The sequence below is a fragment of the Pinus tabuliformis genome, chromosome 5_1 (genome assembly GCF_031772625.1).
Source record: "Pinus tabuliformis cultivar Carrire ecotype Pingquan chromosome 5_1, CPIR1, whole genome shotgun sequence".
NCBI classification, from domain to species: Eukaryota; Viridiplantae; Streptophyta; class Pinopsida; order Pinales; family Pinaceae; genus Pinus; species Pinus tabuliformis.
The window spans coordinates 421,808,888-421,880,976 of NC_142305.1; the positions used below are offsets into that span (position 1 = coordinate 421,808,888).

Consider the following 72,089-nt stretch of genomic DNA (forward strand, 5'->3'; position numbering starts at 1 on the left):
GTGCATGTTTGTGGATCTACCCTTTGAACTCAAATATGGAAATTACCTTAAGAACCCTAGAAATCCTATCTTCCACCTTAGACCCTAATTGTTAGATCCTTTGATTGCTGGTAATAGAAGTAGAATCCTTAGGGGTCTCTTGACTTGGTTTGACTGGGCCATCGATCCCTAAGATCTAATAGGAGAACCCCCCTCGAGCTAGAGGAAAGCCAGCTAAAAGTGAGAGGAAGGTTGGAGATGTGACAATGGCCCTCGCCTAATTACACAATGGGTCTTGCACTTGAGCTTTAGAAAGTTATCTGAAGAAGTTGTTGTAACATGAGTATAGCACCTATAGGGTACTCATCACCCCCAAGGGCTGAGATATGCTGAAAGTAGGAGGCAATCATTTTCGTAAATTTGGAGGGTCCTTGCAAGGTCTGCAATAGCCTCTGAAAGATGTAAGGCCAAGTGTATTTTTATTGCAGTGGGATCACATACTAAGTGTAACATTCTAGTATTAAATATTGTGATGAATGAGTTGTTTTTGGGTATTTTGAACAAATTATAGTTTGAAGGCTGCCAAAAATTGACAGAATAACTTATTTTCTAGTTCTCCTTATTAATCCATTTTAAATTGGGGGAAAACTACTTATCACATTTCCATTGGCAGATTCTGTTGAATTGGGTGGAGTTGACAGCGCAGACTATGGAATTTTCAATGAGGCCAAGGTAATCATATATTGAGATAACACCCTTATTTAAAGTTTAAATAACCCATCTTACTTTTCACCTCTATGGCTGAAGTCTTCACTACTTCTCATTGTTGTTTTTGCAGGTGCAAAAAGCAATTACATTTGCAAGAAAAGCACATACTGGTCAGATGAGGAAAACAGGGGATCCGTATTTGACTCACTGTTTCCATACCAGCAAAATTCTAGCTGCGCTAGTCGCATCCAGTGGCCAAAGGGTATGATGAGCATAAAATTATATCTTTGAACCATGCATTTATAGCCTTGAACTATGTAGCTTTTTGCAACAGAATTTTCAGTCAACCCATATACACACAATGTGTGTGTATGTGTATGTGTACACACACATATATATCTAATCTAAAAGCATTGGCCGTGGAAATTTCTGGAATATACACAGGTTCTTTAAATGCTCTATTTATAATTGGTTCCCTTTTGCATCATAGCATGAACTGTTTGTAAGCCATCAACTTTATAGTTGCACAATTGTACTTTATTCATGATTGCTGTGCTTTTGTAACATAGCATGAATTGTTCGTAGGTTGTGAACACTGAATACTATAGTGGCAGGTATACTTCATGATGTCATAGATGATGCTGGAGAAAACCTGAGAAATATAGAACAGGAATTTGGAGATGATGTTGCAAGCCTGGTTGATGGTGTCTCAAAGTTAAGCTACATCAATCAGGTAATGCTGTACAGAGCAACTGGCTATGTTCCCCACTTTTGTATCCAAAATTAACTTTTTTTTGTCTAGGGTAGAATGCTCCAAGAAGTATCTCCCCTTCTGCATATTTTAAGGCCACAATGAACAAAGTTATTTTAATTTTTTTTTCAACTAGCTTTAATTCATGTATTCCAATTAGATAAATTACTTGTCAACATGCCTTAGGTCAATGAATTTCCTTTTTGTATATTTAGTATTTACAGTGATCTGTGGTGATCATTTATTTTGTTTGTTCAATTATTTGTTCTCTTTTGTTCAATTTATTCCTGTATTGAGCATGCACTTGTCTGCCTTACGAGTCTTCCAAAATTGCTAGAGGACTTAAGCTATTGATCCCTCCGTTGTAAAAATCCATTAGAGTAAATGAAGCCATTGTATGGCACATAGATTAGGTAGGTGGTGCTACTGATGTATTCACAGATTCTAGCAGTTCTTTAGGGCCTTGCTTTCAGATATCACGTATGGTTGCAGTCTAGACTGACAGATAATACGATCCAAATTGTGTTGGTGTTTTTATAGTTACAGATAATGAGCAGGACACTCAAAACAACTCCAGCTGTATCATTGGGTTACAATTGACACATAGCAACATAGAGTCATACTTGTGATGAAACTAGTTTGTACATTTTGGATACTTTACTTTAGACCAATGATGGTCATGTTTTCTGCAGGCCACTGTTATTGTTTGGATTTCTATGTACAATCCAATCCTGTTATCACAAGGAAATTACTGGCTGCAAAATGTAGGGGAGTCCACTGTCACCTTGCTGGATTCTTTTCACTTCAAAGTTAGTGCATGCTAGCTTTAAGGGGTATCCTTAGATGATATAAAAGGCCAACACCAAATCATTAATGATTAGTAGTACCTGAAATAGATAAGTAAAGCTGCTGTTCTGTGTAAATATTTGAGAGTAAATTGTGTGGGCAGAGGGTAGAAAACACTTGAAAAATGATAAAAACACATGGTAAACTATGCAGGGAAATACAAGTCTAAACTAGGCACATAGACTGATACAAAAACACATGGTAAACTTTGCAGGAAAATATAAATCTAAACTAGGCACATAGACTAATGCAAAACAGCACTGAAAATTGTTAATCACTATCTAAAGATGAACAACAAGCTGTTCTACTCTGGTTTATGTAAGCAGGATTCACTAATTAATTGCTGTTTTTGTATTTAGAAGTTTTCCTATGCACACAGAGAGAGGAAGGGGTATAACTCCTTTCTCTTTCTGCAATAAATGTAAAATATCAGCAAGTTAAGCTTGCTGATTTTTTGGGAAGAAAACTAAAGAAAATGTTTGTTTTGAATGATTAAAGTAACCAAGTATTTGACAGATGCCTTATATCAATATGGAGTCAAATAATGAATGAAAGAAAGCGAGCAGGGCGAACACAATTTATTTGATTCCTACTATTCCATTAACTATTAAGCATGCAATTTGATTCCTATTACTCATTTACCTATTAAGCATGCGAAAAAAACAAGAGTCGATGGATAATAGAATTTCTTACACAATTTATCAAAGTAATGGTTGCCAAGAAAGTAGATGATAGATATTTAGGAAGAAAGTATGAACGATATTTGAAAGTGATTGGTGTGTTCTTACTTGTCAAGGAATGATATTTTAGTGAAGTATCTAAAACATAGTTTTAAAACTAGGATGGTACGACTCGGTGTAATGTCCCCAATTAAATTAATTTTGCTAAGATGAATGACTATTTTTGCAATTGGGTGTTGGGAAATATTTTGGCATGTAAACTTAGGAAAAGTGGGTGGAGGGAGTCCCCACTTAATTTTTGGAGAGATGGAGGCCACCAACATTAGAGAACATGAAAGATTAAATTGATAGTGGAATATGGGGCCCACATAAAGTACGCACCTGGGGAGGAAGGAATTCGAATTCCTTGAGGAAAATCGAATTGGTGGAGGGACCCACAAAGAATGCATGGCCAACAATTATAAAAGGAAGGAATGAGGGAGCAATAGGGTCTTTTGTCTATTTGAAAATCGAATTTGCCTTAGCTATTGAGTTGAGCCAATATTGTGTTGTTTAGTACGCGAGTGTCTACGAGCAAAAATATCAACCCTTGCTTTGGTGGATTTTGAGTGCCAACCCTATGATGGAGTTCTATTTCATTCCAAGTTGTATCAGCAACAATGAGTCGAATTACAACATCAGTAGGTAGAGTTACAGCAACAGGGGAAGTGACAACAAGGAGGCCGAGTTACAGCCACAGGGAAAGGAGCAATAGGAGGGCAAAGTTACAGCAGCAGGAGGGCCGAGTTACAACAACAGGAGAATAACAACAAAGAGGCTGAGTTCCAGCAGCAGGGAGAGTAGCAACAACGCAGAGCAGGGAGTGTAATAGCAGCGCAAGGATTGCGCAATCATTGGAGTGATATTTGTTGGGGCAACACTATCCCTGGAATTTTGGAGCTAGGGAGCTAGGAGATCATTTGGAGGGCCATTTGAGGAGGATTGCTGGAGTTGGGAGTGCAAAGATTGACAGGATCAGTCACAGACTCACAACAACAAAATTCATATTTGGAGGGAGGGGAAAGCTGTGAAGGGTCAATTTTTGAAGGTTGGTACCAAGGGAAACTCTTTTTGGGTTATTTTGGGTTTTGGGCAAGGAGTACTCTTGTAACTTTATAGAATTTTCTAGGCACTCTAGAGTAGGCAAACCAGGGGGTGAAGTCAGGGAACAATGTAGTTTTGGAGCAACAACATAGTTTTCTGGAGGAGCTAGTTATTGTAGCCATCGGGCTTTCTTGTACTCATCACCCGGTGCTTATAGATTGCCTTGTGCAAGCCTAGGTGCACTTTCCCCAACTCATTGTAACACAACAAATATTATTAATAAAAATTGGCCATTTGGGGATTTGTAGAAATTTCTAGTTCATGTGTATTTGTTTCTGAAAATTTTTGTGTTGCTATCTTTGCATGTCTTTGTTATCATTGTAAAATTTCCATTAGGAACATTACAGTGGTATCAGAGCATGATCTTGGCCAGTTGTGGAGTAGCCAACTAGATCATGGAAGATTTGGGCATGTATGCACTGTGATGGGTGAATTATAGACAAACCCATGGCTCAAGGGAGAGTGAGTATCATTGAGGAAAAAATGACCCTCACCCACTTTGATGGTTCAGCTAGGAGTTCTGTCAGAAAATGGGTACAAGAATTGGACACATATTTCCGGCTAAACCCCATGAGGGAGGCAAATGCTATTAGACATGCCACTTTGCACTTGGATGGAGATGCTATGGAATGGTGGTACTGAGGGCTGATCCCTTTGGGTCATGTACGTATCACATCCTACACAGAGTTCACACAGAGGCTCGTGGAGATATTTGACCGAAAGGACACTAGACCCCCTCAAAGGGAGTGGATAGGACGAGGACAGCTAGAGGATGAGACCAGGAGGCATTTCTATTGGTGGAGACCGAGCTTTAGATGTCAGAAGCTCGAGGAGGAGGTTGAACAGGAGGACATGCAGGATGGTGAGGGGCACATCGATATATCCGCTGTGGCACAGGAGTCACCATTGTTGAAGGCCTCTTTAGTAGCTCTACCTGACACCTCGGTTGAGGGAGTAGAGCATACACTCGGAGGGCCATCTATTGATGAGATGCCAACAGTTGATGAGGTACCCAGTGCTATAACCCAATTTCTAGATGATGGTCGCCCACAACAAGTTGATGAGGTGCCTGGAGGCATACTTGTCATTGAGGAGGTGCCAAAAGAGACAGAGGGGTCCAGAGTGGTGACCGAGTACGTATCACATCCTACACAGAGTTCACATAGAGGGTCATAGGAGATTTGACCGAAAGGACACTAGACGCCCTCAAAGGGAGTGGATAGGATGAGGACAGCTAGAGGATGAGACCAGGGGGCATTTCTAGTTGTGGAGACCGGGCTTTAGATGTCAGAAGCTTGAGGAGGTTGAACAGGAGGATATGTAGGATGGTGAGGGGCACATCGATATACCCAGTGTGGCACAGGAGTCACCATTGTTGGAGGCCTCTTTGGTAGCTCTAGCTAACACCTCGGTTGAGGGAGTAGAGCATACACTCAGAGGGCCAGCTATTGATGAGATGCCAACAGTTGATGAGGTACCCAATGCTATAACCCAATTTCTAGATGATGGTCGCCCACAACAGGTTGATGAGGTGCCTGGAGGCATACTTGTCATTGAGGAGGTGCCAAAAGAGACAGAGGGGTCCAAAGTGGTGACCGAGTTTACAGAGGATAGTCTCCTTCCATAGTTTCATCAGTTTCGGGCTAGCCTTCTAGCGTTGAGAAAGAGGGCCACGACAGTGTGAGAGGCCATTCTACAACAGAACGAGGAGTTGGAGCTTCACAACTTCACATGTGTGGGAAAAAGAGAGAATTTCGACTTATGTTTGTAAGAGACCATCTTCTTCTTCGCTATCCTTCTTCTTATTCCTTGAAATGCACACTTTTTCTGGCCTCAGAAGTTGCAGATCAAACTTCTTGTGAGTGAGTGACAAATGAGGTCGAGTTGCTGTGTTTATATAGTGATTCTGCTTCCCGGTTTACACCGACGTGTCCAATTTGAGGCCGACTTGGTGGAGGAGGCCTAATTGACCTATTTTACAATAAAATAATTTATTCTTTGACAAATAATTCCCAAGAAGGGTTCTTTACAATATGACATGGACAAGGACACTTGACATAAACCCTAGAAGCCTTCAATGGAGGCTTTGACCTAAAAATCACTGACCCAAGCATGAAACCCATGCTTTAATAAGTCAATTTATTTAATAATAAAATTTCTTTTTCTTTCCTTTGATAAATACATTTTATTGTGACTCAATTATGAAGACCGACACTAGTTAGGTTCTTCAACACTCCCTCTTATCTAGGGAGGTATTCATAATTGCATATATATAGATGTACATGGAAAATCTCCAAAATGAACTATGAAAAGTTCTAGCACACTCAGTGCTGTGAACTAGAAACTTGACCAGGTTATTCTATCTGGGTGGGACTAAGATGGACTAAAGCTTTTAGCCAGTTTAGGTACCGTCATGCTTACTAACTAACCATCAACCCATGGCGTATCCAAGGCCAGATCTCCAAGACCAACGTCACCTACCCTCTTTGGGATCTAGACATCAACACACATAGGCCGACCAGATGTCCTCCCAAGAATCTGCCATCAGATGCTTCTTCTCTACCTAGTAAACATTTTTATCCATTTGTCCAAGCATGCTTCTAGAGTGTTCATCCTTCTTATGGAGAGATTTATCTGTACAAACACAAACCCCAATCAACAATAAACTTTCAAATATACATACAACTAAATACAAACCGTCGGGGTCCTTAATCATCCTGATGCCACTTATATCAAGTTATCCATATGCAACTAGTCAGAAGCTTTTCTTCTTTAATCTCTTCAACAACCTCAATACATTGTATTACTTTCGTTTATTCTCTGGTTTCTTCTTCAAGGTATCCATCATGATCATCATAATATACCCTCCCTCTCAACTGGGGAGATATACCCTTTTCTTTTATCCAGGCTCCCTCTCAACTTAAGGAGATCAACTACTTCCTTTTTCTATAACATGGGAGAGTCTTTCATGGCTCCATTCCTTCTTATGGTATCAAGGTCATCTTGATCATCATCATCCTTATAGATTTCTTCGTCATGCTCATACGAACATCTTCAATATCTTGAAGATTGTGTACTTGCAAAACTTTAATAGCAAGTACAACCAAATACATATATAGAAGCATGAAGTTCACTGTATCAAAGTTATGTCAATATAATGGAAGCATCAAAACAATCATATACTCTAGACATCAAATACCTAAACCTAGTTAGCTTCATAATAAGCAAGAGACACATACCTTTTGCTAGGGTTATTGTCATTAACCCTAGACCACATCATTAAAACTTAAAGCAACTCAATCAAGATATCAATGCCTCAATATTACTTTCAGAGATATGTTACAGACTCTACTAACCCGTAGATGTCATCTTCGAGACAAATCCTTAGATATCAACAGTTAATAACAATCCTGTTGAAGAATCTAGGGCACATGTAGTTAATGAGATTCTTCTTGACTTGATAACTATTTGTGAGGCATTTTAATATTCTTATTAGCACAATCTTATCTTTGATATTATTAGAGTGTGTTTCTTATTTCATCAAATAGCTACCAAAGAACAAAAGATGTTGGCATTCTGCCAGGGCCAAAACCGCTCCCTCTCGGAGAGGAAAACCCACACATAATTCTTCTTATAGAGATTCCAATTGACGAACACCAAGACCATGACCCTTGACTTACTATGCCACTCCAAGACCAAGACCCCAATCCTCTTCTTTGTCACTGTTGAGATCATCATCATTGCTACACCACTGAGGCCATCACTACTGCACCACCGAGATCTTCATTACTAAGACCCCAATCCTCTTCTTTGTCACTGTTGAGATCATCATCATTGCTACACCACTGAGGCCATCACTACTGCACCACCGAGATCTTCATTACTGTTGCAACACCATTGCTGCACCTTCATTGAGGACTTCACCATAACAAAGAGATCATTGTTGCTGCACCATAGCTACTCCTTCACTTAGATCTTCATCATTGTATCTATGTCTCCCTTAGGATTATGACTATCTTTATGTCGAGATCATGACTGAGATTACGAGGACCATCATCCAAAATGCATGCCGAGACAAAGTGTCACTGTTGGATAACCGAGACTGTGTGTGCTATATAGGGATCCTCTTCATCATATATATATGCTGAGACTGTGTGTGCTACTGCAGGACAATCCACTGAAGTGATATCCGAAATGTTCCCTAAAACTACGCTCTGAAATACAAGATGAATCCGAGATCTGTACTAGAGATAGACTTCGAATCTTCCTTACTGTGGCATCTGAAATTGTGTCTCCCTATATTGCAGATTTCAAACCTTTTTACCCATCCGAAAACTCAGAGAAATCTGAGTTCCTATACTCCTGTGGTTGACCGAGATTCCTGCACCATTCGAAGTTTCAGAGGTATCTGAATTGTCTTTTCTATGGTGACCCCAATGGGGTATATATAGTGGTTTTCCCTCCATATTAAGCTGACATGAACCAACAAAGAGGTGTGTCTTTATATGTGAGCCGACATGACTTCTTTTAGCTATTTAATTCATTTTTGCAGGCTGACATGATTGTTTTGCTTTCAAGAGGATTGTGCTGGTCTTGGAGGGCTGTTCTAGACACTAGGTTGACTCATATACATGACATATATGCTCAAGAAGAGCTCTTTACACATCCTTGACTCTTTGACTTTCCTAGACCTATGGAATGAGCAAGAAACTCATTCTTATAATTTACAAAAATAATATTTCATTTTCTTGACAAGTACAAAGATCAAAATTACATTTGTAAATATCGAACCTAGTTACACTTTCTTCAACAAATCCTACCATGCATCTAAGGTTTCAACAATGTTAGACACTACTAGGGTTTGTTTGCAAACCCTAGATTTTATAATCAAAACTAAATCATATCAGAAAACAATATTATCAAAGCCTAGAATATCAATTACTAGGGCATTGTTACAAACCCTGGAATTCACAATCTATGAGCATCAATAATTAGGTCAGCATACTTGCAAATACATATCTAGGATTTCATGCACTTGCAATTCACACCAATATCTACACAAACATCAATACATCAGAGTTAAACATATAACAATTTTGATAAGGCAGGTTTCGATCAAACAAACTAACATATACCTAGGTATTCATTCATAGGACCTTTCTATAGATATTGCACATGTTTAGTTCATACTCTAAATTACCAAACCCTAAATATCTAGGGTTTTAATACATGAATTAGATATTAACAGCAAACCCTAAAGGGTTAGGGTTTCTATAACAATTCCACAACCTTAAAAAATAAGAATTCTAGATTTCATCAACAACCCTAGGTAGACTATGGTTTCAATATTAGCATCGACATACCGTTAGGTTAGGATTTTATAGTGAACCCTTTTAGGGTTTCACAAGAATGATAATATAATGAGGGTAGATTCAATCTAATGATTAATCACCCTTACAAGAATCTTTGTGATTCAAAACCCTAGACATAAAGATGTCAGTGATGTAAATCAAATTTAAAATAGAATGAACATACCTTTTATGAAGAGAACCTTATAACAAAGTTTATAGTTTAAGGCATACCTTTGAGTTGTTCCTTAAAAAACCTTGTATCAAATCTTGATGAGCTTCAATAAAACTTCTTTCATGCTTCAAGTCTATCCTTTGAAGTCTCCTCCATAACCCTTGAGCAATCAACAAGCTTTCCTATCCAAGGAAAATATAAAGAGAAAGGTTATTAGTATACAATACAAACAAGTCTTGATGTAAGGAGGAAACTAAACATGAAAAGATGAAACCAAGAATAGAATACTTATCTTTTGGTAAAATGGTGGAGGCTTCCCTCTTAACTCCAATCCTTTTGAGGGATACCTACAACCTTATCAAAATGAAAAATGTTCCAACAAGACATGTTAGACCTATAAACCTTAGAAATCAAAACATAAAGGAAACAATTCAAAACTTAGAATAGAAGGATATGTAAGGGATAGAGTGCCTAAGAGTCCCTAGCAAATAAGTCTTTGACTTCAGATTCTTCCATCTTGTTCTTCTTTGGTGGAGCTTCATCGACAATATTTGCTTGATCCCTATCTCTCTTCTTATTCCTTGGACTCTTTGGACAATGACTTTTGTAGTGACCCATCTTGTGTCAATTGTAACATTCGATCTTGGATAGGTCAACTTTCTTCTTTGGTCCTTTGAACTTCTTGAAGGTTCCCTTTTTCTTGTGATGAGCGAAATAGGCATTAGAGATGTTTTCTTCTTCATCCTCATTGTTGAGCTTCTTCTTGATTGCATGCATTCCACATTTGCTTAAATGTTGGTGTATCCTTCCAACTGTTAAGTCATAATGCAAAGACACTCCAAGATTTTGGTAGTCCTAGAAGAGCAGTAATTACAAGTTCATTTTCTGGGACAACTTCATTTATTGCTTGGAGTTCATCTCTAATTCTAGATATCCTTATAAAGTAGGATGCCACAGTATCGTCTTTCGTCATCTTGATAGTTCTTAATTCATTCTTGAGACTTGCTATTTGACCAATATTCTTGATGGTGAATAATTTAGATAGAGCCTCATACATTTCTTGAGCGAAATCTATGTTGCATATGTATGGAGTTAGGTTATCCTTAAATCCATCCACTATAAGATTCATAGTCAAGATTTCAATGTCTCTAAACTTTTCTTTTTCTTCTTCACTTGATCAATCTGTAGGCTTATAGATTTTTCCTTGAACAAGATCCAAAACTTTGTTATTTTCGAGAATGAGGTCTATCCTCTTTTTCCAGGCCTTGTAATTGGAGGCTCGTTCTAATTTTTTTTCTCCCTTCATTGAGTTTGACATAGTTCGTGTAGATGATAGACTTATCTCCTTATATGATCCTCTTTAATGACCTTTTCTTGATTCTTTTCTTCAATACTTTATCTTCCTTTTTCACCTTAGCTCTGATACCATGTCAGAAAATCAGAAAGGCAAAAATATTTTCCCTTGTTGATAATTACTTGTGATTTGCTTGAATTATTATTATCTTTCTTATGTTCTTCGTTTATATTAGTTCATTAAGCAATTACCAAAACCAAAACACAAAGATCAAGGACACCAAATGTAGGTGCACAGCTAGTGAAAAACCCTTATATAGGGGAAAACCCAGTCAATAACTCTTCCTTCAGTAATTCAAATGAGATAGACCAAGACCCTAGACTAACAAACCTTCCTCCTTCAACAAGTCAGCTTTCTAATGAGATATTGCAACCTTCAATAGTCTCCTCTTATCCAAGAGCTACAACCCAGCATCAACCTAGAAATTTCGGTCCTAGCTTCACCAGCAACTACAACCCAGCATCAACCTAGAAATTTATGTCCCAACTTCACCAGCAACTTCAAACTTTCGGCCTTTTCAACAACTACAAAATTTCAGCCCCTTCAACAGCTTCACAGCTTCACACGAGAGAAAATTTTGACTTCTTATGTTTGTGAGAGACCTCCTTCTCCTTTGCCATCCTATTTCTTTTTCTTCCTTAAAATCTGCGCCTTTTCTGGCCCCAGAAGTTGTAGATCAAACTTGTTGTGAGTGAGTGACAAATGAGGTTGAGTTGTTGCCTTTATATAGTGATTCTACTACCCGATTTAGGCCGACTTGTCCAGTTTGAGGCCAACTTGGTGGAGGAGGCCTAATTGACCTATTTTACAATAAAATAAATTTCTTCTTTGACAAATAAATCCCAAGAAGGGTTCTTTACAATATGACATAGACAATGACACTTGTAGACTTTGACCTAAAAACAATTGACCCAAGCATGAAACCCATGCTTTAATAAGTCAATTTATTTAATAATAAAATTTCTTTTTCTTTCCTTTGATAAATACATTTTATTATGACTCAAGTACAATTATGAAGACCGACACTAGTTACATTCTTCAACAATATCTATGCTATTTAAGCTCTTGTTGTTTATTTGTGATATCATATATAATATTACTTTGTGCAGTGATTAAATACAATTGTACTGTCTGGGAGGGTTGAGTGGGGAAGATACCCTAGACATTGTAGATGCAATGCAGAGGATGGGTGAGTCATGTTGTTTTCCATCAAAATAGTGTTATTATTATTCATTTGCTCGATGTTTTCTCCTTCTAGCGTGGTTCTGGGGTAGTACCACTTAATTAGTGGTTTGACATATACATCAAATGGTATGTTTAAATTTATATGCTTTCTTGCTCCACATCACACACACAACCCCACACATTGTGGCCTGGAGAGGAGGATGGGAAGGTCGAGCAAGCAAGCATACCGACCCTTCAACCAATCAACCATTGTGCTAATAGACAACACTATTGCCTTGTGCCCCCTATGATTTTGGGTGTTCAATATGTTTAAATATGTTTAGATCCCTCTCACAAAAAGAATCATCTCTTAGGATAACATTGATTTCCTTATACCTAGTAGAATTACATCTTGTTTAGAAGATTTATATATTTTGAGATATAGCATGGAATATAAATGGATTGGAATTAAGTTGGATGACAAGTTCATCCCTTCAACTGTCGAGTTTAACTTTTATTAGAATTCTAATATTTTATTGTGTATCTACTGCAGATGGTTGATTCCAGTGGGCACAAATATGTGAAATACAAAATGGATTATCCCTCTTTATATAACAGAACTCGAAGGCAAGAATGTTTCATATTATGATTGATTATTGCATTCAACCCTCCAGTTTAACTTGTATAATGATTCTAATATCTTTATTATGTATCTGTTGTAGATGGCTTGTTTTAGTGAGCACGAGTAAGTGGAATATAAAATGAAGTGTCTAACAAACTCTAGAGGAGGTATGTTTCTTATTATGAATAACTATTGGTTTTGGAGTTTGCTTACCGTTACTATTTGTGTCTATATTTTAACCTTATTCACCCAACTTTTTTTTTTCCTTTCAGTGGAGGAGAGGACATTGCAGTAGAGATAATGTGCAAAGGGGAAGTTTGTAATTTTTTATTTGTTGTTGCCTACATGTTTTGATTTTGTTGAGTTTGAACATGGCCATGCTTTGTGTTGTACTCATTTTCCTTTGTTTTGTATTTTTTTCCCATTTCTTGTAGTTTGGTATTTGGTTTTATTCGTTGGGTGCGCGAAAGGAAAGAAATGGAGCAGGGAGAGAAAATGAAAGTGACGAGATGGAGGTTATCATTCATAAATGAAGGTGAATCACCTTAACTATACGCAATGCACTTCACTCACTATTATCTTTTGCTCATTTGTGACACCATTTACTTGTTTTTCAATTTATCATATGTTTTATATGTGGTCTCATACTCAACTATATTGATTTACTTTGTGTAGCAAGTGACTACAACTGTATAGTCCATGAAGGTCAAGTGGTGAAGATACCCTAGACATTCTACAAAAGCAGCACGAACAATTGGTGAGCCATAATTTTTTCTTGTATGATAATATTGTGCTTTAAGCCACTGAAATATTTGTTGTTTATGCAACGATTTATCCTTTTGTCATGGCTTCAGGGTAGTATGATCTTGTTAATGGGTGTGAGGTTTGAGATTTTCCGAGAACTTTGATATGGAATAAAGGGAAAAGTTATAGTTGGTTTCACATTTTTAGAGCTTATTGTTCATGCTTGTTGGTGCTATAATGTTAACCAAGGGCAAGCAAGTATGTGTATGGTTAATTCATCGCTCTGTATAATTGTTATTCAGTTTCTCTCGTGGTTTATTTATGATCTCATATATAATATTACTTTGTGTTGTGAGTGACTACATATATAGTGCCTAATATTTAATTTCCCTCCTGGTTTATTCGTGATCTCATATAAAACATTGATTTTTGTAGTGAGTGACTACAGTTGTAGTGTTTGGGATGGTTTAGTGGAGAAGATACCTTACCTATTATGAAAGCATTGTATTATTCCTAATTGAAGTACATCTAGTTTAGAAAATATATATTTTCTTGAGGTATAGTATTGAAGATAACTAGACTTAGACTAAGTTGCATGAGAAGTTTATGAATTCAAACTCTCTCTAGTTTAACGTATTTTAGAAATCTAATATTTTTTTGTGTATCTATTGCAGATGGCTTTTAATAGCGGGCATGAATTCATGCAATACAAAATGGGATCTCCCCTTTTATATAACAATGCCAATGAGGTATATTTGTTATTATGATTAATTATTGCATTCAACTCTCCAGTTTAACTTATATAATGATTTTAATATCTTATTTTCTATCTGTTTTAGATGGCTTCTTGTGATGAGCACTAGTAAATGGAATACAAAAGAGAGTGTCCATCATTATAAAACAAACTCTAGGGAGGTGCATTTAGGATTATGTATAATTATTGGTTTTTAAACATGCTTACATTACTAACTGTGTGCATTTTAACCTTTTTCAGCCCACTTTTTTTCCTTTCAGCAGTGGAGAGCACATTGTAGGAGAGATGATGTGCAGAGGGGATGTTTGCAATTTTTCCTTTGTTCTTGTTTGCATGTTTTGTTGAGTTTGAGCATGGCCATGCTTTGTGTTGTACTTGTTTTCCTTTGTTTTGATTTTTTTTCTTGTTTTTGTAGTTTGGTTTAGGTTTTGTTTTTTTGGGTGCGTTGTACTTGTTTTCCTTTTTTTTTTCACCATTTTTGTCCTTTGGTCTTGGTTTTGTTTGTTGGGTGTGGAAACAGAAGAAGCAGACAAACAAAGTGGAGATTATTGTTCATAAATGAAGGTGAGTCAACATACCTATATGCAATGCACTTCAATTAAAAGAACCTTTTGCTAATTTGTGGGTTCATTTGTTTGCTATTCAATTTATTATATGTTTTATCGATGTTGTCATAATCAACTATATATATCTTCTTTATGTACTGAATAACTACAATTGTATAGTCTACAAAAGTGAAGTGGTGAAGATGCACTAAATATTCTGCAAATGTGGCACAAAAAGATGGGTGAGACGTACTTTATTCATACAAAATACTTTTTTCCTTTAACATGCTGAAATATTTTGTTGTTTGCACAATGATTTATCATTTTGTCATGGTTTCGAGATAGTATCATCTTGTTCATGGGTGTCAGATTCGAGACTTTTTCCAGAACTTTGGTTTTGGTTTTGCTTGTTGGGTGTGGAAACGAAAATGAAGCAGACAAGGAAAATGTAGATTATCGTTCATGAATCATAAATGAAGGTGAGTCAACATACCTATATGAAATGCACTTTAGTTAAAAGAATCTTTTGCTAATTTGTGGTTTGATTTGTTTGCTATTCAATTTATTATATGTTTTACCGATGCTCTCATAATCAACTATATATGTTTTCTTTATGTAGTGAAGAACTACAATTATATAATCTACAAAGGTAAAGTAGTGAAGATGCACTAAACATAGATTATTGTTCATGAATCATAAATGAAGGTGAGTCAACATACCTATATGCAATGCACTTCAGTTAAAAGAATCTTTTGCTAATTTGTGGTTTCATTTGTTTGCTATTCAATTTATTATATGTTTTACCGATGCTCTCATAATCTACTATATATATTTTCTTTATGTAGTGAAGAACTACAATTGTATAATCTACAAAGGTAAACTAGTGAAGATGCAGTAAACATTCTAAGAACGTGGCAGAAAGGATAGGTGAGACATACTTTTTTCCCACGAAATAATTTTGTCCTTAATCGCTGAAATATTTTGTTGTTTGCACAATGATTTATCATTTTGTCATGTTTTCGAGGTAGTATGATCTTGTTCATGGGTGTGAGGTTCAAGACTTTTTACAGAACTTTGATATGAAACAAATGGAAAAGTTATACTAGGATTTACATGTTCAGGGCTTATTGTTCATGATTGTCACAACTATAATATTAGCCAAGGGAGGGGTTATTGTTCATGATTGTCACAACTATAATATTAGCCAAGGGAGGGGTTATTGTTCATGATTGTCACAACTATAATATTAGCCAAGGGAGGGCACGTATGTTTATGGTTAATTGATCTCTCTATATGTATGTTATTTAAGCTCTTGTGGTTTATTCGTGATATCATATATAATATTACTTTGTGCAGTGTGTGACTACAATTGCACTGTTTGGGAGGGTTGACTGGAGAAGATGCCCTTGGTATTGTAGATGCAATGGAGAGGATGGGTGAGTCATGTTGTTTTCCAACAAAGTAGTGTTATTATCATTCATTTGCTCGACATTTACTCCTTTTAGCCTTGTGGCCCCTTGAATTTTGGGTGTTCAATATGTTTAGATATGTTTAGATCCCTCTCACAAAAAGAATCATCTATTATGATAACATTGATTTCCTTATTCCTAGTAGGATTACATCTTGTTTAGAAGATTTATATATTTTTAGATATAGCATAGAATATAAATGGACGGCAATTAAGTTGGGTGACAAGTTCATGCCTTCAATTCTCCAGTTTAACAGAATTTTAATATTTTATTGTGCATATATTGCAGATGGTTGATTCGAGTGGGCACAAATACGTGAAGTTCTAAATGGATTATATCCCTCTTCATATAATAGAACTTGAAAACCAGAATGTTTCATATTATGCTTGATTATTACATTCAACCCTCCAGTTTAACATGTATAATGATTTTAATATCTTTATTATGTATCTATTGTAGATGAATTGTTCTGTTGAGTACGAGTAAGTGGAATATAGAATGAATTAAAGTGGCAAGATGGAGGTTATCATTCATAAATGAAGGTGAATCACCTTAAATATATGCAATGCACTTCGCTCACTATGATCTTTTCTTCATTTGTGACACCATTTACTTGCCTTTAAAGTTATCACATGTTTTATATGTGGTCTCTTACTAACTATATTTATTTGCTTTGTGTAGCAAGTGACTACAACTATATAGTCCATGAAGGTCAAGTGGTGAAGATACCCCAGACATTCGACAAAAGCAGCACGAACAATTGGTGAGCCATAATATTTTTTTGTATGATAATATTATTCTTTAAGCCACTGAAATATTTGTTGTTTATGCAATGTTTTAACCTTTTGTCATGGCTTCAGGGTAGTATGATCTTGTTAATGGGTGTGAGGTTAATGGGTGTGAGGTTTGAGATTTTCCAAGAACTTTGACACGGAATAAAGGGAAAAGTTATAGTTGGTTTCACATTTTTAGAGCTTATTGTTCATGCTTGTTGGTGCTATAATGTTAACCAAGGGCAAGCATGTGTATGGTTAATTCATTGCTCTATATAATTGTTATTCAGTTTCTCTCGTGGTTTATTTATGATCTCCTATATAATATTACTTTGTACCATGAGTGACTACATATATAGTGCCTAATATTTAATTTCCCTCATGGTTTATTCGTGATCTCATATATAATATTGATTTTTGTAGTGAGTGACTACAGTTGTAGTGTTTGGGATGGTTTAGTCGAGAAGATACCTTAGGCAATGTGGATGCAACATAAGGGATGGGCGAGTCATGTTGTTTTCATTTTCTCAAAAAGATTACCTCTTTATTAGAACATTGTATTATTCCTAGTAGAAGTACATCTAGTTTAGAAAATCTATATTTTTTTGAGGTATAACATCGAAGATAACTAGACTTAGACTAAGTTGCATGGCAAGTTCATGAATTCAAAATCCCTCTAGTTTAACGTATTTTAGAAATCTAATATTTTTTTTTTTGTGTATCTATTGCAGATGGCTTGTTCTAGCGGGCATGAATTTGTGCAATACAAAATGGAATCTCCCCTTTTATATAACAATGTTGAAGAAAGGTGTATTTGTTATTATGATTAATTAATGCATTCAAATCTCTAGTTTAACTTATATAATGATTGTAATATTTTCTATATGTTTTAGATGGCTTGTTGTGATGAGCACTAGTAAATGGAATAGAAAAGAGAATGTCTATAGTTATAAAACAAACTCTAGGGGAGATGCATTTCCTATTATGTATAATTACTGGTTTTTAAACATGCTTACATTACTCACTTTTACATTTTAACCTTTTTCAGCCCGCTTTTTTTCCTTTCAACGACGGAGAACACAATGTAGGGGAGATGATGTGCAGAGGGGATGTTAGCAATAGCAATTTTTCTTTTGTTCTTGTTTGCATGTTTGTTGAGTTTGAGCATGGCCATGCTTTGTGTTTTACTTGTTTGGCTTTGATTTGATTTTTTTTCTTGTTTTTTGTAGTTCTGTTTAGGTTTCGTTTTTTGTTGTTGTGTTGTACTCGTTTTCCTTTTTTTTTTTTTTTGTACTTTGGTCTTGGTTTTGTTTGTTGAGTGTGGAAACGAAAATGAAGCAGACAAGGAAAATGGAGATTATTGTTCATAAATGAAGGTGAATCAACATACCTATATGCAATGCACTTCAGTTAAAAGAATCTTTTGCTAATTTGTGGGTTCATTTGTTTGCTATTCAATTTATTATATGCTTTATCGATGCTGTCATAATCAACTATATATATCTTTTTTATGTAGTGAAGAACTACAATTGTATAGTCTACAAAAGTGAAGTGGTGAAGATACACTAAACATTCTCCAAATGTGGCACAAAGGATGGGTGAGACGTACTTTATTCCTACAAAATATTTTTGTCCTTTAATATGCTGAAATATTTTGTTGTTTGCACAATGATTTATCATTTTGTCATGGTTTCGAGATAGTATGATCTTGTTCATGGGTGTGAGATTCGAGACATTTTCCAGAACTTTGGTCTTGGTTTTGTTTGTTGGGTGTGGAAACGAAAATGAAGTAGACAAGGAAAATGTAGATTATTGTTCATGAATCATAAATGAAGGTGAGTCACCATACCTATATGCAATGCACTTCAGTTAAAAGAATCTTTTGCTAATTTGTGGTTTGATTTGTTTGCTATTCAATTTATTATATGTTTTACCGATGCTCTCATAATCTACTATATATATTTTCTTTATGTAGTGAAGAACTACAATTGTATAATCTACAAAGGTATATATATTTTCTTTATGTAGTGAAGAACTACAATTGTATAATCTACAAAGGTAAAGTAGTGAAGATGCACTAAACATTCTACGAACGTGGCAGAAAGGATGGGTGAGACATACTTTTTTCCCACAAAATACTTTTGTCCCTAATAGCTGAAATATTTTGTTGTTTGCACAATGAGTTATCTTTTTGTCATGGTTTCGAGGTAGTATCATCTTGTTCATGGGTGTGAGGTTCAAGACTTTTTACAGAGCTTTGATATGAAACAAATGGAAAGGTTATACTAGGATTTGCATGTTCAGGGCTTATTGTTCATGATTGTCACAACTATGATATTAGCCAAGGAAGGGCAGGTATGTTTATGGGTAATTGATCGCTCTATATGTATGTTATTTAAGCTCTTGTGGTTTATTTGTGATATCATATATAATATTACTTTGTGCAGTGTGTTCATGATTGTCACAACTATGATATTAGCCAAGGAAGGGCAGGTATGTTTATGGGTAATTGATCGCTCTATATGTATGTTATTTAAGCTCTTGTGGTTTATTTGTGATATCATATATAATATTACTTTGTGCAGTGTGTGACTACAATTGCACTGTTTGGGAGGGTTGAGTGGAGAAGATGCCCTTGGCATTGTAGATGCAATGCAGTGGATGGGTGAGTCATGTTGTTTTCCTAGAAAATAGTGTTATTATTATTCATTTGCTCGAGATTTTCTCCTCTTAGCTTTGTGGCCCCTTGGATTTTGGGCGTTCAATGTGTTTAGATATGTTTAGATTCCTCTCACAAAAAGAATCATCTCTTATGATAACATTGATTACCTTATTCCTAGTAGGATTACATCTTGTTTAGAAGATTTATATTTTTTTAGATATAACATGGAATATAAATCGGCTGGAATTAAGTTGGATGACAAGTCCATGCTTTCAACTCTCAAGTTTAACAAAATTTTAATATTTTATTGTGCATATATTGCAGATGGTTGATTCCAGTGGGCACAAATACGTGAAGTACATAATGGATTATATCCCCCTTTATATAACAGAACCTGAAAACAAGAATGTTTCATATTATGATTGATTATTACATTCAACCCTCATGTTTAACATGTATAATGATTCTAATATCTTTATCATGTATCTACGTGAAGTACATAATGGATTATATCCCCCTTTATATAACAGAACCTGAAAACAAGAATGTTTCATATTATGATTGATTATTACATTCAACCCTCCTATTTAACATGTATAATGATTCTAATATCTTTATCATGTATCTATTTTAGATGGTTTGTTTTGTTGAGTACGAGTAAGTGGAATATAGAATGGAGTGAATTAAAGTGGCGAGATGGAGGTTATCATTCATAAATGAAGGTGAATCACCTTAAATATATGCAATGCACTTCACTCACTTATCTTTTCCTCATTTGTGACACCATTTACTTGCCTTTCAAGTTATCATATGTTTTATATGTGGTCTCATACTAAACTGTATTGATCTGCTTTGTGTAGCAAGTGACTACAACTGTATAGTCCATGAAGGTCAAGTGGTGAAGATACCCTAGACATTCGACAAAAGCAGCATGAACAATTGGTGAGCCATAATTTTTTCTTGTATGATAATATTATGCTTTAAGCCATTGAAATATTTGTTGTTTATGCAACGATTTATCCTTTTGTCTTGGCGTCAGGGTAGTATGATCTTGTTAATGGCTGTGAGGTTTGAGATTTTTCGAGAAGTTTGATACGGAATAAAGGGAAAAGTTATAGTTGCTTTCACATTTTTAGAGCTTATTGTTCATGCTTGTTGGTACTATAATGTTGACCAAGGGCAAGCAAGTATGTGTATGGTTAATTCTTCGCTCTATATAATTGTTGTTCAGTTTCTCTCGTGGTTTATTTATGATCTCCTATATAATATTACTTTGTGCCCTGAGTGGCTACATATATAGTGCTTAATATTTAATTTCCCTCCTGGTTTATTCGTGATTTCATATATAATATTGATTTGTGTAGTGAGTGACTACAGTTGTAGTGTTTGGGATGGTTTAGTGGAAAAGATACCTTTGGTAATGTGGATGCAACATAGGGGATGGGTGAGTCAGGTTGTTTTCATTTTCTCAAAAACATTACCTCTTTATTAGAACATTGTATTATTCCTAATAGAAGTACATCTAGTCTAGAAAATCTATAGAAAATCTATATTTTTTTGAGGTATAACATCGAAGATAACTAGACTCAGACTAAGTTGCATGACAAGTTCATGAATTCAAACTCTCTCTAGTTTAACGTATTTTAGAAATCTAATATTTTTTTGTGTATCTATTGCAGATGGCTTGTTCTAGCGGGCATGAATTTGTGCAATACAAAATGGAATCTCCTCTTTTATATAACAATGTCAAAGAAAGGTGTATTTGTTATTATGATTAATTAATGCATTCAACTCTCCAGTTTAACTTATATAAATGATTATAATATTTTCTATCTGTTTTAGATGGGTTGTTGTGGTGAGCACTAGTAAATGGAATACAAAAGAGAGTGTCCATCGTTATAAACAAACTCTAAGGGAGGTGCATTTCCTATTATCTACAATTATTGGTTTTTAAGCATCCTTACACTACTAACGGTGTGCATTTTAACCTTCTTCAGCCCATTTTTTTCCTTTCAGCGGCGGATAGCACATTGTAGGGGAGATGATGTGCAGAGGGGATGTTTGCAATTTTTCCTTTGTTCTTGTTTGCATGTTTTGTTGAGTTTGAGCATGGTCATGCTTTGTGTTTTACTTGTTTTCCTTTGTTTTGATTTTTTTTCTTGTTTTTTGTAGTTCTATTTTTTTTTTGGTTGTGCTGTACTTGTTTTCTTTTTTTTCACATTTTTTGTACTTTGGTTTTGGTTTTGTTTGTTGGGTGTGGAAATGAAAATGAAGCAGACAAGGAAAATGGAGATTATTGTTCATACGTGAAGGTGAGTCAACGTACCTATATGCAATGCACTTCAGTTAAAAGAACCTTTTTCTAATTTGTGTGTTCATTTGTTTGCTATTCAATTATTATACGTTATATCAATGCTGTCATAATCAACTATATATATCTTCTTTATGTAGTGAAGAACTACAATTGTATAGTCTACATAAGTGAAGTGGTGAAGATGCACTAAACATTCTCCAAATGTGGCACAAAGGATGGGTGAGACATACTTTATTCCTACAAAGTACTTTTCTCCTTTAATATGCTGAAATATTTTGGTTGTTTGCACAATGATTTATCATTTTGTCATGGTTTCGAGATAGTATGATCTCGTTCATGGGTGTGAGATTCGAGACTTTTTCCAGAACTTTGGTCTTGCTTTTGTTTGTTGGGTGTGGAAATGATTGCTTTTGTTTGTTGGGCGTGGAAACGAAAATGAAGCAGACAAGGAAAATGTAGATTATTGTTCATGAATCATAAATGAAGGTGAGTCAACATACTTATATGCAATGCACTTCAGTTAAAAGAATCTTTTGCTAATTTATGGCTTCATTTGTTTGCTATTCAATTTATTATATGTTTTACCGATGCTCGCATAATCAACTATATATATTTTCTTTATGTAGTGAAGAACTACAATTGTATAATCTATAATGGTAAAGTAGTGAAGATGCACTAAACATTCTACGAACGTGGCAGAAAGGATGGGTGAGACATACTTTTTTCCCACAAAATACTCTTGTCCTTAATAGCTGAAACATTTTGTTGTTTACACAATGATTTATCATGGTTTCGAGGTAGTATGATCTTGTTCATGGATGTGAGGTTCAATACTTTTTCCAGAACTTTGATATGAAACAAATGGAAATGTTATACTAAGATTTACATGTTTAGGGCTTATTGTTCATGATTGTCACAACTATAATATCAGCCAAGGGAGGGCAGGTATGTTTATGGTTAATTGATCACTCTATATGTATGTTATTTAAGCTCTTGTGGTTTATTCATGATATCATATATAATATTACTTTGTGCAGTGTGTGACTACAATTGCACTGTTTGGGAGGATTGAGTGCAGAATATGCCTTTGGCATTGTAGATGCAATGCAGAGGATGGGTGAGTCATGTTGTTTTCAAACAAAATAGTGTTATTATTATTAATTTGCTTGACATTTTCTCCTTTTAGCCTTGTGGCCCCTTGGATTTTGGGTGTTCAATAAGTTTAGATCCCTCTCACAAAAAGAATCTTCTCTTATGATAACATTGATTTCCTTGTTCCTAGTAGGATTACATCTTGTTTAGAAGATTTATATATTTTTAAATATAGCATGGAATATAAATGGGCTGGAATTACGTTGGATGACAAGTTCATGCCTTCAACCCTCTAATTTAACAGAATTTTAATATTTTATTTTGCATATATTGCAGATGGTTGATTCCAGTGGGCACAAATACGTGAAGTACATAATGGATTATATCCTCTTTTATATAACAGAACTTGAAAACAAGAATTTTTCATATTATGATTGATTATTACATTCAACCCTTCAGTTTAATATGTATAATGATTCTAATATCTTTATTATGTATCTATTGTAGATGGTTTGTTCTGTTGAGTATGAGTAAGTGGAATATAAAATGGAGTGGATTAAAGTGGCGAGATGGAGGTTATCATTCATAAAGGTGAATTACGTTAAATATATGCAATGCACTTCACTCCCTATGATCTTTTCCTCATTTGTGACGCCATTTACTTGCCTTCCAAGTTATCATATGTTTTATATGTGGTCTCATACTAAACTTTATTGATCTGCTTTGTGTACCAAGTGACTAGAACTGTATAGTCCATGAAGGTCAAGTGGTGAAGATACCCTAGACATTCGACAAAATCAGCACGAGCAATTAGTGAGCCATAATTTTTTCTTGTATGATAATACTATGCTTTAAGCCACTGGAATATTTGTTGTTTATGCAATGATCTATCCTTTTGTGATGGCTTCAGGGTAGTATGATCTTGTTAATGGGTGTGAGGTTTGAGATTTTCCAAGAACTTCGATACGGAATAAAGGAAAAAGTTATAGTTGGTTTCACATTTTTAGAGCTTATTGTTCATGCTTGTTGGTGCTATAATGTTAACCAAGGGTAAGCAAGTATGTGTATGGTTAATTCATCGCTCTATATAATTTTATTCAGTTTCTCTCGTGGTTTATTTATGATCTGCAATATAATATTACTTTGTGCCGTGAGTGACTACATATTTAGTGCTTAATATTTAATTTCCCTCATGGTTTATTCATAATCTCATATATAATATTGATTTGTGTAGTGTGTGACTACAATTGTAGTATTTGGGATGTTTTAGTGGAGAAGATACCTTAGGCAATGTGGATGAAACATAGGGGATGGGTGAGTCATGTTATTTTCATTTTCTCAAAAATATTACCTCTTCCTTAAAACATTGTATTATTCCTAGTAGAAGTACATCTAGTTTAGAAAATCTATATTTTCTGGAGGTATAGCATCGAAGACAACTAGACTAAGACTAAGTTGCATGAATTCAAACTCTCTTTAGTTTAAGGTATTTTAGAAATGTAATATTTTTTGTGTATCTATTGCAGATGGCTTGTTCTAGCGGGCATGAATTCGTGCAATACAAAATGGGATCTCCCCTTTTATATAACAATGTCAAAGAAAGGTGTATTTGTTATTATGATTAATTATTGCATTCAACTCTCCAGTTTAACTTATATAATGATTGTAATATCTTATTTTCTATCTGTTTTAGATGGCTTGTTGTGATGAGCACTAGTAAATGGAATACAAAAGAGAGTGTCCATCGTTATAAAACAAACTCTAGGGGAGGTGCATTTCCTATTATGTATAATTATTGGTTTTTAAACATGCTTACATTACTAACTGTGTGCATTTTAACCTTTTTCAACTCACGTTTTTTCCTTTCAGCGGCGGAGAGCTCATTGTAGGGGAGATGATGTGCAGAGGGATGTTTGCAATTTTTCCTTTGTTCTTGTTTGCATGTTTTGTTGAGTTTGAGCATGGCCATGCTTTGTGTTTTACTTGTTTTCCTTTGTTTGATTTTTTTTCTTGTTTTTTGTAGTTCTGTTTAGGTTTCGTTTTTTGTTGTGTTGTACTCGTTTTTTTTTTTTTTTTTCACATTTTTTGTACTTTTGTCTTGGTTTTGTTTGTTGGGTGTGGAAACAAAAATGAAGCAGACAAGGAAAATGGAGATTATTGTTCATAAATGAAGGTGAGTCAACATACCTATATGCAATGCACTTTAGTTAAAAGAACCTTTTGCTAATTTGTGGGTTCATTTGTTTGCTATTCAATTTATTGTATGTTTTATCAATGCTGTCATAATCGACTATATATATCTTCTTTATGTAGTGAAGAACTACAATTGTATAGTTTACAAAAGTGAAGTTGTGAAGATACACTAAACATTCTCCAAATGTGGCACAAAGGATGGGTGAGACGTACTTTATTCCTACAAAATACTTTTGTCCTTTAATATCCTGAAATATTTTGTTGTTTGCACAATGATTTATCATTTTCTCATGGTTTCGAGATAGTATGATCTCGTTCATGGGTGTGAGATTCGAGACTTCTTCCAGAACTTTGGTCTTGCTTTTGTTTGTTGGGTGTGGAAACGAAAATGAAGTAGACAAGGAAAATGTAGATTATTGTTCATGAATCATAAATGAAGGTGAGTCAACATACCTATATGCAATGCACTTAAGTTAAAAGAATCTTTTGCTAATTTGTGGTTTGATTTGTTTGCTATTCAATTTATTATATGTTTTACCGATGCTCTCATAATCTACTATATATATTTTCGTTATGTAGTGAAGAACAACAATTGTATAATCTACAAAGATAAAGTAGTGAAGATGCACTAAACATTCTACGAACGTGGCTGAAAGGATGGGTGAGACATACTTTTTCCCACAAAATACTTTTGTCCTTAATAGCTGAAATATTTTGTTGTTTGCACAATGATTCATCATTTTGTCATGGTTTTGAGGTAGTATGATCATGTTCATGGGTGTGAGGTTCAAGACTTTTTCCAGAACTTTGATATGAAACAAATGGAAAAGTTATACTAGGATTTACATGTTCATGGCTTATTGTTCATGACAACTATAATATTCGACAAGGGAGGGCAGGTATGCTTATGGTTAATTGATCGCTCTATATGTATGTTATTTAAGCTCTTGTGGTTTATTCGTGATATCATATATAATATTACTTTGTGCAGTGTGTGACTGCAATTGCATTGTTTGGGAGGGTTGAGTGGAGAAGATGCCCTTGGCATTGTAGATGCAATGCAGAGGATGGGTGAGTCATGTTTTTTTCCAATCAAGTGGTGTTAGTATCATTCATTTGCTCGACATTTTCTCCTTTTAGCCTTGTGGCCCCTTGGATTTTGGTTGTTCAATATGTTTAGATATGTTTAGATCCCTCTGACAAAAAGAATTATCTCTTATGATAACATTGATTTCCTTATTCCTAGTAGGATCACATCTTGTTTAGAAGATTTATATATTTTTAGATATAGCTTCCAATATAAATGTGTTGGAATTAAGTTAAGTTGGATGACAAGTTCATCCCTTCAACTCTCCAGTTTAACAAAATTTTAATATTTTATTGTGCATGTATTGCAGATGGTTGATTCCAATGGGCACAAATACGTGAAGTACATAATGGATTATATCCCCCTTTATATAACAAAACTTGAAAACCAGAATGTTTCATATTATGTTTGATTATTGCATTCAACCCTCCAGTTTAACATGTATAATGATTCTAATATCTTTATTATGTACCTATTGTAGATGGTTTTTCCTGTTGAGTACGAGTAAGTGGAATATAGATTGGAGTGAATTAAAGTGGCGAGATGGAGGTTATCATTCATAAATGAATGTGAATCACCTTAAATATATGCAATGCACTTCACTCACTATGATATTTTCCTCATTTGTGACACCATTTACTTGCCTTTCAAGTTATCATATGTTTTATATGTGGTCTTATACTAAACCATATTGATTTGCTTTGTGTAGCAAGCGACTACAACTATATAGTCCATGAAGGTCAAGTGGTGAAGATACCCTAGACATTCGACAAAGGCAGCACAAACCATTGGTGAGCCATAATTTTTTCTTGTATGATAATATTCTGCTTTAAGCCACTGAAATATTTGTTGTTTATGCAATGATTTATCCTTTTGTGATGGCTTCAGGGTAGTATGATCTTGTTAATGGGTGTGAGGTTTGATATTTTCCAAGAACTTTGATACGGAATAAAGGGAAAAGTTATAGTTGGCTTCACATTTTTAGAGCTTATTGTTCAGGCTTGTTGGTGCCATAATGTTAACCAAGGGCAAGCAAGTATGTTTATGGTTAATTCATTGCTCTATATAATTGTTATTTAGTTTCTCTCGTGGTTTATTTATGATCTCATATATAATATTACTTTGTGCCGTGAGTGACTACATATATAGTGCCTAATATTTAATTTCTCTCATGGTTTATTCGTGATCTCATATATAATATTGATTTGTGTAGTGAGTGACTACAGTTGTAGTGTTTGGGATGGTTTAGTGGAGAAGATACCTTAGGCAATGCGGATGCAACATAGGGGATGGGTGAGTCATGTTGTTTTCATTTTCTCAAAAAGATTACCTCTTATGAAAACATTGTATTATTCCTAGTAGAAGTACATCTAGTTTAGAAAATCTATATTTTCTTGAGGTATAGCATCGAAGATAACTAGACTCAGACTAAGTTGCATGACAAGTTCATGAATTCAAACTCTCTCTAGTTTAACATATTTTAGAAATCTAATATTTTTTTTGTGTATCTATTGCAGATGGCTTGTTCTAGCGGGCATGAATTCGTGCAATACAAAATGGGATCTCCCCTTTTATATAACAATGTCAAAGAAAGGTGTATTTGTTATTATGATTAATAATGCATTCAACTGTCCATTTTAACTTCTATAATGATTGTAATATTTTCTATCTGTTTTAGATGGCTTGTTGTGATGAGCACTAATAAATGGAATACAAAAGAGAGTGTCCATCATTATAAAACAAACTCTAGGGGAGGTGCATTTCATATTATGTATGATTATTGGTTTTTAAACATGCTTAGAATACTAACTGTGTGCATTTTAACCTTTTTCAGCCCACTTTTTTTCCTTTCAGCGGCGGAGAGCACATTGTAGGAGAGATGATGTGCAGAGGGGATGTTTGCAATTTTTCCTTTGTTCTTGTTTGCATGTTTTGTTGAGTTTGAGCATGGCCATGCTTTGTGTTGTACTTGTTTTCCTTTGTTTTGATTTTTTTTCTTGTTTTTTGTAGTTTGGTTTAGGTTTCATTTTTTTGGGTGTGTTGTACTCGTTTTCCTTTTTTTCACATTTTTTGTACTTTGGTCTTGGTTTTGTTTGTTGGGTGTGGAAACGGAAATGAAGCAGACAAGGAAAATGGAGATTATTGTTCATAAATGAAGGTGAGTCAACATACCTATATGCAATGCACTTCAGTTAAAAGAATCTTTTGCTAATTTGTGGGTTCATTTGTTTGCTATTCAATTTATTATATGTTTTATCGATGCTGTCATAATCAACTATATATATCTTCTTTATGTAGTGAAGAACTACAATTGTATAGTCTACAAAAGTGAAGTGGTGAAGATGCACTAAACATTCTACAAATGTGGCACAAAGGATGGGTGAGATGTACTTTATTCCTACAAAATACTTTTCTCCTTTAATATGCTGAAATATTTTGTTGTTTGCACAATGATTTATCATTTTGTCATCGTTTCGAGATAATATGATCTTGTTCATGGGTGTGAGATTCGAGACCTTTACGAGAACTTTGGTCTTGCTTTTGTTTGTTGGGTGTGGAAACGAAAATGAAGCAGACCGGGAAAATGTAGATTATTGTTCATGAATCATAAATGAAGGTGAGTCAACATACCTATATGCAATGCACTTCAGTTAAAAGAATATTTTGCTAATTTGTGGCTTCATTTGTTTGCTATTCAATTTATTATATGTTTTACCGATGATCTCATAATCAACTATATATATTTTCTTTATGTAGTGAAGAACTACAATTGTATAATCTACAAAGGTAAAGTGGTGAAGATGCACTAAACATTCTACGAACGTGGCACAAAGGATGGGTGAGACATACTTTTTTCCTACAAAATACTTTTGTCCTTAATAGCTGAAATATTTTGTTGTTTGCACAATGATTTATCATTTTGTCATGGTTTCGAGGTAGTATGATCTTGTTCATGGGTGTGAGGTTCAAGACTTTTTCCAGAACTTTGATATGAAACAAATGGAAAAGTTATACTAGGATTTACATGTTCAGGGCTTATTGTTCATGATTGTCAAGCCAAGCGAGGGCAGGTATGTTTATGGTTAATTAATCGCTTTATATGTATGTTATTTAAGCTCTTGTGGTTTATTCGTGATATCATATATAATATTACTTTGTGCAGTGTGTGACTACAATTGCACTGTTTGGGAGGGTTGAGTGGAGAATATTCCCTTGGCATTGTAGATGCAATGCAGAGGATGGGTGAGTCATGTTGTTTTCCAACAAAATAGTGTTATTATTATTCATTTGCTCGACATTTTTTCTTTTTAGCCTTGTGGCTCCTTGGATTTTGGGTGTTCAATATGTTTAGATCCCTCTCACAAAAATAATCATCTCTTATGATAACATTGATTTCCTTTTTCCTAGTAGGATTATATCTTGTTTAGAAGATTTATATATTTTTTGATATAGCATGGAATATAAATGGGTTGGAATTAAGTTGGATGACAAGTTCATGCCTTCAACTATCCAATTTAACAGAATTTTAATATTTTATTGTGCATATATTGCAGATGGTTGATTCCAGTGGGCACAAATACGTGTAGTACATAATGGATTATATCCCCCTTTATATAACAGAACTTGAAAACAAGAATGTTTCATATTATGATTGATTATTACATTCAACCCTCTAATTTAACATGTATAATGATTCTAATATTTTTATTATGTATCTATTGTAGATGGTTTGTTCTGTTGAGCGCGAGTAAGTGGAATATAGAATGGAGTGAATTATGGTGGCGAGATGGAGGTTAACATTTATAAATGAAGGTGAATCACCTTAAATATATGCAGTGCACTTCACTCATTATGATCTTTTCCTCATTTGTGACACCATTTAGTTGCCTTTCAAGTTATCATATGTTTTATATGTGGTCTCATACTAAACTATATTGATCTACTTTGTGTAGCAAGTGATTACAACTATATAGTCCATGAAGGTCAAGTGGTGAAGATACCCTAGACATTCGACAAAAGTAGCACGAAAAATTGGTGAGCCATAATTTTTTCTTGTATGATAATACTGTGCTTTAAGCCACTGAAATATTTGTTTTTTATGCAACAATTTTTCCTTTTTTCATGGCTTTAGGGTAGTATGATCTTGTTAATGGGTGTGAGGTTTGAGATTTTCCGAGAACTTTGATACGGAATAAAGGGAAAAGTTATAGTTGGTTTCACATTTTTAGAGCTTATTGTTCATGCTTGTTGGTGCTATAATGTTAACCAAGGGAAAACAAGTATATGTATGGTTAATTCATCGCTTTATATATTTGTTATTCAGTTTCTCTCGTGGTATATTTATGATCTCAAATATAATATTACTTTGTACTGTGAGTAACTACATATATAGTGCATAATATTTAATTTCCCTCATGGTTTATTCGTGATCTCATATATAATATTGATTTGTGTAGTGAGTGACTACAATTGTAGTGTTTGGGATGGTTTAGTGGAGAAGATACCTTAGGCAATGTGGATGCAACATAAGGGATGGGTGAGTCATGTTGCTTTCATTTTATCAAAATATTACCTCTTTATTAAAACATTGTATTATTCCTAGTAGAAGTACATCTAGTTTAGAAAATCTATATTTTCTTGAGGTATAGCATCGAAGATAATTGGACTCAGAGTAAGTTGCATGAAAAGTTCATGAATTCAAACTCTCTTGAGTTTAACGTATTTTAAAAATATAATACTTTTTGTGTATATATATTGCAGATGGCTTGTTGTAGCGGGCATGAATTTGTGCAATAGAAAATTGGATCTCCCCTTTTATATAACAATGTCAAAGAAATGTGTATTTGTTATTATGATTAATTATTGCATTCAACTCTCCAGTTTAACTTATATAATGATTGTAATATTTTCTATATGTTTTAGATGGCTTCTTGTGATGAGCACTAGTAAATGGAATACAAAAGAGAGTGTCCATCGTTATAAACAAACTCTAGGGGAGGTGCGTTTCCTATTATGTATAATTATTGGTTTTTAAACATGCTCACATTACTAACTGTGTGCATTTTAACCTTTTTCAGGCCACTTTTTTTTCCTTTCAGCGGCGAAGAGCACATTGTAGGGGAGATGATGTGCAGAGGGGATGTTTGCAATTTTTCCTTTGTTCTTTTTTGCATGTTTTGTTGAGTTTGAGCATGGCCATGCTTTGTGTTTTACTTGTTTTCCTTTATTTTGATTTTTTTTTCTTGTTTTTTGTAGTTCTGTTTAGGTTTCGTTTTTTTTGGTTGTGTTGTACTTGTTTTCCTTTTTTTTCACATTTTTTGTACTTTGGTCTTGGTTTTGTTTGTTGGGTGTGGAAACGAAAATGAAGCAGACAAGGAAAGTCAATGAAGGTGAGTCAACATACCTATATGCAATGCACTTCGGTTAAAAGAATCTTTTGCTAATTTTGTCAATGAAGGTGAGTCAACATACCTATATGCAATGCACATTGAGTCAACATACCTATATGCAATGCACTTCGGTTAAAAGAATCTTTTGCTAATTTGTGGCTTCGTTTGTTTGCTATTCAATTTATTATATGTTTTACCGATGCTCTCATAATCAACTATATATATTTTCTTTATGTAGTGAAGAACTACAATTGTATAATCTACAAAGGTAAAGTGGTGAAGATGCACTAAACATTCTACGAACATGGCACAAAGGATGGGTGAGACATACTTTTTTTCTACAAAATACTTTTGTCCTTAATCGCTGAAATATTTTGTTGTTTGCACAATGATTTATCATTTTGTCATGGTTTCAAGATATTATGTTCTTGTTCATGGGTGTGATGTTCAAGACTTTTTCCAGAACTTTGATATGAAACAAATGGAAAAATTATACTAGGATTTACATTCTTAGAGCTTATTGTTCATGATTGTCACAACTATAATATTAGCCAAGGGAGGGTAGGTATGTTTATGGTTAATCCATTGCTCTATATGTATGTTATTTAAGCTCTTGTGGTTTATTTGTGATATCATATATAATATTACTTTGTGCAGTGTGTGACTACAATTGTGCTGTTTGAGAGGGTTGAGTGGAGAAGATGCCCTCGACATTGTAGATGCAATGCAGAGAATGGGTGACTCATGTTGTTTTCCAACAAAATAGTGTTATTATTATTCATTTGATCGACTTTTTCTCCTTTTAGCCTTGTGGCCCCTTTTTTGGGTGTTCAATATGTTTAAATATGTTTAGATCCCTCTCACAAAAAGAATCATTTCTTATGTTAACATTGATTTCCTTATTCCTAGTAGGATTGCATCTTGTTTAGAAGATTTATATATTTTTAGATATAGCGTGGAATATAAATGGGCTAGAATTAAGTTGGATGACAAGTTCATGCCTTCAACTCTCCAGTTTAACTTTTATTAGAATTTTAATATTTTATTGTGTATCTATTGCATATGGTTGATAGAATGTTTCATATTATGATTGATTATTACATTCAACCGTCCTATTTAACATGTATAATGATTCTAATATCTTGATTATGTATCTATTGTAGATGGCTTGTTCTGTTGAGTATGCATAAGTGGAATATAGAATGGAGTTTCTATCATTATATAACAAACTCTAGAGGAGGTATGTTTCCTATTATGAATAACTATTGGTTTTGAAATTTGTTTACCAATTACCGTGTTTATATTTTAACCTTATTCACCCTACTTTATTTCCCTTTCAGTTGAGGAGAGGAGGAGAGGACACCGCAATAGAGATAATGTGCAAAGAGGAAGTTCATGATTTTTTATTTGTTGTTTCCTACATGTTTTGTTATCGTTGAGTTTGAACATGACCATGCTTTGTGTTGTACTCATTTTCCTTTGTTTTGTATTTTTTTCTCATTTCTTGTAGTTTGGTATTTGGTTTTGTTTGTTGGATGTTCAAAAAGAAAGGAAGGGAGCAGGGAGAGAAAATGAAAGTGACAAGATGGAGGTTATCATTCATAAATAAAGGTGAATCACCTTAACTATACACAATGCACTTCACTCACAATTATCTTTTGCTCATTTGTGACACCTTTTACTTGTTTTGCAATTTATCATATGTTTTATATGTGGTCTCATACTCATATATATTGACATGCTTTGTGTAGTCCATTAAGGTCGGGTGGTGAAGATACCCTAGACGTTCTACAAAAGCAGCGGGGACATTTGGTGAGCCATAATTTTTTCCTACATAATAATATTGTGGTTTAAGACACTAAAATATTTGTTGTTTATGCAACGATTTATCCTTTTGTCATGGCTTCAGGGTAGTGTGATCTTGGTAATGGGTGTGAGGTTTGAGATTTTCCGAGAACTTTGATACAAAATAAAGGGAGAAGTTACACCGGGGTTCACATTTTTAGAGCTTATTGTTCATGCTTGTTGCTGCTATAACATAATCGAGGGTGAGCAAGTATGTGTATGGTTAATTCATTGCTTTGTATAATTGTTATTCAATTTCTCTCATTGTTTATTCATGATCTCATATATAATATTTCTTTGTGCCTTGAGTGACTACAAATATAGTGTATATTATTTAATTTCTCTCTTGGTTTATTCATGATCTCATATATAATATTTATTTGTGCAGTGAGTGACTACAGTTGTAGTGTTTGGGATGGTCAAGTGGAGAAGATACCTTAGGCAATGCAAATGCAACATAGAGGATGAGTGAGTCATGTTTTCATTTTCTTAAAAGGATTACCTCTTATGAAAACATTGTTTGTATTATCCCTAGTAGAAGTACATCTAGTTTAGAAAATCTATATTTTCTTGAGGTATAGCATGGAATATAAGTAGACTTGGACTAAGTTGCGTGACAAGTTCATGAATTGAAACTCTCTAGTTTAATATATTTTAGAAATATAATAATTTTTTGTGTATTTATTGCAGATGGCTTTTTCCAGGGATCATGAATACGTGCAATACAAAATGGACTCTCTCCTTTTATATAACAATCTCAAAGAAATGTGTTTCTTTTTATGATTAATTATTGCATTTAACTCTCCAATTTAATTTATACAATGATTGTAATATCTTATTTTCTGTCTGTTGTAGATGCCTTGTTCTGATGAGCACAAGCAAGTGGAATACAAAAGATTGTCCATCGTTATAAAACAAATACTTGGGGAGGTGTGTTTCTTATTATGAATAATTATTGGTTTTGAAATATGCTTACCATTACTAACTGTGTGTGCGTTTTAACCTTTTCCAGCCCACATTTTTTCCTTTCAACGGAGGAGACCACACTATAGGAGAGCTGTTGTGCAGGGGGGATGTTCACAATTTTTTTTTGTTCTTGTTTACATGTTTTGTTGAGTTTGAGCATGGCCATGCTTTTTGTTGTACTCGTTTTGTTTTGTTTTGTTTTTTTTAATTGTTTTTTGTAGTTTGGTCTTGATTTCGTTTTTTGGGTGAGTTGTATTTGTTTTCCTTTTTTTGTTCACATTTTTTGTACTTTGGTCTTCGTTTTGTTTGTTGGATGTGGAAACGGAAATGAAGGAAGCAAGCATGGAAAATGCAGATTATTGTTCATAAATGAAGGTGATTCAACATACCTATATATAATGCACTTCACTTCAGTTAAAAATATCTTTTGCTAATTTGTGGCTCCATTTGTTTGCTATTCAATTTATTATTTGTTTTATCTATGCTCTCATAATCAATTATATTGATCTTCATAATGGTGAAGATGCACTAAACATTCTATAAACGTGGCATAAAGGATGGGTAAGGCATGCTTTTCTCCTATAAGATACTTTTGTCGTTTAATACATTGACATATTTGTTCTTTGCACAATGATTTATCATTTTGTGTTAAAATTGGCAACTAGGGCCAAATTCCACCTTAGGACAACTCATATGATGGAGATGATTATTGCATTGGATTCCTCTTTTCGAGAGGTATAATTTTTATATAAAGATCATCCCATTGTGACACGTAGAAATGGACTTTTGAATTTATTCTTTCTCATGGACAAATTGTCAAGGTCGGCCTCAGTGAAATGTAGGCTCATGAAGCCCAATGGATGTGTCTCCTCACCCTCAATGAATTGTATAAATAAGAGTGACCCTTCTTTGATTTGGACATTACTCATCTCATCACATCATTTACTCTCTCCTCTCTTGATTGGTTCGTACAACTTGGAGGCTCTCTTCTTCGCACGTGTGGAAGGAAGGCAAATTTATGGACTAGTTTTGGGGGCTGAAAATTTCAGGACTAGGGCATGCGTTGACCAACATTGATTTGGAGTATTTGACTAGCAATGACTTGTTTGGGGGCAAAAATTTGATTTCTACGGGCCACATTATTTGGCATGGATTTCGAGGTGATTGGGACTAGGTTGACCGAGTTGGTTTTGGGTTGACTTTGACTCCCTTGGCAGGCCGCATTCTTTTGCTGTTGACTGAGCTGATTGGAGGACATTTTGGGGCAACTTTGACCACCGCTGGCTTTCTGATTAGGGTTGCATTGACTGTTGATTTCGCTGTTGGTTTGGCAGATTTGTTTTGGGCATGTATTTCTGATATTTGTACTCTCTCTCTGCTGAACTATTGAAGAATAATAGAAGATTTGATCAAATGGTTTCCCCACATTGGTGTTTATCCTTGGCATTTGCCACATCTTGTGTTCTCTTGTCTTGGCTTGTCTTCTGCATATGTTTTTATGTTCTATTTGCATTTACTATCAGTGTGTATAAGTTAATGTGATTGCTTATGAAGATAATTGGAAATTGTCATTGGATTGATAAGTAACATTGAAGTAAATTGTGCTAAAGCATAGAACATACCATTGCTATCTAAAATTATCATGGTATCAGAACTTAGGTGAAGACAAAGCCCAAGCAAGAGTGAAGCTGAGCAATCACTAAGGGACACTGTTGGACGAGGACTTGGAACTAGTCCCAATGATGAATACATCTTTCTTCAAATCTGAGGACAATCTGAAGGACAAATCCAACTATCATGCATGGAAGATGACTTTGGATTTGACATTAGAAGAAAATGATGCCATGGATTATGTAAAAGGAAGAATAGTAAAGCCTCCTTCAAATGCATTTGCTGCTGCACAAACCAAGTACAAGAAAGGTGAGGTTAAAGCTAAGAAGATTATTGTTTATTCCATTCATAAGCCTTTGGTTGCCTATATTTCTGATTTGGAAACATGTAAGGAGATGCATGAAAAGTTGGTTGGGATGTTCAAAATAAACAATGCCAAATCAAATTCTCTTTCTCAAGAACAAGCTGAAATATATTAAGATGGATAGAGGAGAACCCATCCAATCCTACATGAGGATTACCGAGATCAAGAATGATCTCCTATCTATTGGTGAAGTCGCTGGTGATAGAGAGTTCTCTCTTATTGCATTTGGGGGCCTTACAATAGATTGGGATGTGTTCAACACTACCATCCTCAACAATGACAGGATTTCGGGATTTAATGAACTATTGGCCAGATGCATTCAAAAAGAAATAAGGATGATGGAAAGAGACAAGCCCTCAAATGGAAACAACCCTATCGCCTTCTCTCTCATTCTAAGAGAAGGAACAATGCTGGTCCAAGGAATCAAGGACAAGGGTTCAAGCCAAGATTCAAAGAAGGAAGGAAAGGAAGGTGCTTCAATTGCAACAGGTTTGGCCACTTCGCTAGAGAGTGTCCTCGTAAGAAATATACTCCAAGAGAGATGACAACAATAACAACTTCAAGGGCAATGGCAATCAAAGGAACAACAGGTTCAACAACAAAGGAAAGAGGAATGCTCCCTTTGCTCGAAATGAAAATGGTCGTCGTCCCAAGAAATCGAGAAACACCAGGTATGAAGAAGTTAATGCTGTAAAGCAAAAATAATTTTATCTTATTTTTGCCCTCTCCACTGCCTCTGGATACATTGGACCATTGGTTGATTGATAGTGGTGCCTCAAGGCACTTTACTTGGTACACAAAGCTCTCTCAAACTTGGTTGAAAATAAGACAAATATGGAGATTATACTTGGGGATAATGCTACTTATCCTGTGAAAGGGATTGGGATTGTTACTCTTCATTTAAATCAAGGTCAAACCCTCCACTTACAAGAAGTGCTAAATGTACCTGATCTGAAAAGATCGCAGTTTCTATTTCTGCGATGGAAGACAAAGGTTTTAAGGTGACATTCATTGATGAGAAGGTTCGTGTTTGGCAAAGGAACCTTGCATTCACTCTTGGATTAAGGGTTGAAGGTCTCTATCAGGTTGGAGGAAGTCCGTTGGGAGCAATGACTTGTGATACTTCTCTTCAATCCGAATTATGGCACCGTAGATTTGCTCATCTTCATTTCAAAGATTTACCTGATGTAAGGATGATGTAAGGATGATGGTCACAAGGATGTCCGAATTCAACTTAAATCATGAAGTTGTTTGTCAGGGATGTGAAGTTGGAAAACATACAAGGGGACCATTCCCCTCAAGTGAGACTCAAACCACTGATATTCTTCAATTGGTCCATTTTGATCTATCATGTATGTTGCCTGTGACATCTTTGGGTGGATATTTGTATTATGCTATTTTTGTGGATGACTTCTCTCGCAAAACATGGATCTATTTCTTAAAGAAGGATGAAGTATTCAAGTGGTTCCGCTCTTTCAAAGCCTTGGTTGAGAATCAAACAGGGAAGAAGATCAAAATATTGAGGACCGATAATGGTACCGAATATGAGTCAAATGAATTCAAAGACTATTGTAGAGAAGTTGGAATTAAGAGGGAGACCACTACCGCATATACTCCTGAACAAAATGGTGTTGCCGAAAAGAAGAATCGTACTATCATAGAAGCCACCCGTGCCATGCTACATGATCAAGGTCTTTCGAAGTTCTTATGGGGAGAAGCTACCAACACCGCTGTGTATGTCCAAAACCGATGCCCACATCAAGCTTTGGACTTCAAGACACCCGAAGAAGTTTTCATCGGTAAGAAACATGATGTTTCTCATTTTAGAATTTTTGGTTGTCCCGTATATTTTCATGTGCCGAAAGAGAAAAGAAACAAACAAGATGTATCTGTGAAGAAAGAAACGTTTGTGGGCTACATTGAAACTTCAAATGCATATAGAATTTATGTGCCTAGTCAAAGGGAAGTGGAATTATTCGATGAAGATTCTGCTCTTAGAAAGATCCAAGATCTTCCTATTCCTAGAAAGAACAATGATGATGCTGATCTAGAAAAGTAGGATGAACCTCCGTCCGATGAACTGATGCCTGACGTTGAAGGTCCAATGGATCCCATTGATCCACTTCCTAGTGAGCCCTCTACTTCAAGAAAAAGACCTTTGTTGCTCAAAGATACTCTTGAAGATGTTGAGAAACATATTGCACCGAGGGGGACATTTCGTGAAAGCAAGAAGCCAAATAGGTACCAAGGGTACTTAGCTGCCATGAGTACCATTTTACAATCTGAGCCTTGTACATTCGAAGAAGCCGTGAAGCAACAGGTTTGGAAGGATGTGATGAACGAGGAATTTGAGTCAATCATGAAGAATGATGTCTGGGATGTGGTTCCTAGACCCAAGGACAAGTCATTGGTCACTTTGAAATGGCTCTACAAGATCAAACTGGAGCTGAGGGGAGTGCTGAGAAATTCAAGGTTAGATTTGTAGCTCGAGGCTTCTCTCATAAGGAAGGAGTAGACTACGGTGAGATATTTTCACCTGTTGCCACCCGTTCGATCATAGTGCTTGCTGCCTCGCAAGGGTGGAACCTACACCAGATGGATGTCAAAACTGCCTTCTTGCATGGTTCGCTTAATGAGGAAGTATATGCGGAACAACCCGAAGGGTTCGAGGTTCAAGATCGTGAGGCACATGTATGCAGGTTAAAGAAATCCCTCTATGGGTTGATGTAAGTCCCTAGGGCTTGGTATGAGAGGATCGATAACTATCTTATAAAGCTAGGATTTACAAGAAGTGATGTTGACCCGAATCTATACTTCAAGGTTGAAAAGGACAGACCTCTCATTCTCATTTTGGTCCTTTATGTGGATGATTTCTTTCTGACATGTGATGACCCTATCGTTCATCAATGCAAGAGGGAGTGGGCTTCCGAGTTCGAGATGAAGGACCTAGGACTGATGCATTATTTCCAAGGGTTGGAGGGTCTGGCAAAAGCCAAGTAAGATTTTCCTTTCTCAAGGAAAATATATTGTGAAGCTACTTGAGAGATGTGGGATGGTGGAATGCAAGTCCATGACTACTCCGATGGAACTCAACTTTAAGAAGCTATGTGGAAGTTCTACTGGGCCTGTATTGATAAACCCTACTGAATATCGCCAACTTGTGGGGCCTTGATGTTTTTGGTCAACTCCTGTCCTGACATATGCTTCGCTGTGAACACATTGAGTCAATATATGGTCAAGCCTCATCCCATTCATTAGATTGCTACCAAAAATCTCTTGAGATATCTCCGGGGCACAATCCACTATGGACTGAGATACACTGCTGGGAATTTGAGGCTACATGGATATACAGATGTTGACTGGGCTGGCAGTGTGGTGGATCGTAAGAGCACATCTGGGTGCTGCTTCTATATCTTGGATGAGTAGGAAGCAAAAATTGGTTGCACTAAGCACCACCGAGGCCGAGTACATTGCTGCAAGTATGGCCTTTTGTGAAGTAGTCTGGTTGAGGAAGCTCTTCAGTGAGTTATTTGAGCACGTGCTGGATACCACCGTGATCTTCTGTGACAACCAGAGTGGGATTCGTCTATCAGAGAATCCCATGTTCCACGACCGCTCCAAGCACATTGATATCATGTACCTGTTATCACCCCAAGAAACTCTCCTAGGTTGTAGCTCGGAGATGCTCGGGAACATTACAAACTCAACTTAATGTTGGAAATGGATGAATGGAAGGAATGATGCTTGTTCAAGCTAGATAACCACTTATACTATGCTTAACTCCAGACATGCGTGAACACCCCCAGGCTACAAAGCTTTAGACCACCAATTACTCACAGTTCAGAGATTGGGTGAGTATGGAGAATACTGACCACACCAGCAGATGCACAAGACCATGTGATAGCCGGCTGCAACCAGTATAGAGGTCTGCAAATCTAATTCCCCAAGGCACAGACAGGATGACAACTCTTTAGCATTAGGTGAAAAGAAACCTGATTAACACATTCACTGATACATGCAAGATTTAAACACAAAGGTAGGATGACAACTCCTCTAATGCTAAACATCAAGAGTTCAGGAAAAATGCATATCAGGCATAGCCTAGAACATAATAGAAATGGAAAGTGAGCAATTAACAGCAAAAGAAGCTTGTATTAGCTGAAAATGAAGACGAGACGCTGCAAGTATCAAAGCAGTTACAGTCTCCAGAAGTTGAACCTTACATCAAAACAACAACCATCAACCCTGATTACATCTTGTTTCTGGGTATATATAGAATTTCGATACAAAGGCACTTGACCATTCTAAGTATGGAGGGGTCATAATTGACCACCAACCGCTTTAACTGTCTGGCAGAACTTTTGAGTGCAATTGCTTGCTGTAGCAGATGGATTTGATCTCCTCGGGTGCTCTGTTGTCCTCTGAAGTGGCTGGAGTGTCGTATAAGCTAAAATGCCATGCTTGTTAAATGTAAATTTTTGCTCGAGCCTTGTCCTTCTTCTTCTCGAGTATACAGTCTATTGAATGCGGTGGTTGGAGAGGAAATGCACCAGGTACAGGTAGACGGTCATCTTCATCCTTCGGGCGCACGGAAAGATCAGGGCGAGGGGAGTGCATGGCGGATGTACGAGTAGGGCGGAGGGGAGACATCAGCCGTTGGATCAAATAGATAGACGGCGGGGATCGCTTGGTGGAGAGTATCGGGTGATACGGAGGAGAAGTGGACGCAGGCCGTCGGATGTCGGGACAGACAGATCCAACGGTCATCGGGTGTTGAATATGCGCGGAATTTATCGGGCGGGAAAGTGGGTTTGAGGGGTAGGTGGTATTGCTTGCACCGCCGTTGGAGGTTAGGCGGTAAACGTACAACGACGTGCGATACCACTAGGAGGGCGACACGTGGCAGCAGAGGGGCGGGAAAACTGTTTTTCATCGCGCGTTATCGTGTGGTTATTTTGCGAACGCGGGGGAAGCGATCGTCGTCTGATCGTGGCAGAGGTGATCGGACGGTGTGGATTTGATTGCACAGGTTTTGTCGGATGTGACAGGGAAAAAGCTTGTGAAGGCGCGCAATCACGTGAACATAGTTATATGATGGTTTAAACTCCGCGCTCGGGGTTAAGAGCAAAAGTTACTATATGTGATATTAACAAGAGACCTGGGAAATAGAGGTGAAATGAGGATGAGCGAGATGAAGGGAAGGGCGAGTATAACTGGTATAGGCCTCTTTTGAGCAAAACCAAGGACCGAGCTTACTCTGACTCCTTGAATATCAACAACCTGTAGTAGAGCTAACAATACCACTTTATCCGAGATATGGTACAACGGGGAGCAGTTAGGTTCCATCACATCAGGACAGATGAGCAGGTTGCAGACATTCTCATAAAGCCTTTGGGGAAAGTCAAAATCTTAACCTTCTGAGAGAGACTTGGATTCGTGGAACGACCCTCCTGTGAGCGTCCCGCATGAGTTGGACATAAAGCTCTGGGAGCTCCTGGGGGCGTGGGGTATTTCTTGGAGCTACGAGCGACCATAGGGTGAGTGGTTCACCTTACCCTAGTGGTGTGCTGGATACAAGGTGAGTGGTTCACCTTCCCCTGTGATACCCCATTATGGTTGACATGTGTGTAGGGCAAGTGGTTCACCTACCCCTACCCAAACACATGCATGTAGGGTGAGTGGTTCACCTTCCCGTACAATTGACATATGCATAGGATGAGTGGTTCACCTTCTCCTATGGTATATGAGCAGGATGAGTGGTTCACCTTCTTCTGCTGATGCCCCGACACACATCCTACCCATAGAGTCCGGGACTCATGGGAAGTACCACTCATCTGTCCAATGAGTTGGGAAAAGATGGTTAGGGACCATAGCACTACTGATGGACGCATCATGTACTGCCATACTCCCTATGACTAGGATGCATGGTGTCCAACAACTTGATATGGGATCAACGATTGACTTTTGTTGGTGTAGAGTGATATGATCTTATGTCTCACTCACGATCACTTCTTCTTCATGGCCTAGTGCATGACACATGGAGAATACGATGCTCATCACTCCCTCTCAATCAGGGAGGAAATCCTTACTCCCTCTCAACCAGGGAGACAACCACAATCCTTAGCTAGTCTCATACTTCATCAATACATCAACTACATGTTCTTTTGCGGAGATACAATTGTAGCTGCAGGGATCCTTCCTCGCATTTCATAATAGCTGGGCTTCGATCTTTCATATGCATTGAATTCCCAGACCGAGAAGTGCGAAGACTGATAGCTTTCATACCCAATGGAATCTTTTTCTCATCAAATAATTTCCCTATGCTCATATTAAATATAAAGTTAAATATATGCCCATCCAATCTACAGAGGATCATCACCAATAGGATTTATATCAAACTCAATGGCCAAATGTTTCTCCAATTTTCAAATAGACAATATTACCCCTTGTAATGGTCAAAAGAATTCGAGTAATATTGTGACTATAATAATAGAAAATCTAGCAGGTACTATCAAATATGACCAAATCTCCTTTTTGCCCTAAAGCTCTATTGATGCTTGCTCATCATTGCGGACTATGAGAGAAAACCCTCCTTAAATGCCTCCATAACAGGTAAAAATTTGACCTTATGCTTGACTTTCTTCTAAAATACAAAATCCTATTATTCGATCGATATTTGCATATCTTTCCAAAACTTCTACGTGTGTGCTTGAGACATCTAGCTCCTGGTGCAATTTAATAAGTTATAAATCTCCATAGCTTGACCTTATGTACACAAATCCACTATCTAAATAAGAAGTTGTTGAAGCAATAGATGTCTCTCCCAGAAGTTCTTGCTCGAGACTAGTAAGCCTTTCCCTTTGATGTGTGATGAGCAACTGAAGGAAGCCCTAAGATCACCTAGAAGGTATCGAGAACCATCCACTAAACATAAGCATCAATGATAGTCATAAAGTTGGGTTTGGTAAGGATTTATTTGTATAGAGAGGCATTGCAATAAAAAATTGTCTCCTCACTATGAATCTCTTAAACAAACTGCCAAAATGTCGGCCTTTACAAGAGTACATAGAAGATTATTAATTCAAATTACTATGACATGACTATACTGAAATACTACAAACAATTTGCTATGTGGATAGCTTCAAGGCTGTCTCAGCTAACCTTCACAAGTTCTCAGAGAAAGTTTGTTTGATCTTCTATATTAAAAGGTCTCTAGATAGAGGGTTCCCACAATGGGAATTTATTGTGTTCTAGTTTAAATTCTGACTGAAATAATAAAAGGCATTTGTTGGTGTGTAGTAAGTTATATTTACTACAATCCATCTTGATTGTATGCAGCAACAATTCTTTGATCTCCTTGGCTGGAACATCTTCCTGATTGGATTTCTTAATTAACCTCAAGACCGAGTCCATCCAGAGCTTTGATGTGGATAGAAGCAATCCTAACTTTTTCAAACAAAACATGTGAATGTTTAGGGCCTTTCCTTCTCCTATGCTTACCTCCACATGGATCAGATTGTGAGAATCTCTCTATGGTGCCTATTGTATCCCTTGGCGTTCAACTGTCTGCAATTGGATAATAGTCCACCAGAACTAACGAGAGGATAATAGTCCACCACCAGAACTAATGAGAGGGAGGATAATAGTCCACCACCAGAACTAATGAGAGGCTTATCTTGCGCGTAACCATGAGAAGGGTAAATTCCATCTGTGGATAAATTTTACCCTCTCAATTTTTGTTACAACAGATCAAATCTAGTATACATATCAGTGTTGCAGGAAGCGCCCCCCCCCCCCGGATCCCAGGCCGGAACCGCGCTCCGTACGGAAGCGTTCAGGAAGCGCCCCCGGAAGCGCGATTCCGAAAATTCCGAAGCGCGATTCAGCATTTTTAAAGTGCTTCCTGGATTTTAGGAAGCGTGGGCCCCGAAGCGCGCTTCGGATGGCGCTTCGGGCCTGGAAGCGTACGCTTCAGAACCTTGATTATAATTTGGAAATATATTTTAGAATTGCCAAGTCGCAGGTGAGGTGGCGATTTATAATTGCATTTGATTTGCAGTTGTGATTTTGTTTTGTTATGAAATAAATAGATTTAAGACTCCTAACGTGTGATTCTAACACTTTGAATGTAATGGCTGGGCCACCCAGTCCCGTTTCGTGCTGATCGATTTGCCACATTGCATTGCTTTTCTATCTCCTGTGCTCCTAATTAGGTCCATGTCCAATGTTTTCTTCTTTTTACCAGCATGCGGAATATAGTTTATCTCGCATGCTCTAGCTTTCCGGTGTATATATTCTTTTGAAAACATGGCCTTGGCTCTGTATATCTTGAGTACACTTCGGAAATCACGCATAACATTTTCAGATTCGTGGACGAGAGTGACATAAAGATTACTGATATCCTCTCTCCGCAGGTGAGATGTTTTACGTAACGCGGATGGCGATGGGAATTATCGTTGCAATACGTAAAGAGCGGAAGTGGAAGCGTGAAGTTAAAACTTTATTGGAATATGTGGCTCAAGGAGAAAAGGGCGCCTCACTGTCTCAGCGATGGCGGTAATCTAATCCAATCAGACATCATTAGTTTTTTCCTACACTACCCTATGAAACATTAATGTTAACCGGGAAAAGAGTATTGGAAATTAAATCTGAAAGTGCTTGAAATTAGTGAAATAAATCAATAAATCACCCGAAGAAAATTTAATTATAAAGTAACAACATATATGATTTATATTAGAAAATTATGATGTAAAAAACTAAGTAGCACTGAATTTAATATTTTAGGGCCTAAAGAACTTAATATTCTTTACTAAGTGATCAATATTCATGATTTACTTGCATTACAATTGATGAGGCAACACTTTTCCTGGCAACAATTTGTAATTTTTTTGGAAAACTATGTGTAATCTCTATTAAAATTTTTGAAAATTAAATATTAAATTCATTTCTTTAGAAATTTAAAATTATTTTTTGAATTTTTTAAATTTGAATTTTTTATTACTTTTTTGAAATTTAAAATTCATATATTAAATTTAAAAATTATTTAAAAAAAAAAAAAAAAAAAAAAAAAAAAAATAAAAATTCTCTCAAAACCAAATATCATCATAAATTAATTATACAATAAAAATTAATATACAAATCCATTATTTAAAAAAATTAAAATGACAACCAAAAAACTCAATTACCAACTATCCTCATAAATTAATTATCTAATAATAATAAAAAATTTGATAAGACCCTGCACGGATTTGCAATCCGCAAGATCTATCATAAATACCCTTGTCAATTCACAGCGACTTAGTGTCAATCGACAAGAACCATAACTCACATTATCGTAATCGAACACAATTATGTTCTTTTGTTATTTTAATTTGGTATTTGGGATGTTTGTTTTGAGTATAAATGCAAAAAAATATAAAATATATATATATATATATAGTAGACGCTTCCGCGGACGCTTCGCTTCCTAGATTTTTGGAAAATGACGCTTCCGCGCTCCCGCTTCCGCTTCGCTCCCGCTTCGCTCCCGCTTCGTGCAACATTGATACATATTGGACATAAGTGATGTTAAGGACTTCAAACAGAAATGAACTCTTTTTGGAAACTCCTCGTTGAGAGCTTCCATATTATAGCTTCATGCAAAAATGAGACCAAAATGCTGAAAATCTTCTTGTCAGCATTGATTTTTCCAGCTTTGCTTTTTTACCTTACTCGAGTTTAAATTAAAGGTTGAATATTGGTTTGTCTCAAAACAATGGCAAACTTGTACTTGCCAAATGACCGGTATTGGTTTTGCAATTGTAGTCTTGGGAGGATCCAATTCTATTTCAACATTTTGCTTCACCCTTTCCATCCTCTTGTCCGTATATTTAATGCTTGATTTAATCTGTCAGCAATTGGTGGTGGATGCTAAGAGCTGCTTCATTCTCTTCAATTATTGAGTTTTAGCGAAGTCGATCATATTCAATGTCGAGTTTTTTTTAATGGTGTCTTTCAACTTATTAAATTCTTTTTTAGTACTCTATATTAGCATCCAAGGAGATCCATAAATCTTCCACAAAATTGCTGGTGGGAAGTGGCCCTTTATTCATGTAGAATCAAAGGAAAATTTCTAATACAGCCTAGCAAGATAAATTAGCAAGAAAAAAGGAAAGAGAAAAGAGCTAAAGGGTAAGATTAGCAAATACATGATGATATAGGGTCATCCCTTATCAAAGTTTAAAGATGCTTGAAGATATTTTGTTGAGTGTGATACATGGAAAACTAGTAGACCCATAAATCTTCCACAACATTGTTGGTGGGAAGTGGCCCTTTATTCATTTAGAATTTTCTAATAGAGACTAGCAAGATAAAAGGAAAGAGAAAAGAGCTAAGGTAAGATTAGAAAATACATGTTGATATAGGGCCATCCCTTATCAAAGTTAAAGATACTCGAAGATATTTCCTTGATTTCGTATTCTATTCCTCTTAATAGCTAAAACTCAATATTGATACCAGGATACCAACTCTTCCAAATAAGATATAATGTTAATGCTACAACTTATATAAAGATCGGAATATTAATCTTATCTTCTTAAAGTATAAATGTTCTATTAAATCCCACGTATCTAAAGTTCTCATAGAGTGATTGTATGTTCAGGAGCATGAGTATTGTTAGTATTAATATCTTCTACAAGTCATAATAGTTAGAGCCTAGGTGTGATACATGGAAAACATCTTGGGTGAAGGCCTCATCCTTCACAGTGGCCATGATCATCCAAGCTAGTCAATTTATTGCCCGTGTCTTGTTATGAGTGGTCAGATGCCCTAAGCAAGCATTTAATTTCAATCATCTTAGGGAAGCAATTTCAGTTCAATCGGCCATGATCATCCAAACTAGTCAATTTATTGCCCGTGTCTTGTTATGAGTGGTCAGATGCCCCAAGCAAGCATTTAGTTTCAATAATCTTAGGGAAAGCAATTAAGTTCAACCATCTTGCATTGAACGCCAATCATAATTAGTAATTGATACTTTTCCATCTCCTATTAATACAAAGTAATTTGCTAATTTATTGAGCTCAACATTATAACCTTGGGCCACTTGAATAAATATTATATGATCAAAGAAAATTAACAAGGCCTTGCATCTTTGAGTAGATGGGAATGTTTAATATTGTCAGGTATCACATTGTTATTCATTAGTTGGCATTGTTACATATCGCCCTCTTCATTTTCGAACAAAGCAAATACTCTCAATCAGGGTTCAAATGTTATGAGTATGGATTTCCATCCTCTGCAGCAAACAATTCTGCTAGGTGATTTCAAATTCCATTCAATAGAATTCTTCATTTAAATAAATTCCTTATCTTAATTTGGAAGATGTACCTTTTATCTTTATAAATATGTTCACGCTGGCTAGTGGTTCAAATTTGGATTGCTGGCTTTATCGATCAGTTGGATTGGAACACAATGTTGGTGACACTGCAATTTGGGAAGTGGCATCTCAAGAAAGATTAGCTTATAGGAACTTTAAGGTTTGGGAAATTTCGTTCGGTTTGATTCCCATGCAATAGATGTTCTGTAATTTAAATTGGAAAAATGTACATGTATGAATTGATTTTGAAAAGAATTTAGAGGAACACAATGTTGGTGACACTGCAATTCGGGAAGTGGCATCTCAAGAAAGATTAGGTTATAGGAACTTTAAGGTTTGGGAAATTTCGTTCGGTTTGATTCCCATGCAATAGATGTTCTGTAATTTAAATTGGAAAAATGTACATGTATGAATTGATTTTGAAAAGAATTTAGAGTTTTTTATTGGAGTTGATCATTGGCACTCGCCTTAGGTAGCCTCTTCTACATGTTTTGTTATGTTTTCTTAGGCTGCTCTTGTGAAAGATCCCGCTTTATCAGTGAATCGTTGTATTTGGAGCCTAGATGGGTAGTCCATGGTAACTTAGTCTATACTTTGTATTTATTAATAAGATGTTTTGATACCATTTCCTTCTTTATACAATAATGCGAGTGATTTGCAATAATGTTATCTACAAATGCCTCTATTCAGATACTGACATGCCTGGTTAGCATATAGTTCACATATATTCTTACCTGTGGCAGGCGATTTGAGACAACATCTAGAGGTTTGCTTACATCCTTAAAGGCCAACCTGTACATTCTTGTTGGTCTATAAAAAGTAAGTTTGTATTGATAGTATAATTTATTAACATTGATATAATTTATACAGATTGATGCACATGCTGGTGCTGTGAATGATATTGCATTTTCACACCCTTCCTCCCAGATATGCATAATTACATGTGGGGATGATAAGACCATCAAGGTAATCTGCAGTCCATGGTAACTTAATCTATACTCTGTGTTTATTAATAAGATGTTTTGATATCATTTCCTTCTTTATACATCAATGCTAGTGATTTGCAATAATGTCATCTACAAATGCCTCTGATCTCCTTTTGGTTGGTTGCGTACCAATACAATGGTGTGCTACTCCCTCTATTCAGATATTGACATGCCTGCATATGTGTTATAGGAGTTGCATTTTCCAAGCATATAGTTCACATATATTCTTACCTGTGGCAGGCGATTTGAGACAACATCTAGAGGTTTGCGTACATGCTTAAAGGCCAACCTGTACATTCTTCTAGGTCTATAAAAGTAAGTTTGTATTGATAGTATAATTTATTAACATTGATATAATTTATACAGATTGATGCACATGCTGGTGGTGTGAATGGTATTGCTTTTTCACACCTTTCCTCCCAGATATGCATAATTACTTGTGGGGCTGATAAGACCATCAAGGTAATCTGCTTTATCATATGTGTCCAGACTCATTCTAGTTGTCGTTTACTTATCTGTATATGAAAAAAAAAACTGTTTGTGCTTGTAGGTGTGGGATGCAATAATTGGTCAACAACAGTACACATTTGAATGTCATGAAGGACCTGTATATTCTGTTTGTCCTCACGAGTAAGAAAATATTCAGGTACTTTGTTTCTTAAGACCTGAACAATTTATGTGCATTGCAGTTGAGTAATATCAAATTCTAGTTGTTTTGAAGTTACATTACATATTGCATATCCTATTTTTGTTTGATGTTTGGCTTGTGAATTTTTGGCCATATGAGATATAGTTTATTGCACTAAGGATAGATAGATTATGATTCTTTGGTCATATACAGTTTATTTTTCTACAACTATTGATGGAAAGATCAAAGCCTGGTTGTATGATCTTGCAGGATCTAGGGTGGACTATAATGCTCCGTGCCTATGGTGCACTACAATGGCTTATAGTGCTGAAGCAACAAGGTAAAATGTCAACTTGGAATGGTGTTTAGTTTTTTAAAATGTCTTCATGTGGATCTGAGTTTTACTTTCTCCAATTTTCTATATTTGCTTTGTCAAGACTATGCCCTTTCTGAAGTATATAATCATTTGTATTTTTGTTAGGATCTTCTCCTGTGGAACAAGTTAAAAATGGTGATTCATACCTGGTTGAGTGGAATGAAAGTGAGGGAACAATCAAGCGGACATATTATGGTTTTAGGAAGGGTTTCTCAGGTGTTGTGCAATTTGATACAACTAGGAATAGGTCCTTGGCTGCTGGTGATGAATTTCAAATAATGTTTTGGGACATGGATAACACCAGTATCCTGACAACTATTGATGTTGAGGGTAGTTTGGTAAGACGTTTATTTTTAGAGTTTGAGAGATAGTGATTTTGACCCAAAAAAGTTTTGACGCATTATTTTAAGTTTTCTTGATCACATCTCACTGTATAATCCTTGTGTTATTTCCAAAAAGCTGCAGGCTAGTCCCGGCCTTCGTTTCAGTAAGATGGTTCCCTTCGTTTCAGTAAAGATGGTTCCCTGTTGGCAGTCACAACGAACGACAATGGCATAAGGATCTTAGCCAATGATGAGGGATTTCGCTTAATTGGCATGCTGTAGAGTAGATCCTTTGAGGGAACGAGGGTGCCACCAGAGAAAATGGAAACAAAGGTAAATTGCTTCTTCCATGCACATTTGCTATGTACATGCACTGCTAATTAATGGTAAAGTTTTGACTCTAACTAGATCATTTTTACTATGGAGACTTCAATTGTGAATGTTATGCCTCCTGCAGTCACTGCTCCTGGTTCCCTTCCCAGCGCTATAGAACGTTCGGGGAGAATTCCACCTGCAATATCAATGACTAATTTTGTAAGAACTTTCCCCTAGACTTATTTCTTTAGAATCTAGCATATTTGTCCAGCCATATTCAGTTTATTTTGTCTTATCATTTTCTAAACTTTCACTCCAGAGTCCAGATATTGTTGCTTTCAAGTTTCCATATAGCATATTTGTTCTTTTCCCCTTTCAAATGCTCTATTAGCCATTATTTTGGCATACCTTGGCATATCTTTTATAGGAATAGGATGATATGATCAATGGATTCTAACAATTATCTGACACTCATGACGTGTGCAGAATAGTATATACAGCAGTCGGACCCCAGATGTTAAACCAAGGCTTCTAGATGAGGTTACAAACGAACAAGAACGGGTATCTGACATTCAAGACATGTGTGCAGAATAGGCTTCTAGATGAGGTTACAGATGAACAAGAACGGGAAATTGGCTGAATCAGATCCCAGATGTTAAACCAAGGCTTCTAGATGAGGTTACAAGGCTTCTAGATGAGGTTACAGACGAACAAGAACGGGAAATTGACTGAATCACTGATTCGAGTCAGTGTAGGTCTCTCAGGTTGCCTGACAAGTATTTCGGTCGATATTGATTCAAACAAGTAATGTGCTATTTCTTGCAGGTAGTAAGACTGATATACACCAATTCCGGTGTTGCTGTTTTAGCACTGGCATCCAATGCTCTCCATAAGCTATGAAAATGGCCACGGAGTGACTGGAATCCATATAGAAAGGTGGGGTTTTTTAGTAGTTGTTGTTTACTTCCTTTTTGTTTTAGCTTGTTTTATTTATTTGTTTGTTTCTTATACTTTTGGATACATAATTTGCTGCTGTATTTTATGCAGTAATGATTTACTCGTAACTAAGAGTTAATATTTTGTTCCACAGTCTACAATGAGTATTCCACCACAGATGTGGCAGCCAGCTAGTGGGATTGTTATGAATAATGACATTGGTGATACAAATCCAGAAGAAGCCGCTGCTTGTATATCTTTGTCTAAGAATGATTCCTATGTGATGTCTGCTTCCGGTGGCAAGGTCTCCTTATTCAATATGATGACATTTAAGGTAACAGAGCCTTTTACCTAAAGACCAGTTTCATTTTAATGTTTCCGATTATATATATAATTTCAGTTTTGGTACATTGGTCTGCTTTAATGTTTCATTTTAATGTTTTCATGTTTCATTTTAATGTTTTCAATTTTATATATATATATATATATATATATATATATATATAATTTCAGTTTTGGTACATTGGTCTGCTTTAATGTCTCACCTTCAACTTTCACATATTATGTGGGTAATGGTGTTCAGTTCAGGATCACTCTAGAAGGTTCTTGTGTAATGTTCCTCACTATAGGCTAAGTTTATCTAAATCACTGGTTTCATGACATGCTAATTAGTGATTCATTGCAGGTCATGACAACTTTCATGACACCTCCTCCTGAGCCACTTTTCTGGCTTTCCACCCTCAGGACAATAACATCATTGCAATTAGCATAGAGGATTTATCAATTCAAACATACAATGTTCTAGTTGATGAGGTGCTGCCTGTGAATAAATCTTTAAATTTAAAATTCTTTTCATTTTTCTTCATTGTTCCCTTTTACCAAAAATGACCTTTAAGTGGCATGCTCTGAACTTGAACTTATTGGAATTTTTAAAGGTAAAAACAAAGCTCAAGGGCCACCAAAAGAAAACCAAAGGCCTGGATTTTTCACATGTATTGAGTGTATTGGTGTCTTCTGGAGCTGATGCCCAGTTATAAGCTCCAAGTATATCGTTTCTTTTATTATTATATAAGTCTGACTCCGTGATGTTCGCTTTAAAGTTTACATAAATTTACCAACTAGAAATGTTCATGTACTCACAACCACGTCTTTTGGCAGTTATGTCTCTGGTGCATAGATGGGTGGGACAAGCCAGGAAGATCATCACCACCAGTCGGGGATACAACAGTACAGTTTCATAATGATTAAATTCACTTGTTGGACTGATACAACAGCACAGTTTCATAATGATTAAATTCACTTGTCGGTCGTGCATGAGAGCCAGCTTACTATATATAATGCTTCCAAGTTGGAGCGCTTGCACTATTAAGTACTTGTAAGCAGTCTTGAATTCAAACATAGACGGTTGTATAATGTCACTTACCTTCTGTATCTGATTGGATATCCTTGTTACATGCTTGCATTGCAGTGGTATCCTCATGATTCCTTATCTGCTCCTATTTCAAGTGCCATATATTATTCATGTGACAGCGTCCTAGTTTATGCGATGGTGCAGTTGGAGTGTTTGGTGCAGAATGTTTGAGGCCGCGATGGCACAGTTGGAGTGTTTGAGGCCTCACTGTCGCATTGCACCTTCTGCATATTTACCATCGGGAATGACCATGTCAATGTGCTCTTTCATTCTGTCATGGTTGATACATCTATTTTTCAGATTTGGCGTTTGACAAGCGCATATTATGATTTAATTTATTGTTCAAGGCAATTTATGATTTAATTATTGTTTGGGTTATTTACAAGAATACCATGAATAATGGTAGCATATTGTCAATGAAATGTCTCACTTGTGTTCCAGTTTTTGAGGCATTCTATAAAGATGAAGCAGTAATGACTATCCTCTAGTCGTTGCATCACATCCATCTGGACCGAATCAATTCGTTCTTCGAATGACAAATGGAGGAGTTCATGTTATTGAAGCTTCAAAGTCAGAAGGGAAGTGGTGTGTTGGAGCTACCCCAAATAATGGAATTGTCGGATCAAATCCAAGATTAATTAACAAAGGTTCGAAACCACCCTCAAGGTAGTTCAATGGCAACATAAGAACAAGTGTCTACCGACTCTTTAAATCATGAATAATGGTAGCGTATTTTCAGTGAAATGTCTCACTTGTGCTCCAGTTTTTGAGGCATTCTATAAAGATGAAGCAGTAATGCCTATCCTCTAGTCCTTGCATCACATCCATCCGGACCGAATCAATTCGTTCTTGGAATGACAGATCGACTCTTTGTATTTTATTTACAAGAATACCATGAATAATGGTAGCTTATTGTCAGTGAAATGTCTCACTTGTGTTCCAGTTTTTGAGGCATTCTATAAAGATGAAGCAGTAATGCCTATCCTCTAGTCGTTGCATCACATCCATCCGGACCGAATCAATTCGTTCTTGGAATGACAGATGGAGGAGTTCATGTTATTGAAGCTTCAGAGTCAGAAGGGAAGTGGTGTGTTGGAGCTACCCCAAATAATGGAATTGTTGGATCAAATCCAACATTAATTAACAAAGGTTCGGAACCACCCTCAAGGTAGTTCAATGGAAACATAGGACAAGTGTCTACCGACTCTTCATATTTTATTTACATGAATACCATGAATAATGGTAGCGTATTGTCAGTGAAATGTTTCACTTGTGTTTCAGTTTTTGAGGCATTATATAAGGATGAAGCAGTAATGCCTATCCTCTAGTCGTTGCATCACATCCATCCGGACCGAATCAATTCGTTCTTGGAATGACAGATGGAGGAGTTCATGTTATTGACATCCATCCGGACCGAATCAATTCGTTCTTGGAATGACAGATGGAGGAGTTCATGTTATTGAAGCTTCAGAGTAAGAAGGGAAGTGGTGTGTTGGAGCTACCCCAAATAATGGAATTGTCGGATCAAATCCAATATTAATTAACAACGGTTCGGAACCACCCTCAAGGTAGTTCAATGGAAACATAAGAACACTTGAAAACATAAGAACAAGTGTCTACCGACTCTTTGTATTTTATCTACATGAATACCATTAGTAATGGTAGCGTATTGTCAGTGAAATGTCTCACTTGTGTTCCAGTTTTTGAGGCATTCTATCAAGATTGTAATTTTCATCAGATATTGTTCAACCCTATATTAAGCAACTGGAAATCATACCTAAATGAGTATCTAGGTGCAATCCTGGTCACTATTTTTTCTAGGTTGTGTAAAAATTGAAAGTCTCTCATTGTCATTGGAGCATAATTCATGAATATTCTTTCCGAGAATTTCTCGGTTTCTATTTTTGAAACCTTTCTTTGTACCACGAGTATTTTTCATATGCATTCAGACAAACCTGGTTTATGAGTATTTTTCATATTATATTTTATTAACTCAATCAACATTTTGGGTTGAATACTCAACCAACATTAATTCATTTAATTGAGAAAACATTAATTATGCATGAGTTTCTGCAATTGACTCAACCAACATTTCTTGTTTGATGACTATTGTTTAAACATTGATATACTGAAAGCAGTTGATGGGATACTTGTGTTTTGTTTTTGATGGCCTTGCTATTCTTGTTTAATAACTATTGTTTAAACATATTGATACAGATATCTTATAAAGATATCTTTGAAAGCAGTTGATAGGATGTTGCTCATATGTTTTCATCGCCACTGCAGCCTTTGTGTTTTGTTATTAATGGACTTTCTGTTCTTGTTTGATGACTATTGTTTAAACATCTTGATAAAGATATCTTTCTGTTGATGATAAAGATATCTTTCAGTTGATGGGATACTTGTGTTTTGTTTTTGATGGCCTTGCTATTCTTGTTTAATAACTATTGTTTAAACATATTCTTGTTTAATAACTATTGTTTAAACATATTGATACAGATATCTGATAAATATATCTTTGAAAGCAGTTGATAGGATGTTGCTCATATGTTTTCATCGCCACTGCAGCCTTAGTGTTTTGTTATTAATGGACTTTCTGTTCTTGTTTGATGACTATTGTTTAAACATCTTGATAAAGATATCAAGATATCTTTCTGTTGATGATAAAGATATCTTTCAGTTGATGGGATACTGCGCCCATTTTTTCATTGCTGCAGCCTTTGTCATTGTTTTTGATGGAGAGTTCCTTCTTTCAGAAGTTGTAATATAACACAGTTGATGGGATTTTTTCATTGCTGCAGCCTTTGTCATTGTTTTTGATGGAGAGTTCCTTCTTTCAGAAGTTGTAATATAACACAGTTGATGGGATACTGTGCCTATTTTTTCATTTCTGCAGCCTTTGTCATTGTTTTTGATGGAGAGTTCCTTCCTTCGGAAGTTGTAATATAACACATTTTGGATATCGAGCTTTTCGTTGCTGCATTGTTTGTCATTGTTTTTGATGGAGAGTTCCTTCCTTCGGAAGTTGCAATATAACAGATTTTGGATATCAAGCTTTTCATTGCTGCAGCCTCCATCATTGTTTTTAGGGACAGTTCCTTCCTTCTAAAGTTGTGATATAACACATTTTGGATATAAGCTTGATAGGAGGCTTCATTTATGCCACTGGTAATTGCGAGAAGAGGTATTTATGCTATTTACATTTTGGATATAAGCTTGATAGGAGGCTTCATTTATGCCACTGGTAATTGCGAGAGGTATTTATGCTATTTACAAGGTATTTATGCTATTTACAATGCCACTGGTAATTGCGAGAGGTATTTATGCTATTTACAAGACTTTGCATGTTTATAGCGCTTGTAACTATCTACAAATGCTAGCTGCTTTAAATGCTAGCTGCTTTAATAACATGCAGAGAATATAGGTTATTGTAAATTGGCGGATTATAAGTGTTGTTTAGTTGGGAAGCAATCACATGCAGAGAATATAGGTTATTGTAAATTGGCGGATTATAAGTGTTGTTTAGTTGGGAAGCAATCAGATAAGGTCATTGTTGGAATATGCTTGATTTACCACCCTAATAACATTGATTTACTACCCTAATAACATGGAGAGAAAATAGGTTATTGTAAATTGGCAGAGAATATAGGTTATTGTAAATTGGCAGATTATAAGTGTTGTTTAGTTGGGAAGCAATCGGATAAGGTCATTGTTGGAATAAGCTTGATTTACTATCCATTGTTTCTTCTTCTCTTCTCCACTTGTTAAGCAGGTTATTGTAAATTCTTCTCTTCTCCACTTGTTAAGCAGGTTATTGTAAATTGGCAGACTATAAGTGTTGTTTAGTTGGGAAAGTGCTGTTTAGTTGGGAAGCAATCGGATAAGGTCATTGTTGGAATAAGTTTGATTTACTACCCATTGTTTCTTCTTCTCTTCTCCACTTGTTAAGCCCTGCTAAGCCCTGTTGTAACCACTGTTCATTGTTGGAATAAGCTTGATTTACTACCCTTTGTTTCTTCTTCTCTTCTCCTCTTGTTAAGCCCTGCTTTACCACTTGTTAATCCCTGCCCTGCTTTATAGCATACACAACTTTACTTCTCGACACACTCCAAATGGAAAAAATGCCAAAATAATGTCATTGTCCTCGATCACCCTTTAGTGGATGCTCTTAGAGGTTTAGGCACACACTCTTAATTGAGGAAACACTCAATTACTTATTGATAGAGTTTAAGTTTGATTACTTAGAGAATAAGTTTGATTTACTACCCATTGTTTCTTCTTCTTCCTCTTCTCCACTTGTTAAGCCCTGCTAAGCCCTGTTGTAACCACTGTTCATTGTTGGAATAAGCTTGATTTACTACCCTTTGTTTCTTCTTCTCTTCTCCTCTTGTTAAGCCCTGCTCTCCTCTTGTTAAGCCCTGCTTTACCACTTGTTAATCCCTGCCCTGCTTTATAGCATACACAACTTTACTTCTCGACACACTCCAAATGGAAATAATGCCAAAATAATGTCATTGTCCTCGATCACCCTTTAGTGGATGCTCTTAGAGGTTTAGGCACACACTCTTAATTGAGGAAACACTCAATTACTTATTGATAGAGTTTAACAAGATTTCTTATTGCTCATGAAATTATTCTAAATATATGGAAAATGAAAATTAAAATGACCATTTGGAGCTCATGAAATTCTTCTAAATATATGGAAAAGAAAAAAGAAAAATTAAATTGCATGATCATGAATCAATACTTTCAACTTCATGATCATAAATCAATGCTTTCATCTCATATTTAACTGACATTGATTTTCATTTAATAGGGATTATTCATAGCCCTTAGACGGAGAGGCCGAGGCTTTTTTTTTTTCTATGAAAACAAAATATTCATAAGTTTTTAGAATACTGAGAGTGCATAAGTTTTTAGAATACTGAGAGTTGAGTTGTGGCATTGTCCTTAGTCACCCTTTAGTGGATGCTCTTAGAGGTTTAGACAAATGATCTTAATTGATAAAATGTTGATTACTTAATGATAGGGTTATGCTTTCAACTCATATTTAATTGACATTGATTTTCAACTCATATTTAATTGACATTGATTTTCATGTTTCACTGGCACTCATAAGTTTTCAGAACACTGAGAGTGCATAAGTTTTTAGAATACTGAGAGTTGAGTTGTGTCATTGTCCTTAGTCACCCTTTAGTGGATGCTCTTAGAGGTTTAGACAAGTGATCTTAATTGATAAAATGTTGATTACTTAATGATAGGGTTATGCTTTCAACTCATATTTCACTGACATTGATTTTCATTTCACTTGGATATTATTCATAACTCCGAGAGGGAGGGGTTTCATTTTTCATTAAAACAAAATATCTATGCCGGTTTTAGAATGTTGAGAGCTGAGTTGCCCTCAGGACCTTTTGGATGCTCTTAAGAGGTTTAGACATATCATCTTAATTGATGAAGGGCATCCTTTTTCATAAAAACAAAATTTCCGTGCAAGTTTTAGAGTTTTGTGAAGATATACAAGATAGATGCATATAGAATTTGGAAAAGTTGATTTAATGATAATTGCTTCAAGGAAGAGATTGCAAATTTAAGTGAGTGCACATAATGGATAGAACAACACAATAAAAAGATAGAATCATCCGTGTTTGTTTGTGTTATGCAGATACAATTTGTCATTGTGTAACGAATGGTTTTTATAGAATGTTTGTTTTTCTACATTATATTTAAATATGACATTGAACATTTATATAGAGCAATTGAAGTGTGTGTAAGGGGTAAGACATTGAACATCGTGTGTGAATTTTAGTGATCTTGACGAAAAATCACAAATTTTTTTTGAATGTGAAAAGTATGCCCTGTGGGAATACCTAGGTGTACTCTAAATGTTTTTCCAATGAGAGGTCAACTTGTTTGAAGAATGGACATTGAAAGATATTTGATAGTGAGGTGATGACTATTATGTACTCCAAATGTCTCTCCAATGAGAGTTAAACTTGTTTGAAGTATGGACATTGAAATATGTTGAAAGTAAGGTAATGTCTATTAAAGCCAAGAATAAAAAGAGAGAAGCCAAACACATTTAGAACAAGTCACATATTAATTCAAAAGAAAAAGGCAAATTACTGGTTGTCTATATTGACATGAAAAGGTTGGCCAACCTAAGAAAATTGATAAGCAATCCAACCAATAAATTGAAGAGGATACAACAAAAGTGTAATTATTATTGCTAAGAAGATAAAACATAAAAAGGGTATGGACATTGAAAGATGTTGATAGTAAGGTAATGACTATTAAAGCCAAGAATAATTGGAGAAAGAAGCCAAACCCATTTAGAACAAGTCACATATTAATTCAAAAGGAAAATGACAAATTGTAGTGGCACAAAACAATAACAGTTTTGGCCAGGTCCTCCACACCCATGTTCCATCAACGCTCCAAATCTCAGCAAAAGAGAGGCCAACGCACTGCCAACTTGCATTGTTCCATTTGAATTTAAGATTTTCACCCCAAAGATTTGATTCATGTTGGGCACTTAGTAGATCTACAGTTAAAATAAATGTTAGCGTTGGTAATAATAATAACAACAACGTAGAATTTTTATTTTTATTATTTTAGTTTGAAATTATTTTTATTTTATTTTGACTAAATCAAAATATTTATGAGACATTACAACCTCTCTACCATACTAGACTCAAATGCTCAATAAAAATTCAGTTTAAATAATACACTAATTTAAATTTAAGTTAACTAAAATTAAATTCAGTTTAAATAATACACTAATTTAAATTTAAATTAACTAAAATTATTATTTTTATATGCATTTATCTTACATCTCTTAAACATAAATCACTAAAAAAAATTTGAAAGATAAATTATTAGTCATGAAATAATTTAACTATAAAATATATTCAACCCAACATATTTTGATATAACTTTTATTAAAAAAATATTAAAATATATAAGTTGTTAATAATTTAATTAAAACTATTTAATACGGGAAAAACATAAATTTAAAATTCTAAGTGGGGTTGTCCTCGTAAGGTTCGAAACGGTGGACCTAAATTTTCTAATATAATTTATTCCATAAATATTTAAAAAATCATATATATTAATATATATAATTAAATTTTAAAATATATAATAAAATTAAATATTACCAAGTATGATTTACATGTATTCATTTTCCCTTTTATTATATTCAATAGTATTTTTTAATAGATTAAGAATATATACATTTTTATCTCATTAATTTTTCAATAGATTATAACTATTTTAAAATTCGTAAAAAATAAAAATAAAAATATTATATTAAAAATAAATATTAATGAATATGAATTAATAAAATTGAGAGTGAAAGAGTTTTGAATATGTTATAAATACAATAAAATGCGTTAAAAACATTTCATAATCATACTTTTGGCTTTAAATATGTTTAAAATATATTTTCCACCCTTATTAATTAATTATTTTTGTAAAATAGTTAAATTTAATTTAATTGTAAATTCAAATTATTAATTAATTAGCATTATATATATTACATTGTTATTTTTTAATTTGAATTAAAAAAAATAAAAAATAAAATAAAATAAAATAAAAGATTAACAAAGTTAATTCATCTAATTAAAATTAAAGATATTCAGAATATTTTCATTGTCTTTTCTGAATAAATAAAATTATTAATTCTAATGATTATATAAATTTAATTGTTACGTTTAATTAAAAAGGGTAAAAGTTTCCTTAATGTATAACCATGTACCAAAATTAAAATATAACGCGATGTATCAAAGCTAATAAATAGAATATATGGTCGGGAGTTCAAATCACGAGGACAGGAGTTTTGCATGCTGCAGCAGAAGCAGGTGGTATATAAGCGGGCAAGGGTTTTACACGAAAGAGCCAACTGCAGCACCGATAACGCGATGTATCAAAGCTAATAAATAGAATATATGGTCGGGAGTTCAAATCACGGGCTGCACAAGCAATGGCGACAGGAGTTTTGCATGCTGCAGCAGCAGCAGGTGGTATATAAGCGGGCAAGGGTTTTTCCGAAGCGGCTTTGGAACTGCACCATGTATGGAACGGACGGCCATCAGTTAACAAAATCTGCCGGCCATCCGTTGACAAAATCCGACGGTTGTGGAGCCGCCATGTGGTGGCCATCCGTTAAATGAATCTGACGGTGTGGTAACGCCACGAGGAGCTCAACTATGAATCTGACGGTGTGGTAACGCCACGAGGAGCTCAACTATGAATCAGATCTGACGGTTGTGGAGGCGGCACGTGGCGGCCATCTATCAAAAATATCTGACGGTTGTGGAGACGCCACGTGCCGGCCATTTATGTAATAGACCGGATCTGACGGTTAGAGAAATGCCACTTGGCGACCATCCATGCAATGGATCTGCCACTTGGCGTCCATCCGTGCACTAGATCTGACGGTTGAAGAGGTGCCACTTGGCGTCCATCCGTGCACTAGATCTGACGGTTGAAGAGGTGCCACTTGGCGGCCATCCGATGGCCAGATCTGGGCCGCTGAAGTCGTGACACGTGGCGCCCATCCGATGGCCAGATCTGGACCGTTGCGGAAGTGACAAGTGCCGCCCATCCGACGCCCAGATCTGAGCCGTTGTAAGCGCGACAAGTGGCGCTTATCCGATGGCCAGATCTGGGCCGCTGAAGTCGTGACACGTGGCGCCCATCCGATGGCCAGATCTGGACCGTTGTGGAAGTGACAAGTGCCGCCCATCCTATGGCCAGATCTGGGCCGTTGTAAGCGCGACAAGTGGCGCCCATCCGGTGGCTAGATCTGGGCCGATGTTGGCGTGACAAGTGGCGCTTATCCAGTTGCTAGATCTGGGCCATTGTACTCGCGACAAGTGGTGCCCATCCGGTGGTAGATCTGACCCGTTGCAAGCGCGACAAGTGGCGCCCATCCGATGGCTAGATCTGGTCCGTTGTAGGCGCGACAAGTGGCGCCCATCTAGATCAGACAATTGAGGAGGTGCCACTTGGCGTCCATCCGTGCACTAGATCTGACGGTTGAAGAGGTGCCACTTGGCGCCCATCCGGTTACGACGTTTTGGTGGTGCACGTACACCAAATCTGATGGTCATGGTGACGCCGCGTGGCGGCCATCCGCGCACCTTATCAGGTGGCTGAAGTAACGCCACGTGGCAGCCATCGTGCACCAAATCTGACGGTTGTAGATGCGACATGTGGCAGACATCCGTGCTCCAGATCTGACGGTTGTGGACGGATCACTTGGCGGCCATCCATGCATCAGACCTCATTGTGTTGGAGGCGACACTTGCCGGCCATTCGTGTGCTAAATCGGACGGCTATGGATATGCCACGAGTTGGCTACCCGTGCAGCAAATCGGACAGCTGAGAACGCGCGACTTGTCGCCATCTGCAAGAGATCGTTTGGCTGTGTTTGGGCCACGTGTCGGAAATACGTGAACCAGTTCTACCGTGCCCGGCGCGACGTAAATCTACGCGTATGTGAATTCTGTGCCTGGTTTGGTTCTTTTACTGTAAGTGTCGGCCTGGCGATAGGCTATAAGAAAAAAATAAATTAGTTTTATATATTTGAACAATATTTATAGGAAAATAAAATTTAGTTTTATATATTTGAAAAATAATTTAGGTTTTGCAAATTATTTATATTAAAAAAATAAAATTTACGTTTTTTTGTTTTATTCAATTCAAAAAGTATAAGAATAGACCTGTAATGTATTAAATTAAATTAATAATTTAAAATCCAGAAAGATGGGACATATTTAAATATGCAACTTTTATATGGTTTGATAAACTGTAATTTTAATTTATAAAAACATTAAAATTTAATTTTATATATTAAATTGATATTTGAATTTTTTCCCATTATTATTTCACTTTTACATTATTATCATTATTTTAATTTATAACACATTTAGAAGAAGAATATATAATTTGCATATTTTCATTATGAATATATACAAGAATAAGAAATTATTAAAAATGAAAATTAATTAGTTAAATATTTTTATATATAATTATATTATTAGTTTAAAAATTATAAATGTTTTTAACTTATAAAATAAATTTTAATATATATATATATATATATATGAATAAAAAAATTATTAAAAGCCAAAAATAATTAGTTAAATATATTTGTTTCAAAATCTTTGTTGTAACATTGACCTTTCTAGCTTTTTACTTTGTCAAAAATACAGTGAGCTGGAGAGGGTTTTCTCCAAGCTTTTTGTGCATAGGAATAAAATCTTAAATCAAACTAAAAAATTAATTATTTTTTTTTTAATTATATATATTAATCATTTTTTCAAAAATATATATTCCAATTTTATATAAAATCTTTTTTATTTATGAAATATATTTTACTTTTATAATAATAATTTTTAATAATCTAATTGAGATTAGTCATTTATATAAATTTTTATATTTAAATTGTAAAAAATAAAAATTTAATATTAATATTAAAAAAAAATTAAAATTAAAATTATCTATTTAATATATATAAATTATATATAAAAATGTAGTAGTATTTAAAATAAAGAGTAAATTTTTTTTTAATGAAGATGGAATTCTTAAGAATATAGAAAATTTTAAGAAAAATTACCTTACATAAAGGTTTAAAAAATAAAAGGTAATAATTATTTTGAGTTATATTTTAAATTATTTTAATTTGTTTTTAATTAATTAATTTTTTAATTTATTATCTTATGATATATTTGAAGTTGTGCCATATAAACAATATCATGTGTTAATATAAATACAATAATACTTATAATAAATATTAATAGTTATTTAGTTTCAATTCAAAATTATACATCAATTTGGTTTATGAAACCTATTTTTTTTTCTAGACAAGTAACCTCCTTTTTCCTAAAAAATATTGTGGATAAATTTTTCATATTCGGAAAAAGGAGTGGTTAAATGTATGGATTTTTTTGGGGGTTATCTCAGAAATCTTACCTTTGAGGTAGATCATCAAGCCAATACGGCTTTCCTTCTAGCTGAAGGGAAAACAAAGGTCAATGGTATAAGATGGAATTCAAGTTTTCTCCCTAGTGCCCCCCTTTCCTATGTCCCTCCCCCTTGAGCCTTTATGCCCCATCCCACACTCATCCCTCTCCTCTCATCCCAACTATATCAATTTGACGGATTGCTCTCATTCCCCCAACCTCTTCATGATTGTTATTTGTCATATAGACATGGCAAGATTGTTATTTGTCAAATAGACGTGGCAAGAACTGGCCACATGCTCCTTGCAAGTATGCCTTCCTTAATACCTTTGTGTAGAATAAACTTGCTTGCAGTCTCTATCTCCTAGATAGTTATAGTTGCATCTCCTCGAATCGCTTCATGATGATTTCTTTGCCTCGAGGTATTAGAAGCAATTGTGTCAAACTGAAAGCTCGAGTGCAGCTCCCATGGGAATAAATCCAATGGTGGGAGCTCAGCCTCATTCATGACTTGCAAGCGGAGTTGGTTTAGAATTCATAATCCTCAGTGGATTTGAGTGGGTTTCCCCTATTTTAAGGGTGTTGTCTAGGTGTTGGCATAATTGGAAGCTCTGCAATTGGGTGAGTGTAACACCACTGCAGTTGGGTGCTTTGGCAATTTGGCCTTTCGGTGTCGGAGGTAAGTTTTCCAATTTTTGATATTCTCTACTCAGTGAGATGTTGTTCCTAACAGGAAATTCTATGTCCCGGGTCTTAGCTTTGTCCTTATTCTGGTTGCTCAATTGGTGGTGGCTTGCTCATTTTTACTGTGTTATGGTCCTATAAGCTACTTTTCCAATAAGCTGATTTGGATCTTATCTAATAACTTTTTATAAATTGATAAATTGGTGTATTGATAAATTTAATAGTTTTTATAGAATTTTTAATGGAAAATTTTAAGTTGCGAGTGCAACTTAAGAAAGTTTTGCTTGATGAAGTAATTAGTTTATATGGAACTTCTCGGCCACTGCGCCCTCTATTGGTTGTCTTTGGTAATCTTCCCTCTGTCGCTTAGCATCTATTGTCTTTTTCACCTAGTTCTTACATAATTATGGCCCCGCTATGGATTATTACTCCTTAGCATTCACAGTGTGTGACCATTGCAGAAAAGAGCATGAAGTTATCAATTTGGAAATATATGACTTGCATGCCATGATGTACTAGTAGTAGGCCTCTCAATGCAACTCTCTTGATATAATTATAGATTTGCAACAAAGAATTCCTCGTCTGTAAGACAAGGAATATTGACCTCAACAACCCAATAGACCCTGCAGATTAATCATGATTGTAATGTTTGGTTTCAAATGCTTGTGTTTTGTACCAATTCCCTGACATTTAGGATTGGGGTTTTTAATGTAATATGGGGGTAAGGGTAACTAGACACAGTTTGACATCCCAGATGTTTTTGAGCTAAATGGTCATGTAATTTTCCCCGATATTTGCCTCAACTGAGTGCGGATTTAATACAAAACAGTACTCATTTGTGTTAACCCAAAAAAAAATGAGAGAAAGACCAATTTTGTAGATAAACACAAACAGAAATATTATACATATATTATTTTAATGGAAAAACATAAATATGTTAATAATAATAATAATAATAATAATTTACATATATGAGTGCAACTAAAATCATTTTAGTTGCAATCTTCATGTTTCTTTCTAATCAATTTGTTTCGGCACAAAGGAAACCACACTCACGCCCTGGTGGACATGGCACCATTGATCTCTACAATTGGGTCTTAACTTATGATATTGGCCCCATCCTTGCATGAAGAGGCAAGGCAAAAGAACCTCTCTAAAAATCCTTATTTTATCATTGAAAAGTTGGTCGACACTCAATGATTTGTGACCAGAGCCTAGAGATCTAGATCTAACAAACTATGTTTTAGTTTCTCAAGATATAAATTAAAATTAAAGTTTCAACGTTTGGTAATTCAACACTAAATATGTCAATGCCATTATATTATAGTGATTTGAAATTTATTTTTTTAAACCAAAATAAGAGTTTTGGAAGAATTAGTAATTTCGAAATATCAATTGTCAATATTATACCAAATATAGCTATTTCATAAATGCCACAATCAAGCCAATTACAATATATTTCTAGAGAATTGTACACCAAACCATTAGAGCTATGATCCTTTAGCTATAGTGATTTGGATCTTATCTAATAACTTTTTATAAATGGGTGTATCTAGTTTTTATAGAATTTTTAATGGAAAATTTAAGTTTTTTAACGCAAATTGTGACTATAAAGAGTTTGTAACCCTTTAGCTATATTGATTTGGATCTTATCTAATAAATTTTTATAAATTGATAAATTGGTGTATTGATAAATTTAATAGTTTTTATAGAATATTTAATGGAAAATTTAAGTTTTTTTAACATAAATGAGGACTCTAAAGAGTTTGTAACGAAGAATATTAAATATGTTCATCTTCTTAGGGATTTGCGAGTGCAACTTAAGAAAGTTTTGCTTGATGAAGTAATTAGTTTATATGGTATGACAAGCATTGGAAAATGTTGCCCAAATTGGTTTGGAACTATATATATATATATATATATATATATATGATCTATTAAATTTTTTTATTAAAATTAAGATTTCTATGATTTAATAGATATATTAGTAATTAATATATATATCTTTTTAGTAATTGAGATCTAAAAAAATATCATATTTTTAAAAACAATTTACTACAATAATTTATACATTCCAAAGATTTTCTATACCATTGAAAGAGCAACAAATAAGTTAAACAACTAAATTAATAACTACATGCATATTGTTTTCTAAAATTATCTTCCAATAATAAATATACTTAATAGATATACCTAATGGGTAACATAAAAACTATAATATAATTGATATGCATATTGTTATCTAAAATTATCTTCCGATAATAAATATACCTAATAGGTAATATAAAACTAAACTATAATTGATATGTAATATAAAATAAATCATTCAACATTTCAATGGTATAAAACTATAATAATTGATATGTCAAAAAAAAATCAATCGTAGATATATATGTAAACCCATATTGCTTTCTAAAATTATCTTCCAATAATAAATATAGGTAATAGGTAATACGAGACTATATACTATAATATAATTGATATGTAAAATTATCTTCCCATAGGTAATAAGTAATACAAAATTATATACTATAATATAATTGATATGTAGTATAATAATAAAATTATCTTCCCATAGGTAATAAGTAATACAAAATTATATACTATAATATAATTGATATGTAATATAATAATAAAAATTTATTGTATGTCGATATGTAAAAATAATAATAATAATAATAAATATAAGTAATAAGTAATACAAAACTATGGTATGAAATATAAGTAATTGGTAATACAAACTACTATAATTAGTATGTAATATAATAATAATAATACAATTATGTAATATAATAATAATAATTTATTGTATGTATATGTAACCAAAAAAATTCAATGGCAGATATATATAAACTCATATTGCTTTCCATCGGATATGTAATATAATAAATTTATAATAAATTCATATTGCTTTCCAAAATTATCTTTAAATATAGGTAATAGGTAATACAAAACTATATACTATAATATAATATAATATATCAATTATTATAATATATAATATAATTGATATGTAATATAATAATAAAAATTCATTTATTATAATATATAATATAATTGATATGTAATATAATAATAAAAATTCATTTAACAGTCAATGGCAGATATATATTTAAACCCCTTATAAAAGTATAATATAATTGATATGTAATATAAAAAAAATTCATTCAACATTCAATGGCAGAGATATATAGATATATATATATGTAAACCCCTTATCACAACGAGGTAACATGTTCATTTACCTGCAAATGATGTGTGCATTATATGATATTAAATATCAAATACAACTGAAAAGACCTTGACCTCAGCAGAACTATTCACAAAAATTTCAACCCACTCCCACATCAATATATAGAAATTCTTGGCTACTACTGGTGGTAACCAAGGGCATCTCTAATAGCATTTCAATCTTGTAAAATACACTTAATACTGTTATACATTTTTTACCACTTTCAATCTGGTGCAAAGAACCATACAAGTATCATTCCCTGCACCTTGAGGATAAGCGATCTAAAAAAGATGATCCACTGTCGAACAATGTTGCTTCGATCTGCACATGCTACACTCTTTTTCACGAGAGTGTTGATCACCGATTTTAGCTCTTCCACTTGCTGAAGATTGCAGTCTCCATGGATTGCCCACGGATCCGTCTTTGTTAAAGGATTTTTGTAGAAGCCTTGTTCAGAAACCTGAAATTTAATTGCCAAACATCCATCAATTAAACTAAATATCGTGCATAACAAAGATTACTGTTTTAGTATATTCTGAGAAATTCAATGGAATGCACATCATTTCAGAAATAAATAAATAAAATGGAATGCTCATCACTGTTCTAGTATATTCTGAGAAATTCAATGAAGATTCAATGGAATGCACATCATTTCAGAAATAAATAAATAAAATGGAATGCTCATCACTTAAAGGAAAAAAATTCATGCTTGAAGAACATGTCGGACAACTATTTATATACCTTTGCTTGAAAATCATCGAGAGCAGCCTCAAAGAAAAGGTCTTTATCAAAATGCAAGATATTTGCCGTAAGTGCAACAATGGCTATCTTGACTCCCGTTGATCTCAGTTGCCTTGTTGCTTGAGAAATCATGGAACCTTTTGACTGGACAGTTCTAAATCTCCGACTTCTGGTTTCAGTCTGAGATGAAATGTCGAGATCATCCCATATAATGTGTGCTGATCTACAATCTGTTGCATCAATTTTAAAAACAAATTGAAATTGAAACCCATTTCAGTGTAGGGCAAACGATTTGAATGTTATCGAAATAAATGAAGTTAAAATTGAAATTGAAACCCATTTCAGTGTGGGCAAACGATTTGAATGTTATCCAAATAAATGAAAACCCTTTTCAATTAAGTTAATACAAATGACACCAATTTCAATTAAACAAAACGGACTTTAATGCAATCCAAATAAATGAAAGAATATCACTAAAATTACCTCTCGTATTGTGAAACACATTGGTCATAAATCCTTTAGAGCATTGGGCTTCCTAAGTTCTCTGGCTTGCATCCTCTTCCGGCATAGCCCCACAATATGACCATATCCTCCTACGTTTCCAAACCATCCCAAAAATACCCAAACAGGCCACCAGACCAACACTCATTATTTTACTTTAATGTAAATGCCCCTCAACAAAAAGGAAGTGAAAATAAAATGCTCTCTTGGAGACCGTGCTAGATGACTTCAAAACATTTTTTGAATAACCACGGTCAATTTGTGGACAACCATCTTCCAAAATATTGGTAACATAATTTCATAATCCTTAGCAGATACAAATGGTGCATGCCACCCATACAGAGGAAGAGTGAAAATTTCGAACGGGCATTTTCCCACCAAGTCCCACTCTTTCGGTTTCACTAAAAAGGTAAAAGCTCTCTCATGGTCTTCTCGTTGATTCTAGCCTCTTTCCAATGAGTATGTTTCAAACCCGCTTTGACTGGATATTGCAAAGTTGATTCCAGCCTCTTTGCAGTGAATATGGTTCACACCCGCTTTGACTGGATATGGACAAGGAACTCCTAAAATTATAACAGTTTATCAGAACTTGCTAATGCACATCAGAATACATGTCACAGGACAAATGCATTGTGAATAATTTTAAAGAGAAATCTTAATTTGCATTTTAAATCTTCCTTACGCAATATACTTTTAATTGGATTCTTATACGAGAAAATAAAATATTTAAACTATTGATGTTATATTCTGATTTTGAATTTTGTCGGTTTACCGTTGGCATAGTCCTTCACAAAAGGTCAATTGGGATCCTTCCTACCCAAGTTCATTTTCAAATTTCTGATATTTCTGATATATTCGCTCTTTGATAGTACTGCAACATCAACATTGACAGTCATAATTGAGAAAATAATGCCTTACTTCGAATCAGTTCATACATTTTACTTCCAGCTCTAGCCTGCCTTCCCCAGGATGGAGAAAAATTCAGTGTTGATTAGGAAGATTACTGTAGTGCAAATGCCTGGAAACCCTAAAACCATATTCTTCGTCACTTAATCAAGGCACTGCAATAATGCTGATCGAGTCAAGAATCGGAAACCTACAAAGTAGGCTATTTTCATAACGAAGCCATAGGTATAATACAATGAAATCTTGAAACTCTTTCAACTCCTGTTGGCAGCACAACCCTCAACACCATATCGAGCCAGTAATTGTACAAGTCGAGACAGAGGCTGCAAAGGGGCCAGATGATATAGATACCAAACATAAATCAGAATTTGGATGCATTGTAACAAATATCCAACATCATTTCAGAAATAAATAAAATGGAATGCACATCAACTAAAAGAAAATGCATGCTTGACGAACATGTTGGACAGGTATTTACATAGCTCGTGCCCATCCATAACAACCATCTCTTTGCCCATTAACACGAGATGTTCTGCCCCGCTTGAAGTAGTCCACTACTACCTTTCCTTTCTCACCTTCTTCACAGGGAAGGTTAAGGGTTTGAAGCACCCTCCCGAAAATTATCTGAGGCTGATTGATTGCAAACTAAAGTATGAGATCCTAGCCCCAGAAAAATTAACCCTATATGGCCACAAGCACTACCTTAAAACCAACCAACGGATTAGTCCTGATGTAACTTACTTTGTTGATTTATGTCTTCCACGAGCAAGATTCGTCTGGGGCAGCTACAAGAATCCAGAGAAATCATGGAAACTTTTTGACTGGACAGTTCTAAATCTCCGACTTCTGGTCTCAGTCTGAGATGAAATGTGGAGATCATCCCATATAATATGTGCTGATCTAAAGGATGGAGGTCTCGCGCTCTAGCCGTAAGGGTTTCGGTTAACCCTCAGCTGCAGGCTCGAGGGAACTAGGGCATCCGATTTTTGGACAGCGCAGTGAGGTTTTTGTCTTTTCAGCGGTTTCGAACCTGACAGCGACGGATTTTTCAACAGTTGGCTAGAATGGAGTATAGCGAGGAGACCGAGATGGTCGACTATTCCGCCGACCCGTTGGAAGGTTTTGACATATTTGGTTATTCTTCTCATGCCGTTACCGGGTGCTCCACCGACTTTTCTGCTGTTTCAAGGGTTCCCATACTTTCATCCATCCCCCCGTTCTTACCTGAAGCTCCGCCTACATCCCCGGATCCCGCTGCCCTGCTTCAATCCTTTTCGTCTGCCGACTTCACTATTGATTTTTCTCCCCACCGGAATGGTTCTCCTGAACAGCATATCCCTCATGATCCTCTCCCCGCCATCTCCGTAGGGATATCCCCTGCATCGAATCCCTCTATCCCCTCTTCGGATGCCCCGGATCTGCGGCAAAACCCTCCCGTCTCGTCGACTATCAAATCTTCGGGCAGCTTCAGCACGCCGGCCCTCATCCCTCAAGCTTTAAACCGCTCTCCCAGGGTTTCCGGCTCACACCCCCTTGCAGATCATCCTACTGCCCCGAGATCGAAGAAAACGAAGTGTGTCAGGGAAACGGCTAAGGATATCTCGGTTCAACTCGGTGATCCAACAAATTTTGAAGAATCCATGGCATTGGCTCGCACGACCTTGGTAGGGCACGTTCGTGGGCGATCTTTCTCGGCGGAAAGATTAAAGGCTTGGGCAAATGAAATCTGGAGAGAAATGTTCACAGTCATGCCAGAGGTTATTGAACTTCCGAGGGGATGGTTTTCAATTCATTTTGCTGAAGAAGAACACACCAATACTGTCCTGGCGCAATATTGGCATATTGAATCAGCTCCTGTACTTCTGAAAAGATGGAGCCCTCTTTTCGACCCTGAGCGTGAGCAGATAGGGGCGGGCCCTATTTGGGTTCGCTTGCCGGGCCTTCCGATTCAATATTGGTCGGAAGAAGCTTTTATCAAAATCGGGAATGCATTGGGGACCTATTTAGACCATGATCGATCTTACATGAATTCAAATAAAAAGATCATGGCTAGGATACTGGTATATTTGGATACCAGAGAGGGTTTGGAGGGCAAGATGACTTTGCGATGGGGAAGTTTCAGTAATGCACAGCTCTTGGATTACGAAG

General features: G+C 35.4%; 6 long non-coding RNA genes and 1 pseudogene across 9 annotated transcripts in view; all 7 read left to right on the plus strand.

Annotated features, from left to right (window-relative positions):
* Positions 1-1,420, plus strand: part of LOC149165287 (uncharacterized) — a 21,920-nt gene extending 20,500 nt beyond the window's left edge. Inside the window, exons 3-4 of the long non-coding RNA XR_016260321.1 lie at positions 818-949; positions 1,302-1,420. This is a non-coding gene — a long non-coding RNA (uncharacterized LOC149165287). The remainder of the gene's footprint in view (positions 1-817; positions 950-1,301) is intronic.
* Positions 1,421-16,165: 14,745 nt separating this feature from the next.
* On the plus strand, positions 16,166-17,092 carry LOC149165289 (uncharacterized). The gene is made up of 3 exons (XR_016260536.1): positions 16,166-16,249; positions 16,571-16,824; positions 16,964-17,092. It is a non-coding gene; the product is annotated as an uncharacterized LOC149165289 (long non-coding RNA).
* Positions 17,093-21,910: 4,818 nt separating this feature from the next.
* Positions 21,911-22,250, plus strand: LOC149165290 (uncharacterized). The gene is made up of 2 exons (XR_016260848.1): positions 21,911-22,029; positions 22,169-22,250. It is a non-coding gene; the product is annotated as an uncharacterized LOC149165290 (long non-coding RNA).
* A 175-nt stretch (positions 22,251-22,425) lies between these two features.
* Positions 22,426-33,033, plus strand: LOC149165291 (uncharacterized). Of its 2 annotated transcripts, none has more exons than XR_016260325.1 (8): positions 22,426-22,517; positions 22,658-22,739; positions 29,437-29,474; positions 29,567-29,646; positions 29,958-29,984; positions 30,129-30,216; positions 30,357-30,438; positions 30,861-31,788. It is a non-coding gene; the product is annotated as an uncharacterized LOC149165291 (long non-coding RNA). The 2 variants fall into 2 exon arrangements; XR_016260326.1 differs by lacking the exons at positions 22,426-22,517; positions 22,658-22,739; positions 29,958-29,984 and adding exons at positions 32,032-32,113; positions 32,451-32,530; positions 32,957-33,033 and having other exon boundaries at positions 29,249-29,474; positions 30,861-31,793.
* Positions 22,776-24,726, plus strand: LOC149165292 (uncharacterized). The gene is made up of 7 exons (XR_016260322.1): positions 22,776-23,148; positions 23,460-23,491; positions 23,631-23,714; positions 23,859-23,936; positions 24,034-24,173; positions 24,358-24,437; positions 24,650-24,726. It is a non-coding gene; the product is annotated as an uncharacterized LOC149165292 (long non-coding RNA).
* Positions 25,425-27,704, plus strand: LOC149165293 (uncharacterized). 2 transcript variants are annotated; one of them, XR_016260324.1, is made up of 5 exons: positions 25,425-25,755; positions 25,896-26,387; positions 26,714-26,952; positions 27,113-27,194; positions 27,617-27,704. It is a non-coding gene; the product is annotated as an uncharacterized LOC149165293 (long non-coding RNA). The 2 variants fall into 2 exon arrangements; XR_016260323.1 differs by having other exon boundaries at positions 26,714-27,194.
* Positions 33,034-33,282: 249 nt separating the features above from the next.
* Positions 33,283-54,464, plus strand: LOC149165294 (protein TOPLESS-RELATED PROTEIN 2-like; annotated as a pseudogene). The gene is made up of 19 exons (XR_016260733.1): positions 33,283-33,404; positions 33,545-33,605; positions 33,703-33,849; positions 34,027-34,106; positions 34,329-34,568; positions 34,651-34,979; positions 48,623-48,698; positions 48,803-48,898; positions 49,109-49,233; positions 49,469-49,564; positions 49,817-49,886; positions 50,028-50,260; positions 50,388-50,578; positions 50,703-50,779; positions 51,047-51,496; positions 51,651-51,830; positions 52,182-52,309; positions 52,432-52,540; positions 52,655-54,464. The product of XR_016260733.1 is annotated as a protein TOPLESS-RELATED PROTEIN 2-like (transcript).
* The last annotated feature ends 17,625 nt before the right edge of the window (positions 54,465-72,089 follow it).